Genomic DNA, 72,089 nt, shown 5'->3' on the forward strand with positions numbered 1-72,089 from the left:
GATACTGCATATTTTCATAGGACTTTATCAAAAAGTATTTTAGGACTAAAACACAAGAAACAGCTAGAAAGCGGCTAACTAGCCAACACTGTTTGGAAGCGGCCCAGCCCATGAATAATGCCGTTAATGCCTCATTTGGATTATGTTGTACGATTTCTACATTGAAAAATTGCCAATCGACAGGAGACAATAGCAAAATTGAGGAGAATTGAAATTGTGTGTTAATTTGAAGCTTGTAACTTTTAAATGGATTTAATTACCTTTTCTGCCCAACCAACTTCGGCAATGTTGTTCGTTTCCATGTAAGTGCGTGCCGCACTTGTCGGCCTTTCTCGAAACCTTTTGAACTCCTCCGCTGTGTAGAATATTAAAATTAGTTTAGACCGTTTCTTGTAATAACAGAAATAGGTTTCTTCTTTCGTTCGTTCGCGCTGATTAATGATGTTTTAATAGAGCGTGAGAAAAACGTGTATTCTCGATTTTTGGCAATTGTTTGTACCCTTAAAGGCTCCTTGCATTCGCCGCGCCTCACTCAGCGTATGATTGATAAAGCTGAGCTAATTAGCCCCTTAATGATCGCTGGGAATTACGCTGAGAATCTGTAAGCTTGCGGCAAAGTGGAGCACACAGCAGGGGTAGATGTAAATGAGTGAATTCTTGAGAAATTGAGATATGGCTGAGCGCTGTCAGTTACCCCTAAAATGTATACCAAATATCTGCCCGCAAATGAACACAACAGATTCTTTAATTTCAATGTACAACCTGTTGCAACTGCAGTGCAGAACAAGCGCCAAAACGAAAGACTCTGGACACGAACTTGTCTTACACAGAACACCAAAAAGCAGCCAGCGACAAGACAAAAACAGCAACCCAGCATCTCAGAGAACCAGGGAGTTAAGTCAAGTCAGGCAACGTCGGTGCGACGGCGGACCCGAAAAACTTTACGTAATTAAGCAAAGAACGTCGCGCTAATGTCGCACATAAGTCACACAAAGCACTCCCGCCACGCCAACAACAACGGCAACAGTCAGGCGAACAAAACGGTTAGTGTTTTTTCCCAACTCGCTGACTCCAAACTGTTTTCCCAAATTTGCCTGCCAACTAAATACCAGCAGCTAATCAAGAGCACTGCAATTTAAATATATCAAATTAAAGGAGTGTCATTTCCCGGAGGCTTACACATTTTTAGAACCTATTTTTTTAATAAGGTAAAGAAAGTAAAATATAACAATACTAAAAAAGTTGAACTACATCTGTCTTTTATTTTATTAATTTTTAAGTAGCCTGCGTTTCTTTCATACTATTGATCTTTAATTAAACTTTTAAATAAACTGTTTAATATTAAATCTATTACGATGAAACTTCTTTTTATCCAAACAACCGGAAAAGAAAATCCTAGTTACTGAACAAACTATACATTTTTTACAAGTGTTGGAAATCGCAGTTCTTGTTGCCGTGTCGTGTGGACTCTCATTCACGCGAATTTGTTTGGCAATTGAACTTGGCTTTGGAAACCTTTCGTTTGAATTCGATTTTTTGGGGACCGCCAGTAAGCATCTCAGGCCAACGCGTTTTTGATTAGTTTTCCGCATTTTAGCGGCATGTGGCACTCAGCAACCGGAGAAAGAAGAAGGTAAAAAAGGAGTCAAAGCTGCAGACGGTGACGATGGCCAAATGTGATGCTTATCAGGAATCACGAATATTTGTTTGCTGCAGCAGCCAAACAAACCGAAGAAGTTGTGTTTGAATGGTTTTTCCTCTTCCCCAGGAGTCGGGGGATGCGACTGGGACACCGAATCACTCCTGCAGGAGCAAGAAATCCCAAACTTGACTCACGACGCATTCTCCTTGCAGATATAAAGTGTTTGTCTATCTATATATTTAATTTCAGTGAGCGGCGTCAAGTGTATTGAATTGCATTGCCATTCGCCTTGCTTACAATATTGTAGGTGTTAGTGCACACTCTTAATGCACTTTAAAATGTTATCTAAACGAAAAGTTGTTTGTTTTGAAAAGATCATATTCGAAACTCAACACTTTTTGGAGAATATGTTTGCTATACCACTTTTTACTTTACTTTACACCAAAATCCGTTTTTATTACAATTTGATTCGCTTTTTTCCCCTCCTGACTCAGCTCGATAAGCCATAATTTGCGATCAATTTCTTGGTGGTTCCGAAACACCTTGGGCTTACAAGATCGACAACGAAACCGTTTAACCCTTGCGGGCAGACAAGAAGTGGAGATTATTCAAACAGTTGCATAAACAGTTGGCAGCGCTTTTTTGGCGCCCAAGAGTCACCGGGCCCCAAACCCACACACCACCACAACTGGTGATGATGGTGGTGCAGAAAAAGTGGTGCGGGTGGTGCGGGTGATGCGAGTGGTGCTGTGGCGTTGCCACATCGTTGCTGAGAGCGGGCTGCGTGGGCGACTCCAGCGGGGGCCTCATACAAATGATTTTGCCAAAATATTCAGCGTATGCATATTTTTTATAATTTTCACAAATTGATAAACAAAATTGCAAGTGATTTTTCATTGTTGCGCCGCACGGCCGACTGCCAGATTGTGAGTCACACCAGCGGGATAATTATGATGCCAGATAATGCGATATGGAGTGCCATATGTATTTCCCGCTCATTTCTGGCATTCGCACTGGCTCCCGCGACTTTAGTTGGCCACACGACACAGTGGCAGTCTGTGACAGCTGCATTGGACACTTGGAAAATCGAGGAAACTGCTTGGCGCCCTCCTTTTGTCGGGTCTTTCAACTTTTGTCGCCGTGATTTCTGCCTTCCCATCGGGTGACTAAAAGTGCACTTAAAAAATCTCAAAAATTGGGAATGGATACAGAGAATCATAGCAGAGTTTATATAGGCAATTGATGGAGATGTTATCTTTATGACATAAAAAGATTAGCGTATTAAATATGTAATATATATATTTCTTTATTATATATATTAGATATATTATTTTTGTTGTGCACTTTGTGGTCATGTGGGTTCCATCGGCTGCACTCCACTCATAATGCAAGCCATTGTCAGTGGCCGAGCTGCATTTTACGAGCGGCTTTGTTTGCGCTTTGAGAATTATTATGTCCATAAATTAATAGGCGCAATTTTTACTACCTATGGGGGACACTTTACATACCCCTAGCTACAATAAGGGACACTTGGCTAAGTAAAAAATGCTCTGCTGGCTCTGCATTAGGCTAATGCTTGGCGATTTTCCATGTGTTACATGGGCCTCGATACAATCGAGTGGTCAGGGAGTGCCGGGGACTACATAAAACTGTATCAAAACTATAAATGGGAAATCCACAATAAGATTACGGAAAAATGTGCTTGTACTTTTCTAGCAATTTGATAAATTCGTTTCTACTTAAATAAAGTGGTTTAAACTACATAAATACCAGCACATGGAGATGAAATGATTTGATCCATTCCAATATCGATTACAGTACAAATTTAGCAAACACTTCGGCTAAAACATATTTATAAATATGTCTAAATGTTATTCTCAATTAAATTTTAATTGTGCTTTTTATTTAATCAATGGAGTGTGGTAACCGCTGATTCATTGATCCACAAAGAAAAAATCTAAAAGAGCTTATATGTAGATTTAACCTTTTATACCGCACTTCAACGTCATCCAAAGTTTGCATGTTGTGTCTATCTCAAAGTCGAAGCCGGGGCTGTTGTTTTGGCCCAGAGCTCAGCATGTTTGTTAACAGAAAAATAAAGTGAAATAACGTTAACAACACGCCCCGTAGCACCAGACAAACACCCCACCCCTTTGCACCACTTTGGCCAAACAGTCTGCACAGCTGTCTGGAGCGCAAAGTTCGGTATTCATTTTTATACCCGTTACTCGTAGAGTAAAAGGGTATACTAGATTCGTTGAAAAGTATGTAACAGGCAGAAGGAAGCGTTTCCGACCATATAAAGTATATATATTCTTGATCAGGATCAATAGCCGAGTCGATTTGGCCATGTCCGTCTGTCCGTCCGTCTGTCCGTCTGTCCGTCTGTCCGTATGAACGTCGAGATCTCAGGAACTACAAAAGCTAGAAAGTTGAGACTAAGCACACAGACTCCAGAGACATAGACGCAGCGCAAGTTTGTCGATTCATGTTGCCACGCCCACTCTAACGCCCACAAACCGCCCAAAACTGCGACGCCCACACTTTTGAAAAATGTTTTGATATTTTTTCATTTTTGTATTGGTATGGTAAATTTCTATCGATTTGCAAACAAACTTTTTGCCACGCCCACTCTAACGCCCACAAACCGCCCAAAACTGCCACGCCCACACTTTTGAAAAATGTTTTAATATTTTTTCATTTTTGTATTGGTGTTGAAAATTTCTATCGACTTGCAAAAAATCTTTTTGCCACGCCCACTCTTACGCCCACAAACCGCCCAAAGCTGCCACGCCCACACTTTTGAAAAATGTTTTGAAATTTTTTCATTTTTGTATTAGTCTTGTAAATTTCTATCTTTTCGCCAAAAAACTTTTTGCCACGCCCACTCTAACGCTAGCTGAGTAACGGGTATCAGATAGTCGGGGAACTCGACTATAGCGTTCTCTCTTGTTTTTTCTTCAGATTTTCTGTAGTTTCGAGAATGACTCATTGGGGTCTGCAGCTTGTCTGCGCTATTTGTTGCATATATGATTTTATTAGTTATCCACAGACCGCAGTTTTGTTTTCCTTGGTGGTCCGTTTCTTTTTTATTTCCTACCATTTGACTACACCAAAACGCCGCTGGTCGTTGGTCAGTCGCATGTCTCCCCATGTGTTTTGTCAATTAAGCCGCAAATTTGCCAAACAAATTCAAAAATCGCGTTTTACAAATTTCCAGCCAAATTGAATCAATCCATGTTCCCATGTATATACTCCTTAGTTTTTGTTATTATATTTTACTTTCTGCACTGCTCATATACTTGCTGCTACTTTGGAAGCTAAAGTCGTCTTATCACAGCCACGACATCGTCGGAATATCAACTCAAATGACCATTATTAGCGGTAAATAAACTCAACTTCCAGCCGGCAAAGCAAACCACAAGACCCCGACACAGCAAACCAAGCCAAACCAAGGAAAACCAACTCAAGCTCTGTCGAGCAGTAGAAGTAATAAAAGATCATGTTAACACAGTGCAAAACAACGGCAATAAACGGGCATTGTGAAAAGGGGGTGTAGGGGTATTGTTCTCATTGCTAAGGTTACTCGAATATTGAATACCTTTTAGGTACATATATAATCAAAGACTTTCAAACACTATTTAAACTTTAACCAATAGTGTTAATTTTTCTGATCTAAATATGATCCATTTTATTCTATATTTTATATTTAAATTAGTAAGCCTTAATGTCATGCAAAAATCTGACTAAACAGCTTGAAACAACTTATCATGACGAACCTCATATAATTGTCATTATACCCTTTGTTCAATAAAGGCATATAGGAAAACTCCAATGCCAACAATGCCAAAGTCTATGGAAGGAAAACTTACATCTGATAAATGATATAGAGGGGCTTTTGCGGCTGCAACGCAGCAAAAGTTGCAACAGTTGCAGCGGCAGGAATATTGTCACAGAACTGTGGATGTGAAAGGTGGGAGAATCTAGAGAATAACTCTGGCTCTCGAATGTGGCTTAACCTGTTGCCGCCGTTTGGGTGCAATCCTGGCCATTGTTTGGCCAGGAGGCCGCTTATCTCTCGCTGGCCATGGAAGCCAATTAGGCGACGTTTTTTGCACCATCTGCCGTTGGCAATTATGAAAATTGCAATTTTTATTGCGCCCAAGTGGCAGGCAGGGAATTCCATTCCATCCCATCCCATCCCATCGGCGATTCCAACCGATGCCAATGCAATGTCACCTCCTTCGCTTATAGAATCTTTAATAATTACGCTAATTGGCAGCCAGGTGCCGAGCAATCCGGCAATGACTTTTGGGGTTACAATTCGAAATGAATTTCGCATGCCGCTGCACGTTTCACATCTCTTAATGGTCATGCCGGCCAGGAGCGTGATTCACTTTGACCTCCTCCCTGGCTAATACGCCATGCTCCATGCCGCTCATCATGCTCCATATCTACATAAATCTGTAACCGAATTACGAATTACGACTGCGCTTTTGGCCTGCTCCCCATACAAATGTGGGATGTTGGATGCTCAGCATCCGAATTCGAGCCATGTGTGTTTGTCTTGTGTGTTTTTGGTCTTTGTTAAAATTGCTTTCATTTGGCCGACTGCTATGCGGAAGAATCGATTTTGGACGGTGCTCTGTTTGGCTATATGGCTGTTGTTTGGCTGGCCCACGATCACGGCGATTTTCGATTTATTAAAATAAATTAATTTGAGCATTTTAGCCCGCTTTGTTTGCTGGCTAAATGCACGGCATTTTAATGATAGCCTCTTAAAAACCGAGCTTGGCCGTATATCGTATTAGCATTCACTTAACCCTTTGGGGTCTCCTGGCGGAAAAGGAATTTATAATTGCAATGACTATATACTACATGCAGTAAAAATGCAATGTCACGGAAAACTTTTTAAAACGCGAAAAAGTCCAAATTTAATTTATCAACACTCCGCTGTTATTTCTTAGCTTTAATTTTAAAGATGTAATTTATCGTATTAACGAACATTTCCGGATTCATTAAATAACCCTTGACTCCCTAAAGAGCCACCCTTTTATAGCTGCTCTCCCAGCCGAGTTCCTGTCCACTTTAAATGATTGATATTACTGCTGTCCAAGCACCGGAATAACTTTCTCTGGCCTGAGCACGAATCAAACACACGGCGCACGCATAAACAACATCCTCTAACCCTTGGCTCTCGGCCAAATGCCAAAAGCCGCAAAAAAGGCACTTAAAATGCCAAAGTCAATTCGAGCCAATCGACCAAGTTGGCCGACGAGCCGAATGAGCAAACGCCTGTCAATGCACCGGGCCCAATGAAATTAGGTAATAAGCAAGCCATATAGACACACATTTATGCGACCGAGAGTTCGAGTTAGTCCAAGTGCGAGTCACTTTTCATTTTCAAATGGCAACGGCAAGTGCGCCACAGACGCTCCATATCAAATTTGGCGGCAGTGCTGTCTGCGAAATAACTCCAAATGGCTAAAAAAGAGTTTAAACAGCAAAAGTTGTTCGTCAGAAATATAAAATATAATTATATGTATAAATATATATATTTTTTTATATATATGATTACGTAAAAAGTGTACCGTTTTTAAAAACCATTTTTTCATTAGGAAACCCTGTGATTTGAAAAGTATTATTTGTGAATAATTTTAAAAAAATATATTATTATATAAAATAATAAACACAAATAAATAAAGTTTCCTAAAGTATCGAGGATTTCTTTAATTTTGACAATTTTAATTTTGATTGTATTTTTGATATATTTGTAAGCTTAAGCCTTTTTTTTCGCCATTTCAAATTTGAACTAAAATTTCTAAAAAACCCGCAGTTGTAGTTAATCAATTAACGTAAGCGATACCAATATGAATATTCGAAAATAGGATCCTTAGCCTGATTTTTCCAGCGCATAGCCAGCTGGGCAGCACTCATCGCAGGCGAGCGGAGATAATTTATAAGCCCCAATGCCCGGCCAGACGACCATAAAAGTCCTGGACCCGACTCCACTCGAATCTCCAAGCGGACGACGGCCTGCAGGCGGCTCTGTCAGTTGGACTGTCAATTGACTGGCAACACTTCGCAAATGCGGCGCCCGTCGCGACCAAACAAAGCCACAGAAATCGGACGTCGGACAGTGGGAAAGTCGGAGCGGGACACTCAAATGAATTGAAACTAATATGCCAAAGTGAGTGGAGTGAACTCGGGTCTGACAATGGTTGGTTCCCCATGATTCTGAGCCCACTGCCTCGGGGATAGTAGTTCAGTCCGCAAACGAAAAACATCGAAGCGAAAGGATATGAATTGACCAAAAGAAACAAAATGCTATGCATGATTACCTAATGCAGAGATTGGTCAGTGATGCGATCGTGATTTAAGCAGAGCTCTCATTGATGGAAAGCCATTAAATTAGGGAAATTAAACACGACATTATTTAGATTTATTTTTAGAGCGCATTGAATAAAGTTTGTTCCTTGTAAGATATTACCCTCATGACCAAAGATTTATGTCAGGACCACTTCCAAAAGGTTTAGCGCATTAGATGCGATATCTTAAATGTTGCTTGCTTAGAACCGAAAAGTCTATTCAATTTACTAAATTTGTTATTTTAATTTTTAAGTGCCAAGTTCTGAGAAATATAATTCGTAATTAAGCTCCGGAGTCACGTCATCATATCTGAGCCCGCCTCAGATTTGTGACCAAAAAGTGTGACCATTGTGATTAATTTTTATCGCTTGCCTTTGAGCGTGTGATTTATTGTGCCGCTGATATAAATCATTTAAAAATGCAAGCAATGCCATTTTTGTCAGGCACATTTAATTATGCACTAAATAAGAGGTGTCGCACGAAAATGTTTACAATAAATTAATTGAAAATCTATTAGTGGGCCTCAGAGAACCACAAGAGCCGATTAATAAAAAGCCACTGTGACTGCCAGTGCCACTGAATTATTGTCAACTCTCTGAAATGGGCAAGGTAAATGCAAAAAATATTATTGAGTGAGCTAAATTATGGGGCGCAGTAACGGGATCCATAAAATCCATAAAATCGGCAATGGAGTTTGGCTGCAGGTGAAAAAGAAATATTCGGCGGGCAAAATACGACTGCGGCCACAAATTAAAGTGCATAGCCGTGTATAGAGCCATAAAAAGTTATATTATTTGCATGCAGGCCGAAGCGGAAAAAAAAAACAACTTCGTATTAATTAATTAGAAGGAAAAACACTTGGCCGCGGCTCTAACTTCGATCCACGGACCACTCATAAAGCCGTGTATATAATTTTAGTCAGCCGCTGAGGTGTTAATTGCACAGTGGCGGCCCCACTATTTGCCCCACATATTGGTGGGTATTTTCCAAAATACTCGGGATCCGAGCTTGAATTCGCAGTTGTATGCCCGCCGGTGGCTGTCGATTGAAAGTGTGAAATTGCCAAGCAATTGTGATTGCGCTCGTTGTTTTTCCCCCAAAAAAAAATCTGATCGGGGGGGCCTCCCAGTTGGCAAATTGCATCAGGTGTTCGCAGGGGGTTAGGTGCAGTTTATGATTTGTCTATGTGATGATTAGCCGGTGGGTGTGGCCCCAACGATTGGCCCCGTTAACATATGGAAAGTCCCATATTATTCGGAATGAATCGATCGGAAGCGTAGTTAAAGGTCTATAGAGTTATACAGTTACTACGCAAACAAGTTCTGTTCAAGTAACAGGATCTGTAATTAGGATTATATAAAATCTCTCCAGTATTCAGCTCGATTTATATACTTAATATGAGAATGGAAATATCGAAGCCCTAAGAAATAGTTAAGTCCTTACTGACATTCGACGGATCGAAGGTTATGGGATTGTTGTACTTGACTTTCGTGGGAGAAAGTTATCAAATGGCATGAATATGAGCTCCATCGATCACACAACCAGTAGAGGAAAAGTCGCAAGGAATAAGGGACCGGCGCAGAAAGTGTTTTCCTCTCCCGCCGCCCACCAATTCCAGATTTTCGCCTTACCAGAGACCGGCGAATGCAATGCAATAAATTTACTTTAATTTCTCATAAATTTAAGCTTTGCATATTTTTTGCATACTGGAAAGACAATAGCTTTGTGCCGAGCCAACACCCGCGCACATTTACATGCAAATGAGATGGGAAATGGTGCTGGGGATGGAGTTGTGATGGTAAGCTAGGAGTTGTACATTGGTCCACCTTTTAGATCCCAGGTCCCCGAGAGTGGGTGACGCTAAGCACCATTTGACGCGGCTCGCTCGTTGTGGCTCTTTTGGGCCAGGCTAAAACGCAGGCGACTCGGTGACTCGGCGACACTTTTCAGGCCGACCAGTCCAAAAAGTCCAAGATGTCCATCAACGCCTGCGTGTCTAACGAAGGAACGAGAGTCGCGCACATCAAAGCCTTTGGCGCCACCATGGCAAGCAGTGCTGACAGCTTGGCCAAAATCCAGCATTTTCCGAAATCATTTTAATTAGACGGTCATTTTTGACATAAGGCATAAAGCCCTCTAAATATTTATATGCTAAAATAAATGAATTTATATATTTTCCTCTATCGGATAATAAGGCTATGAAATAAAGAGTACAAAGGTGTATTCTATTTGATCAATTATATATATTCAGAGAAAAGTTTTTGTTTAGTATAAGCTAGTTTTTGTTAATTTGGCAACACTGTGGTACCAAATGCAATAAGCCAAGATGCTGAACAGGATGCGGAAAGACGCAAGGCGAACTTTATGGCTTACACCAATCAACTTTGGCTTGTCGGCTTCTACGACGTTGTCTAATGCCTTTGTTTATGCCCTCGACAGCATCCAGACCACGTATGTTCCATAACTCTGTTGGCAGAATGGACTTGGAACTATAGGTGCTACTACTACTTCATCGCCACTTACACCCAAAAAAATTTAAGATAAATACTGTTACGCTAAGACAATAACAAACATTCTCTTAAAATGTAGTATTTCTATATTTAAATATTACTTACCCCAGCTATGATATTAAACATAATTATATTTTTAATATTTCCCCAAGTGCGCTTTATTGGACACAAGTGTGTTTTGTCACATCTACGAAAAATTCTCCACCAGCAGTATCAAGGTCTCATTTTGTCGCTAGTCGTCTGTTGTTAACACCCACAAACAATTGGCAATAATGCGGCTCATCAACTCACTTTTGACAGTCAGAGCCCCGTAGACACCCCCAGAAAGTGCCACCTTAAATTGGCCTTTTATCTGTCCGCACCCCTCGATGGCGGTTGTCTGTAGATTATTTTTGCTTTTTGCGCCCCATCGGGCTGATCGAAATCCTCGACAAATCTGCTATTTTATTAGTTGGCAATTTGCGACCCAGACGACCGGCGAACTGGCGAATGACGGCGGCACGTGTCTTAAAGACGTTATAGTAAAAGCGGAAATGAGCACCATTTGTTTTTGCCTTCGATTTGCAAAGGAAAAGGTATGGGGCGGTAAAAGGATTTGCAAAAATATTTGTCAGCTTGCACAGAAAGAAATACTGTTCCTGCCATATACGAAAACGACCAAAAATACATATGATAATGCACTTGGGAAAATCATGTTTTTAGTCTCTACGAAACTAATAAGATTAAAGACACAATTCTGGTCAAACTAAATATTCATGAACATGGTTTCCCGTATTTAAGATTACAAATATTTTTTTCCAAAATTATCTAAAAGAGTCTTGCACAGCACCAATTAGCGTGTCCTTTTTTAACGAAATTTCTTTCCCATACCAATTCCGTTTCTTCAACATTAATCTATCAAATGTTGTAATTGGACTCGCGCTCTTCCAAATGCACAGAAATCATCAAAACTTTTTCCCACACCAAATGCTTAGTGTACCGTTTTTCGTCCTGTCCGAAAACCGCCCCTCAGGATCTTCCGTTCAAGTTTTGGCAATCTTATCTGTAAATCTGAACCTGGTAAACAGACAAAACCTCAAATAAAATGCACAAGAGTACCAAAAACCAAGGGTGACGATTCGGTGAAAAATATTAATTTATATTATTTGCAATGCTGCAGCATGCCGCAAAGTGTGATTGTGACAGGTACAGGCCGGCGACAAAAAATCCCGAATTTGCGGCACGTGACCGACGCACTGCAAATATGCATAAAAATTGAAGATGCCATTGGCCGCTCGAATTGATAGTGTGCGCACACGACCATTAAAAGCAAATACTTCCTTCTGAGTGGAGGCGATGACAGCCATAGAGCCAACAGATAGAAACTAGATGGATTTAAAATAAATAATAAAATAAATGGATGGTATTTATTACCAAAATTTGCTTCGCAAAAAACAAAATTAAATGCAGTAAAAACACTAACAAATAAAAAAAATCTTTTTTAATCTATATTAAATATATATACATATTTATATACATAGACAAAAAAAAATTATTAGTTTTTAATAATAAAAATATTTTAAAAAAGCTAGATCTGGCTAGAAAATGTTATGTTTTATGCACCACTTATATAGGTGTTACGCTCAATTTTTCAAGGGTAGGAAAAGCATATGCTTAGCTTCACAGGGACACGACAACGATTCCCATACACACGCACACCACGGGCTATTGCCAACACACATTCGATTGCAGGCTTCAAGTGGCCTGTGCATCTAAAGGACACGAGGATGCGGACGATAAGTACCAGAAAGGACCGGGCATTGAGAAATTAAAGACCTGCACGCACCCGCTACGCACCAGGCCACTATCGAAAACCCAAATGCGAAAGTACCCCGAAATTGATGGCCAACAGACGCTCGCTGTCTGCCGCAGATACAAATGTATCTCTTCTCCCGCGTCAAACCGCCGAGTGGCGTATCTCTTTACTCCCCTCCTCGAGCACTTTCCCACGACCCGCAAAGTGTTGCTTGTGTCCCTGCAACGGCTGCTGTAACAACAGAGTTTCTTTTATTTGCCCAGGGGTTGGGCTCGGATCGCCCCCTTTTAATTGCCGCCTCCCTCTGGCTTAACAGCCGGATCATCCCCTGGATTCCGGTTCTTGCCGTGGCTGGTGGTACTGCTGTCAGCTTCATTATTTGCTATTTTAGCAATTTGATGGTAAACTTTGACCACGTCTCGATGAGTGGCTGACAGAATGTCCGCACTGGCAGGAAAATGTAGGTCTGCACTAACTTACTTAATTGGTATAGGTTTACATTTTAAATCCAATAAATTAATATGATCACAATAAAGTTTTAATAATTAATGCACAGGCCTCAAGATGCGTATTATAATATTCCCATTTTTGCACAAAATTATAATGTTCTAGCAGCAATACTTTAATGCAATAATATTCCAATAATAATTGATTTAATAATATATTGTTTGCCAAGGTCTCGGATGCACATTGTAAGACTCCCATTTTTTTCAGTGCCGCACTGCCGTGTCATGGTTTCCATTTCGCCTGCTGCTACTTTTCCACAGCAGCACCAGGATGCCAAATAGAACTCGGCTCGCACAATGGTAATGTTGCTACTTTTGTGACGATTGTGTCTGGCGTGGCATTAAAATTTGGCCATGCCAGGGGTCCATTATTAATTGATTATGAACCCAGGCATATCTATCTATCAAAGGTTTGAGAGCCTTGACCTCCCACTCAGCAACGCAAGTAACGTCCCAGATGACGTGGAAGTGGACTTATAACAATCCCATGATGTTACTGAAGATAATTTTGTGTGCGGAGAAAAAGGTTTCTATTGGGAAAAAGTATTACTCGGCAGTTTTTAATTGATGTTAAAATGAAAGCTAAAGCAGCATAGTAGATCCAAAGGGAAGCACTGTGCGTAGAACGACACTAGATTTATATGATTGTGGGGTATACATATATATAATTTCAAATCACCTTCCTTCATCCTTCAAATTGCGTAAAAACTTTTAAACTCGTGACAAATATTTGTTGCCCGCATTGTTCCTTGTCATTCTGAGCATATCCCCCGAAAGCGAAATAAAACCACACCCCACCCCACTAGTCAACCCACACGCCCTCCTCGCGATCAGTTTGGCTCTAATTTAATTTGCATTTTAACAACTTTTTGCGTGTGGCTTGGGGTTTCTTTTCTGGAATAGCGAGTGGACACTGGACAGTGGTCAGTGGAGACCAAGGAGGCTGGCAACAAAAGGCGTGACTGCAACATGCGCCAAGTGCGTGAAACGCCAAAATAACGCAGCAACCTGCCGAGACTCTACCTGCGGGCGCGCACCCAAGCCGCGCACAAATTAAATTAGTTTGAATAAACACCAAGCCACAAAAACGAAACTAAAATGAAATAAAAGCCAAGTGCATAATAAATGAACCGAACCGAACGAAATACTGGGCGCAGCCACAAAATCGAGGAAGGCAATAAAAAGGAAACCAAACCGAAACCGAAACGAACCGAAATCAAGGCAAACCCGGGCGGCCATGAACAACCCATCCTATTCCATTCCATCCCATCCCATCCCAATTTAACCCGAAGCTGCGACTTTTGGAGTTGCGACTCCAAGACTTCTACTGCGTGGGCGCAAAAGCTTGCGCAGGTGATTTTAATCGCATGCCAGGAATCTGGCATAAACAGGTGAACCTACCTCTCAAGTCTCAAGCTCCGAATCCGACTTCGACTCCACCTCAAACTCCAAGTCCAAAATGGACCGCAAGGCAAAAAGGCAAATGAAAAAAAATTAAATCAGGCACAGGAAGGTCTCAGCATATTAGCAGGGTATGGCAACGTGAGTATCCTTAAATTGTATTAAAATAAGTTTTTATTTATTTACGTTTGTATAATAATTATGTAGGTAATAATAGCAAAAAAAAAAATATTTTCAAAATATTAAAGCTTTTAATTTAGTAATTATATCATAGAATTATTTCCACATTTTTATTATAATATATGATTGTACAAATTAAGTAAAATCAGTTTAGTACAGTGCGTTTCGTGACACGATGCCAGCATCTGGCACTGCATTGCCTGGTCACCACAAACGATCCCGAAAGGATGCGGCTTTGTGGGGATTGCGGAGCAGAAAAACGAAACGAAAATTGTAAATCACGAATTTTGCTGGAAGATATGCAAAAAGCGGCGCACATTTTGTAGCAAATTGAATTTTCAGCAGAAAATCCCCAAGAAGGCGGTCGAGAAGTTTTGTAGCGAGGCCTTGTTAAAGGCGAAAAAATAAGAATCAGCCGCGCGCGCTTGCGCATAAATTTCCAAGCCCCAATCGTAGCAGAGTACCAGGGGGGGAATATAAATAAAAATAAGAGCTGCAACAGGTTGCAACAGCAGCAAGAGCATGCCCCAATCTGCATATACAAGCCATAAAGCAATTTCCATTTGGAGGCCCACTGCCAACTCCCCAAAAAAGGCGAGAAGGGCGAGGCAGTATTGCCAAGAGAGGCAACCTTGATCCTTGTCAAGTGCAGAAAATCGGGGGAGGCAGGATGGAGATCCAGATCCCCGCCAGGCAAACTCGTCTCCGGATCCAACTGGCAGCTTTGCGTTTCTTTAATAAGTTCGCAGCTCCGTGGATTCCTCGTTCTGTTCTGATTTCAAGTCACTTACTGTACTCTACGCATTCAGTATGTTCTTCCCTCGATTTTTATGCAAATTCGTAGTTTTATTATTATTTGCCTAAAGTAGGAGGAATCACAAAAAAAATGTATGTTTCTATTATACAATTTACAATTCTATTCACAATTTCATTATTTTTGATTGGTTTTTAAACTTTTCAGATTTTCAGTTTTGAAATTTAGTGACAGATTTTACTCTTGTAGGTATATTTTCAAACCAATCAAGTATCAAAGCCCAGAAATTTTTTTTCTGTGCAATGATGACGACAACGAATTCATTTCGTTTTGTTTTCCGTATGCAAAAATTGTTTTGGCCGGGCTGCATGGAAGGACTTGGCTAGAGTCTCTGTCGCTGCTGTTACCATTTATAGCCGCTGGCTGTTTTTCGTTGCCAAATTAGTGAATTTACATGTTGAACAATGATCAATGTTTTGTTAGCACATGTTTGCCTCACAAAGTTCGTTGTGTTGTTGCTACAAGCGATGCGCCAGATATTCGTGCATATAGTACCCGAATGCTGCGGGAGGTATCCACTGCATATGCAAAAACAATGAGAAAATTTTTTGAAAAAAACGAAGCTCTTGACTAGCTAATGCGGCAATAACAAGTGTAAACGTGGTTAAAAAAAATTCGATATTCAAAACATATTGAGTACTAATGTTTAAGTCAATGATTCTACACCGAAAAGCGCCAAAAAAATAAATAAAGATTCGTGATTTATGTTAAAATATACTCCTTTATTGAGAGAAGCATATAGAATTATTGTATTTATAAAATAAAAATCAGAAATGCAACACAAATTATTACTGATTACCAACACAGTATAATTTCATATTCCTCAGCAATTAACTTACAAATCTGTTGAAATACAACCTAGCCGTACAATTAGTGGTGTTTAAAGGATTTTGCATCATAGTCGTAATGGGCTCTCATAAAGCGCAATCAAAAAACACCTTCACATTTGCACAATGCAACAAAATAAGCAAAAACAAGAGAGAACGCTATAGTCGAGTTCCCCGACTGTCTGATACCCGTTACTCAGCTAGTGTAAGTGCGAAGGACAGTTTTTGGCGGTTTGTGGGCGTTAGAGTGGGCGTGGCCAAAAGTTTTTTGGCAAATAGATAGAAATTTACAAGACTAATACAAAAATGAAAAAATATCAAAACATTTTTCAAAAGTGTGGGCGTGGCAGCTTTGGGCGGTTTGTAGGCGTTAGAGTGGGCGTGGCAAAAAGTTTTTTTGCAAATCGATAGAAATTTTCAAGACCAATACAAAAATGAAAAAATATTAAAACATTTTTCAAAAGTGTGGGCGTCGCAGTTTTGGGCGGTTTGTGGGCGTTAGAGTGGGCGTGGCAGCATGATTCGACAAACTTGCGCTGCGTCTATGTCCCTGGAGTCTGTATACTTAATCTAAACTTTCTAGCTTTTGTAGTTCCTGAGATCTCGACGTTCATACGGACAGACAGACGGACAGACGGACAGACGGACGGACGGACAGACGGACAGACGGACGGACAGACGGACATGGCCAAATCGACTCGGCTATTGATCCTGATCAAGAATATATATACTTTATATGGTCGGAAACGCTTCCTTCTGCCTGTTACATACTTTTCAACGAATCTAGTATACCCTTTTACTCTACGAGTAACGGGTATAACAAAGGCAACAGTAAAACAAAGACGCCACACAAAAATGGCTAGAAAAACTCAGTTAGCAGTGCCACGATGTCGTTTTGTGCCGTTTTCTCACCTCCAAGGAGTGGAGGCAATCAATGCACCCACCGGCAGCCAAACGTTAACACTTGTTTTCCCAACTAATCGCCTTCTCTGCGATATGAAAGGACACAAAGGCAGCGGCAAAAGACACAACCTTAAGTAGAATTAAGAATCCAAATTCATGAGTCAGGCTTCTTTAACCTCTTTTTTTTGCGAATTTTTTAGGTTCTCTGATTCGAATTCGATCGTTTTGGTTTGTTTTTGATTTGTGTGGCTTAATAAAATACCAAGAAGTCGTCGCCATCGTCGAGAGATTGGGAAACAATGAATGCTTCCGCCGCACTGTCAATGATTCTACCCCGAAAAGCGCCAAAAAAAATAAATAAAGATTCGTGTGTGCTTGGTGATTTATGTTCCTCGCTTTTAGCCAATTTTCGTTTTTAGTCCAGAGTTAAATAATGCTCTTCCAAGAATATAACCCAAAAGATATGTATTCGATGGATTTGTATGGCGTGCATGTGAATACAAATAAAAAGGAAGCAGGCAAGAAAACAGTTTTTTGCTGCACAATTCCCATCTATTTGTGGGCCTTGAATGTGCATGTGAGTACTCATATCTATTCATAATTCGTTATTTGTCATTGTTACCGAATGAATCTGTTGATTCGACTGGTTTCGGCCGAAACCAACATGTTGATTTTCTAAGCAGTTAATTTGATTAACTGCCAAAAATGGTTGCGGACTGCGGTTTTTCAAGCAGGGAGGCTCTTTTGATCTAGCTGATCAGACCGAATGCGGCGAGAGTGAGTTATATGTCCGTCAGGCATTTATTATGAGCATTAAGTGTTATTAATTAAAAGTTCTTACCAAATAATTGTAGCTACATACATATGATATAAAAGATTCAAGGCGAACGCTAATATGGTAATTATGCTGGGATACTTTCGCATGGCAACGGAAATTCCTGAATTGAACGTTAAAATTAGATACATCATACCTTTCTGGATGTTTAAAATTATTTTTAGTTTGCCGCTCGTTACGTTAAAGCCATATCAAAAGTATTAATTCGTTAGTTTTATAGCAACAATTAAGACAAAGCCAAATACTAGCCAAGTTCGTTGCTTAAGTCTTTGCTTTACAGCAAAGTTCGTTGTCTAAGTCTTTCAACTGAAACTGTGAGACGCAAAAAAGGTTGCTCCGATTTTCAGCTCGATTTTTGTCGGATTGTGTAGTCACTTTTCGGACAATAAACACATTGCAACGATGTTATCAAATAGCCAACAACGTGGCCACCTGCCGGCCACTCCCCTTTTTCTAGCTTTGGGTTTTGGTCTCGTGGGGCGTATGTTTCACTGATTAGCTGTTGCCAATTTTTGCCGGCAATAAAAATTAGTCGCAATGCACGAATATAGATTTGGCTTTGTGCTCAAATTTTTGTCCATTTCTGTTGCTTTCAAATTTGAATTTTTAGACTCTGTCGATTCGAATGCAAAAATTGAAAACTCTTTAGCCTGCCAATCGAACGTTAATTAATTACGATTTATTGACTAAATTTGTTGATTAGACAATTGACGTCTGTCGATGTTGCAGTCGCTGTTGCTATAATAACGTTTTTTGCTGTGCTTGCCTCAGTTTTAGTGGTTGCCACACATTTGGCTCGCTCGGCGCAATTGTCGTCAATTAATTTTATTTTGATTTTGCTGATTTGATACGCCGACGACGCCGCCTTGCAGGTGGCATTGAGACTTAACGGCCAGTGTTTTGTGCTTTTTTCCTCATTCGAAAATTGCTTGCAAATCAAAAGCGAATCAATCATTAATTACAAATATAAATCGTTTTAGTGTCTTGGCTAACAAATTTCTTGTGCGATTTAAAAGAAAGAGTTTAACTAATTCTTCGCATAAGAGTATGTATAAACGGATGTTGCAAGTAGCTAAGAAGTGTTAAATCTTTTTATCACTCACTTTATTATAATAATCTGAACCACTAACATCAGTCCGGTTTTAAATACCGTAGTTAGCTTCATTCATATAAAACCATCCATAAATTATGAGATAATACTCATCTTAATTACGTGATTTTCTTAGTGCTTAGCCTCACTGACTTCCCTGATCTTTTAAAATACTCTTTGAGTTTCCAATTCGTCTCGGCTAAGAAAGTAACGGAGAGAAATGACTGACAAGTGTACCGCAGAAAATTTCCATAGATCTACCCGTAACCAAGCTGATCTGATGGTGTGAAATTCCTAACTTGCCACTCTTATGGCCACTTCTTGCCGCATCAATCAACGGCGGCAGCTTAAATGCTGCATCATGACAAAACCATTACACTTGACCAGGCTCAAAGAGTGGATGGTCGGCAGATGCTCAGATGACTAGGCTTCTTGGCCGTGATTGATTGATTGGCACCGTGAGGTGAACTTGGGCAACCCGGCTGATGCTTTTGTCTAAAAGCCGTTTAGAATAACACCACAACAAGCCAAAACCAAAGACTTGGGATCCCAAGTCCGGTCCAGCAGCGAGAAATTATGCATTGTATTGGTAGATAAGCCCAAAATGACGAAAACAAAAATAATGTTTAATCTGAGCCATGCACCCTCACCTGAAACGTTCCCGTCTACACTAGGGAAAACTACTACTACTTAACTGAATAAATATATTTATACCCGTTACTCGTAGAGTAAAAGGGTATACTAGATTCGTTGAAAAGTATGTAACAGGCAGAAGGAAGCGTTTCCGACCATATAAAGTATATATATTCTTGATCAGGATCAATAGCCGAGTCGATTTGGCCATGTCCGTCTGTCCGTCCGTCTGTCCGTCCGTCTGTCCGTCCGTCTGTCCGTCTGTCTGTCCGTATGAACGTCGAGATCTCAGGAACTACAAAAGCTAGAAATTTGAGACTAAGCACACAGACTCCAGAGACATAGACGCAGCGCAAGTTTATCGATTCATGTTGCCACGCCCACTCTAACGCCCACAAACCGCCCAAAACTGCGACGCCCACACTTTTGAAATATGTTTTAATATTTTTTCATTTTTGTATTGGTCTTGTAAATTTCTATCGATTTGCAAAAAAACTTTTTGCCACGCCCACTCTAACGCCCACAAACCGCCAAAAACTGTCCTTCGCACTTACACTAGCTGAGTAACGGGTATCAGATAGTCGGGGAACTCGACTATAGCGTTCTCTCTTGTTTTCATTTAAATTTAAAGTGAATTATACGAGTATATAAATGTATATTATATGCCAACAAATATACTAATATATATTGTTGCCCAAAAAATGTGTATACTTCAATCATTATTACAATAATTTCATATCAAGATTGGAAGACTCTTTGACCAATAATACAACAGCAAAAATCACCTGCCACACACCAAACATTTCCCATTAACAAAAGTCTCTGCATTTTCGGTGTTTATTAAAGAGAGTTCCAATCAATATAAGAAATATTCGAAATAGCCCGCATATTTCTAACAGTCCGTGGCCCAATTTTCTCCTTGTGTAAGTAGTCGTTTTGCTTATTCGGGAAGTTCAGCAGCAGCAGCATTATACCAGCCCCTGGCCACTTGATTGCGCCTTCATTATTATGCCAAACTGTGCGCCGGTATTCGTTGAATTTGGCTTTTGCAATTTGCTCTCGATGCCGGCCGGCCGTTTGCCTCCTTTCTGGTTGGAAAACCAAACTCCTTCGTTTTGGGGGCATTAAAAATGAGCTCGACGTAACAGGTGGATGCCGATGCCGACGATGCTCGACGTGATTTTCGCCAAATCGTTTAGATTATTTCGAGATTGCTTGCGCCAGTCGCTCCATTGGCACTCCTTCACTTCACTTCACTTGAACTACCTTCAGTCCGCACCTTGCATTTGAACTTGAAACATTTCATTTTTTCTGGTCGCATGAGGCTGGGGGCATCCACAACATCCACTATCCACAGCATCCAGTTCTTCGGCCAGATCGATTAGTGGCATTCTATTGCGTTCAATTTTCCATGTGCAACATTGAGGCGATCGTCGAGAGCGCTGCCATCGCCACTGGCACAATAAACACGCGATTTATTTCATGCCAGGCATTCAAGTGCCGCCTCAGTCGGTCAAAGGCAAGGAGGAGCACAATCCAATCCTCGTGGCCTGCTCTGGACTCACCTGGACCGACTTGCCTTGGATCGGCCTGTGGTATGTGATAATGGGATGATGGTATGATGATGCATGCCCAGCATACACAACAGCAGCGAGGGGCCAAATCGAGGGAAGGGCGAGGGAAATGAGCTGAACTTTTTAACTTAAACTTTTGGGGATAGCAGTGGAAATGCTCTACGATTCAAATATTTGTGGTTTTGAGTATATCGTTAAGCTAAGAAAAAAACTATAAATACTGATCTTACCGCAAATAAATGTGTCTGATTTATGTATTTGGAGAATAAACAATTTTAGAACTGAAAATTCCTCAATACTTTTAAATCAATTTAGGGCGGTCGAACTTATTACATTACCTTTTAGTAATCGAAATACTAATATACTATGAATTAAATAAAAATAGGGTGTTTACATTGACACAAAAAATTATCAGCTATGTATCTGCTATTTTATTTTACAGTTTACAATATTCATAAAAAATTTTAATATAATAAAAAAATTTATTTTGGTTACGCGAAATTTCTTGGATGTATTTCTTATTTTCTTGTGCAAACCATATTTTCGTACTTGCCAGCATAGTCTCCCAACTTCAAGGGTATTTACAACAGTAATAATGGCTGCCCACTATTCGATTTTTTGCGGGCTTTAGCTAGCGACCAAGGTTAGTCGCTGGCTTGCTGGCAAGTAGCTGCAACTATCGGTCGTAGGGGGCTTACTCTGGCGCATTTTAGCCGGTAATTGCTTGTGATGTATGATTTTGAGTTCTAGTTTTCCTGGCCTGGGAATATTTCTTAGCCGGCCCCGGCTTTTGTTGTCCGCCTGATTGCTGGCGATGCCTATATATGCGGGTGATGTATGTTATATAGCCGCAGCCACAGGTATAAGCTATGGCCACATATATTGATTTGACAGGCTCCGAGCGAAGACTTCGACTTGGCCAGCTGATGATGATGGGATAGCACCGACTGTCACACTTTCTAAGCCGAGGAGGGCACTTTCACCCAATTAGAGTGCGATATGAGCACGGAATGGGAATATGCAAAGTACTAAAGACCGCTGCGTCCCTTTCCTGTCGATGACAATCTTTTGTTTTCACTTCTGCAGAAACAAAAGCCATAAGGAATAAATTGTGAGCTGGTAGCCGCGCATTGAACTCTTGGCTTCAACAAGTGCACAGCAGGGTTCCAACAAGATCACCGATATCCTACGCCCAAAAATAAAAAAAACGGAAAAATTGAAAAAATGCGATCCCAGAAAGCCGGCGATTTTGCTTCATTGTGGGCTAAATGGAGTTGGCCAAGACGATCATATCTCCTTATTGTTTGCTTTAACAATTGGGCCAAGTTTTCGGCCTTCTATCTTCCACATGATTGATCGAGGAAGCCGGGGGAACTGCGGGAGAACTCTAAAGCCACAAATATTCTACACATGCTGACAATTTCTCCACCACCTCGCGGTATTTTCGTTGTGCTTTTCATGCCATTTCGATACGGGCCTCATTTTTCTTGCCACAATTATGAAGAAAGTTGGCAGCAATTAGAAAACGCACATCGATCAAAATCTCCTCCCGACAACGAACGTCATGTTCGAGTGCCGTGTTTTGTTTGTTTGTCCAAAACGGCAATTCAACCTGCAGACAAGTCAGTGTGGTGCTGGGGAGCCCGGATAAACGCTAAGCTCCATAAGAGCTATTAAGACATATCTTTCTCTGCTATTGTGGTATTAGAATGTACTATTTTTAAAGTTTATTTTTATATTAAGGCTAAACTTTAACATCATTTGTATGAGTCATTTTAGCCAGTGTATTTCATTCAGATAAAGCACAAGCTTTCAAGTTTTTATTCCAAATTCTGACAATATACGTACATATATCAACACCGTGCAACAACATAAGGCTCTCACAATGTCCCGTATGATTAACAGGGAAGAAATTCCCAGAGACAGAGGATTGGCCCAGGAGTTAAGGAGTGAAATAACCCGCAACTCGGCGGAGTTCAGTTTCAACTTTTGGCAGGAGTTTGAACACATCCGGTCGACCCAGCGAAACCGCATGATGCAGGAGCGCTTGCAGCGGGAAAGGATTACCACATTGATTCGGGATGGTCAAGAGGAGGCCAACCAGGAGGCGGAGGCCCTAAGCCGATCGATCAGCGCCCATGGCATCACCTCGACCACGTTGCCATCAGCATTGTCAGCAATTCCCACTGCGTCTATGGTGAAGAACTCCTTGGTTCAAGGAGTCCAAAATGTGTCTAATCGTACGAGTTCGGGTGTCAAACGGAAGTCGCCGAAGCAGAAGTTCCAAGCAGCCAAGTCAAATAAGCCCAAACAAAGGAACGAGTCCGAAGGTGAACCCACCCTGCCATCTCCAGCCCCCTCCCACATTCCCAGCGCACCACCACCCTCCCGGGCCACGATGGTCACCACGAATATCTCCAACGGTGTAACTCCCAATATTTCAAAGTATCGATTGGCCAACAAGCCCAAAAAATGATCTTTCTTTTTGGGTCAAGGATACAAAACGTTGGATGCTCTTTTAGTAATAAAAATACATGAAGTACTTTACCATAAAATACACAATATATTAATAATAATAAATAATAGAATCTATTTCTGAGTTATACTCAAGAAAATATTTAATTCGGTTAAGCTTGCGGTCAATTTTACACCCTTAAATATTATTTATTAATTGTTAGGAATCAATGTTTATTTAATAGAAAGTTAGTTATATTTTTTGCGTCCCGCATAGACCCAGGAAGGAATGAGGAATGCCACCCACTGAGCACCATGCACTTCAAATTCCGGCTAAATCATACACATAACGAAACTAAAACACAGACAACAACAAAGACGGCGCGAAGGCAGAGACTTGCAAATTAATTAACGGTACACGGACCTCATCAAGGAGATCCGAAAAATCAGAAAACACGCACCTAAGACACAGCATTATGTGGGCATGGCCATCGATGGAGGTGCTGGTGGTACTCGAACTTCTCGATAAATCACGGATAAAAAACAATCAGCGCAAATGTAACGTTATTCATCACAGGTGGTAAATATTTCAAACCAAAACTGACAACAAACGCGCGCCGAGCTTAAAAGTAAAGCTCAAACACAGCGACGTGGTTCGCGTTTCTGGTTTCGGTTTCTGTTCTCAGATTTCCGATACTCAGATTCGTACGATTTGTGGGTCAGAATAATTAATAAAAGCGGCTCTTTTTGGCGCATGACTGGGCTATAACAAAGATGTGGCAACACACAAAGAAAACAGATGAACTTCTGATAGTTATTACTCATCCCTTGAACCTGATGCCGTAACGCAGTGCCTGAATTATAATAATATATTATATGCATATTTAATGTATTTTTATACCCGTTACTCGTAGAGTAAAAGGGTATACTAGATTCGTTGAAAAGTATGTAACAGGCAGAAGGAAGCGTTTCCGACCATATAAAGAATATATATTCTTGATCAGGATCAATAGCCGAGTCGATTTGGCCATGTCCGTCTGTCCGTCCGTATGAACGTCGAGATCTCAGGAGCAACTAAAGCTAGAAAGTTGAGATTAAGCATACAGACTCCAGAGATACAGAAGCAGCGCAGGTTTGCCGATTTATGTTGCCACGCCCACTCTAACACCCACAAACCGCCCAAAGCTGCCACGCCCACACTTTTGAAAGATGTTTTGATATTTTTTCATTTTTGTTTTAGTATTGTAAATTTCTATCGATTTGCCAAAAAACTTTTTGCCCCGCCCACTCTAACTCCCACAAACCGCCAAAAGCTGTCAGTGTTGAAGACTCTCCTTCGCACTTCCACTAGCTGAGTAACGGGTATCAGATAGTCGGGAAACTAGACTATAGCGTTCTCTCTTGTTCAGCCTTAAAAACTGAATATATTTCCACACTAAAAGTCATAAAGAAAATATATTTAAAATTTCCTGTCCAAAGATTTCGGCATATCTGTCGTCACTTTGACCCATGCGCACCAATAATCAATCAAAACGTCTTAAACAAATCACTCGTTTCGCATGTGCAACTACCAAAAAATCAACAAAGCAGAGACAAAAAATAACTGAGCCAAAGACCGACTGACAAACTGACTGACTGGCAGGTTTGGCAACTGAAAGGCTCTGAAACTCCCGCGAACTGCAGAACTGTGATGGACAACAGTCACGATTTGCATGTGCGACAACTGTTGCCAGAGCGGCTCTGAAACAACAACAACAACAACGACGACGACAACGGCCGAAACAACATTCAACCAGGAACATAGAACTGCCATTGACACGGGGGAGAATCGAGGAGCACGCCAACCCGGAGACAGAAGATCGGAGACTGGAGACCAGAGACACCTGTAGCAGCCACAAAAGTTGAAAGGCAAAAGGCGAACTCCCTCGCACAGTGGTTCAAATGCCGATTCAAACACCAAAACAAATCGTATTCCGTAAAGATTAACACGATCACCCCAGCAATTTGAGAATCAAACTGCTGCCCAATCAGGAACCATCCACTGAAGCTGTCCTTTGACTAGCAGGATTCTCTTAAATAGTTTATTATCATCTGTGGTGAGTTTTAAAATTTCATATTTTATAAACTTTAATTCTAAGGTTAGAGAATCATTCTAATTCAATAGGAATTTTTAATCGATTTGTCGTTCGAAGGTAAGTCAAAGGTTTCTAAAAGTTTTCCTTAATGTTCACCGTTAGTTTTGTACAGGCTCATGAACTTTATTGGCCGAATAATAAAAAATGTAGACTTCCATAAATTTAGTCCGAGCATTAGTACATCCTTAGCGAAATGTGCACACTAAATGCTCCGTTGAGCAATTAACCGCAAGGCAAGAAGTAATTATTGAAGCATTTAATGACACCCCCAACTCACTGTACACAGGTCCGCCTGGGCTATTGGCTTGGTGCAGATCGCTAAATGGGTGCGCCGGTTTCAGTAGCAACCACCACCGCCACCGCCAACAGCTGGACCCCCGAACCCCGAACCCCGAACTCCGACCACCGAACCGAGACCCCCAGTAAGCCACCCACCGACCCGGACCACCACCCCCTTTTAGCCACTGAATTGACAAGCTCAGAGGCCAATTACCGCAAACAAATTCGAATGCGAATACGAATGCGCATTGAAATTGTGGCAAGGTTGGTAATTTAAGACTCACGCCGTCTCGAAATAAAAGGAGTTTGGGAAACAGAGAGAGATTCCCGCGAGAGAAGCAAATGCAAGAACCGTTTCTTAGTCTCGCCAATTAGTGCAGGGGAAAAAATAATCACCTAAAAATGAAGTTTTATGAAATTAAATTTAAATTTATTTCATAATACATTTCTAAATTTGTAATAAACTGCATAAGCCATAGAAACGAACAGTTCACATTTATTAAGGCCATACGCTGCGAAAGGCTGTACCAAATATGCCTATTCGATTAGGGTCACACTCTCTTATAACCATATTTTCATACCAATTAGTTTGTCCAAATATTGATGAGGACTTCCTGCTTTTTTCTCTGTGTGCCAGTCCGCTTCTGACCAGGTGATTGAATTGCTGATTTAACGGTTTCTGTTGTCAAATTAATGACATTCATTCATTCCATGTGGCCGAGTCAGAGTCGAAGCTTTAAGCCGAGCTTGAGCTTGAGTTGAGCAAACGTGGCCAAAAACGGTAGTTTTTTATTGCAGCTCTGGTAAATTGCAGCGCGTGTTATTATCGTTGTTATTACTGTTGCTGCCGTTGTCATTGCTGTTATTAATGTAGTTATTAAATATTTACAACTGCCGCCGCACAAAGCGTGCCTCAAAAAAGGTTTACTGAGATTGGGAGTGGGCCGAGTTCACAGTTGGGTGTCAAAGTGCAAAAGTTTAGCGCAATGTTCTTGTCATTATTTGTTCTCCGCTTGTTGATCGGATTCTGTTTCTGTTTCTGTTTCCTTGTAAAGTGAAAGGGAAACGCTGGCAAATCTATTCTCGGCCGCCTTGAGTTTAAGGCTTAATTAATGGCTCTTTTATATAATTTAATTAGTTGTTAATGATTTGCTGATTGGACTGGCGCGGGTGGTGGTCCCCCATGAATCAAATGCTAGACTAGACTGACTTCGCAGGGGCTTGGCAGATGTCAGGGTTGCCCAAAGAAGTGGCTAATGGCCTAATGGCCTAGTCATGACTGTCGGTAGTGATAGCGGCTAATGGCTGGAACTGCCAAAATGTGAGATATACCAGCGAAAGGAATCGTCAAACGTTTTTAAAGCTACATGTAGACTTTTGAAAACAAGCCTTCCTGAGGTACCTTTTATACAAAATAATTTCAAAATGTTGTAGGTGTAGAATGTTCCAAACCCATTTCAATTGTTAAAAAAACCAATTCAGTCTAAGAAATTAATCAAATAGTTAATCTCATTTGATTGGTTTCATTTGCATACACCTTTTCTTGTTGCCATTGACCGAATCCGCAACTCCTACTTTCCATCTCGAATCCCCTCGAACATTGCCGCCCCAACGCAAGCTGAGGCCAAATCAAACATGGCAGGCTAGACAAAATGCTTGTTGTCGATTTTCGCAGTTGATTTGGAACAAATACCCCAAAACTAAGTAAACAGCAACTTGCCTGCGTGAATTGCGCATTCAACATGCGTACGCCACGCGATAAATAATATGGAAAATGTTTTTTTTAAATTTGTCACAATTTCAGCGATTGCGTGGCCAGAAACACAAAAAAAAATAAATATATAGACAACCATTTGAAGGCTTTATCGGGAAAGCGATTTCCTTGCCAATTAGTCAAGGCTTATGGGGGCGTTAAGCGAGTGCTTAACTCCGTCACGAAAATTGCCGCCAGATGGGCATAAAGATATGGCGACACATGGGGCCAGCGATAAGGTAGGAAAATACCATTGGCTTAAGCGGCAGCGACCTGTCAATATTGCATTTGATTGATTTCGATACGATTCCAGGCACACGATTTCAAAAACCAGATGCAAAATTGTGTGTATCAAAAACGCAATCGTAATCCAAGTGCTCCACATTTAGGCATCCAAATCCGTGTCTGACTATCGTTTTTCGAGCATTTTATTGCCACACCACAGCAATAATCTAAATACTCATATCGAAAACGCATGTCGGCAGCAAAAGCCCAACCCAAATCGCGGCTAAAATGCCAAATGCCCAAGACGATGGCAGTAGCACACGCAACAGGCAAAAGGGAAATTCTCCTGTTGCTCTTGCCCTTGATTTTAGTATGCTTATACTCTTGTATGGGTATTTATTTTGGTATGCTTATACTCTTGTATGGGTATTTAAGTTCTTTGAATACTTTGACATTAAATAAATATATTTATATTGACATTGACATTGACACATTGTATATAAACATAGCTTTAAAAGTCAACTCGATCAGAATTAACTTGGCGAAAGCTTCTGGCTCTCAAAATAAATTCGATTATTCTGTGTAAATACTTTTATAAAATCAGTGTTCAAAAACTGAATATGAAAAAGCATTTTTAATATATTATATTTTCTGATACATATTCAGGTAAATAATAGTTTTAGAGTAATTGCACAAAATTTCATTGTATAACAACAATTTATAAGCTATCCTTTCTAAGGGCATTTCAAACTTCCACACCTAGGAGGTATAACTATATTTCCTTTTCTATGCCCCCTTGCTTTTATTCGATAAGTGCAGTAACTCAGTATAAACCACTTACACGTTAATTTAGGCACAAATTGAATTAATAAACCATGTTGGACATTGTGTGCGGTTCAAAGGAAACTGAAGCCAGCCAGCTCCTTTTCATATTCATTAATTTATGCGCGAAACACGGCTCAATGAACCACGAAAACAACTGGCTGGCCAACAACGCAGCCAAATTTGAATTTACAAGCACGTTACCGAACCCCCCTCGATTGGCCCCCTTCGCTTGGACCCGGCCCCCCTATCTTAGCCAGCTTTTTGCAAGCTTCCTTCCCTTTGGCAAACGCTGACGTGATTGGCTTCGAATTTGGCTCCTTTCGGTTCGACTCGCTTGTAAATTAGAACACGCTCAAAAATGTTACCTACAAAATTTGCATGTCGCTGCTACCCATAAAAATGAGAGACCCCGTGACGATACTCAATCCCCTGCCTACAGGATGTCCCTTGCGTACCCCCAAAGATTGGAAAAAAAACTCTACGAGGTCTAGAGGCAAATTGCGTAAACCTGACTTTCATTTACACCTTGGCATGTGTGCAACAAGTGCTGCAAGGCATACTTTTGATGTGCCCGACTTTTTGCCAGGGGTTGTATTGAAAGATGTTTAAGCGAAAGGGTTGTGATCTTGGGAAAAAAAGTTAATGGCAGAAGCAAAAAGTGTCAGAACAAGTGAAATTCCAAAGGAAAACTGTCACTGCAAATATGGAAATTTTAAAACTTTCAACTAATTAAAAGTCTTAAAAAGTAATAGCTATGGTTGAATATATCTCTTAAATGTGTAAAAGGGCCTTTAAAATGTCATTTAAAACCTTTGGTGTATTTGAAACCAATTCAATTCGATAAAACAAAGAAATTTAAGACTTTTTCGAATGGCATCCTTAAAACAACACAATGCACTGACTCGTGCCACAAAGTTGCAAGTGCCCCAGACGAACTGCTTACATAAGAAAGCTCTCTTTCCGCAAAACACAACCGAAACGAAAATGTATATGATTTATTGGCATTTTAAGACCAAGAATTTGCAAAAACAAAAAAGAGGGTAACGGCAATAAATTTTATTGTTGTTGTTTTGTTGTTGATATAAAAATCCATACCCACTGTTTTATTTTCGTTTATATTTTCAAAAGGCAAAGAAAGCCACCAAAAATCAACCAAACTGGGCTTTATCTCTCCTCTCGTTCCGGCTTTTGGCTTGTGGCGGTGGCTTGAACTGCGGGGCCCCCAAAAAAAGTTAACTTCATTCGCTCGTGGCCGGGGTTAAGGGTTAAAATGTGGGAGTCACGATTCTTGGCTAAACGATTTTTTTTTTTGTCTTACTACTACGCGCTCTGTTCTCTGCACTCTCCGCCTGAAATGAAGTTACCAAAAAAATCAATTCAAGTACCGTTGTCCTCAAGCACACACTTATGTATATACCTATATCTGGCCATAAGTATCTGTATACATGGATAGAATTAAGGTGACCTGCCTACAATTTCAAACGGCGACTTCAACTCAACTCTTGGGGTTTATCAATAAATTATTGAGCCATTATTGTTATTACAATTTCTTTATAATGTTGGCAGCGTGCGCCCGAGAGTTTGTTGCAGTTAGCATACTTGTTGCATTTTCCAAGGGTATGTGAAGGGTATACTCAATCTACTCGCATATGAAATATTTATATAGTAAGTAATTCCATTTTTATACATATACATAGATTACCATACATATTAAATTGGCAAAGCTGGCACATGGCACACCTTTTCATATTTATTTCGGGCTTCTGGTTGGTTTTAATGTACCTTTAGTCATCATATTTTAATCACCCATTCTTAGGGTTATTTTTGAAAAAGAATGAAGAGACCTTCTCTTCGAAACCTTTCGCCCCATATTTGCCCCCCGATCGCTAGTTGTTGCTAGTTGTTTACCATTAGCGTGTACTTGCAGCCAACGGGGTTGAGGTCTTTCGAATCTCCCCCGCTGGAAATCTTTTCCGCCGTGGGTCCCAGCTTCATCATGTGCACAATGGAGAGCAGGTCGAATATCTCGGATCTCGGATCGTCGGCCGATTTGTGTTTGAAGCTGTGGAAGCTGCCTGAGAGGGTCTTCTGACCCGGGCAGGTTCATGACAAATGCATTAGGAGCTTGGGTGTATATGTATAATTTTTTTCCGTTTTCAAAGGCATTTCCAACAGCCATCATGCAACTGGGCGGCGTGGCGCTTTTTTCGCCTTTTTGTTATTTTATGAATATGGTAAATGGTTTAATGAGTTTTAATTGAGTTTGCTGCAACGAGGCGCAGTAATGAGTTAAATTGATAGGAAAAATCCGACGCCTACAGCGGCTTTTTGAATAGACCAAAATTCCGGGAGATGCAGATGGTGAAAGTGGCGGGTCTGAAAATGGGTAGTAAACCGGGCTGCCCCAAAACGCCTTCTGTTGAGCAATATTACACAGAAAGCACACAAAGTAAAATCCATTGGGGTTTCACTTATCCTCCTTTTCGGTAGTTGCACTTGGAGAAAATGAGGAATTGATTAAAATTCAGCATATAAATGTATAATGCATAATTTGAGACTAGAAAGACCAAATATTTAGCTACTTAACAAAAAAAAATTGTATATTAACGCATCAGAATAATACAAAGATCTTAAGGTTTTTTTTTTCAATAGAGACAATAGCGAAAATATAGAGACTTGGCGTCAGACTCTTTATTTGTTGAAAGTGTAGGCTTTTAAAATTGATGAAACATTTTTTCAGCGATTCGAATTCATCGGGATTATTTTGAGCCTCCTTTTCCAGGAGCTGTCAATAACCGTTGTGCGGAATAACTCCCAGTCCACTGATAACAGGCACGCGCCTCGAAAGCCAGAAATCAAAGGCAAAATGCCAAAGAATTGGCACAGCCTCGTAACTCAAGCCAATGAATCATCCAGCAGGTGGGGGAAGGTGGGACAGGTGGGGCATTCGGAGGACAGGTGGGGAGGCGGTCAGCAGACGCAATCACAATACTGCCCAGTTGACCATTGATCTCTCACACAAGAAGAACTGGCTGTCCAGAGAGGAACAGCGACGTGTGGGCTCGTAATCAAAAATACGAGCGAGCGCACAAAAATGAAAAAAGAAAAAGCTAACAAAACTCGCTGTCTTTTGACATTTTCCCGTTGTTGGTTTCTTTTTAGTGCAAATGTTTTGCATGTTAACATTTTATTAGTCATAACAATCCACCGGCAAATGTAGAACTCGAGTCGGGATTGTCTCAGAGCTGAGAAGGGGAAAGACGTTGATACTTTTGAGCGGAAACTTGCCGCAGGCTGGCTTAAATGATTTAATGCTTTTAATGGAACCAACAAAAAGTTAACAGTCATAAGTGGAATATAGCATTACCGAACTGCTGTTGCACGTCTTACTTAGGGTTTTAGAGTTCATGTTGACATAAATAATTTGTGATTTAAGCATTAGACTTAATGCTACAGAAGACACTTTTTTTATTCAGTACATTAGTACATACTTCTACAAATCTGTGACCAAAATATGGATGTTTTCACGAAAGAATTCACATTTAAATTCATAAAAGCGAAAGAATATAGGTTACAGAAGATCTTCTCTAAATCAAATTAGAGCATGGGTAATAGGACTTGTTAGCTTTCCCTCCATCACCACAATTATTCATCAATTATAATCCGGTGGAAGAAACTTTCCCATCACTTGTTTGATTATTTCGGATTGACGAAATCCCAGCAACATACCATCAGGGCCGTGTCGACCTCAAAAGCGGATCACCTAACGGACCCAAAAAATATTCAATATCCCGGCTCCGAAAGCCATTTGATGTTGGGCCGCCTCAAATAAATCCCCGACTAGATACTTCCTCATACACAAATGAACACTTGAGTGACCACAGCAGCTAGGGAATTACGGCCAAGTTATGACCCTATCCATCCCATCTATAAACACATGTCGCCGCCAATTAACAGAAATCCAAAACAACATTTAAAAAAATATTTACCAACAAAACTTCAAACGAGGGACCAAAAAAAAAACAGCAACCCCAAGAAAAAACCCATATAAGGATTAAAATCAAAAATTGAGAAAATGCTTTCATGCTAATCCCAGCAACATGCCCAACTTGTGCGTCTCAAATTCCCACTTATACCCTCATATATATTGTTATTCTATATCTCGGCTGCTGGACACACTTGTCGATTTGACTCAAAGCGACATTCCCACATCAAAAAGATTTCGTCACGCTTAATTTTGTTTTTCTCCTTTTGCGCCCCTCGATCGATTCGTTTGAAAAATTTGTTTCAGAAGAATTGAAATTATTAAGTCATGCAGAAGACAATTGGATCATTTGTTTATAGGTGTGTTCCAAGAGCCGCGGCACATGCAACAGGTTAAAATTGAGTGACTTGCCTCGTGTATTTGTCAACGACAAGGGTACCGCTTTTTTGTCATTCTTACAATTTTTTGTATTATTTTGGTCCGTTGTCAGGGGACTGAAATCAGCTTAAATATAATTAATGGCGGCATTGACCAGAGACAAGTCCATTAAAACGAATTTAAATCGAAATTTTTTTTTATGTTTTTATGATAAAATTACATTTAATAATTATATAATTATTTTGGATTCTAAAAAATACAAAAATGAAATTATCCAAAGCGTCAAAATACCCAAAAAAAAAAAGGAACCATAGTAAATAATTCACCGATTTATTGAGCGGTCTTTTGACATATTAACCCGGCTAAAACCAATTCCAAACGATTGAACCTCAAGTTGAACCTGTTCCCATACCGCAGTAAAATTACACAGCCATAAAACAAAGTTACTGCAACGTGCAACAAATTAAAACATCATAAAAATCAAAGCCGGTCGCGCAGGAGATCATCGGCCAGAAGTTAAAGAAAATGCCGCCATCCGTGGCAAAACGCGCACAGAAGTTGAGCGTCGGCCACAAATTAGACGCCGCCTCCTCCGAGAAAATACAAAAAAAAAAAAGCTTATTATATGGAGTAGTTCGGTGAGATCGGAGGAGCTGGAGGACCTGGAGCCAAACTAGCCCAGAGCCTGGCTGCCGTGCCGTAGCTAATGATGACCTTTTCACTGCGGCACGACAACTTAAGGTCATATACAATCAAAAGCGGCTCTAAACTGGCAAACTGGTGGCAATTGGCGCAAATGCGCCGGCAAAGGTGCTTCTCCATCTCGGTTCGTCTTGTTTTTTCCCCCCAAAGCTTTTCTTTTTTTTCGGCTGTGCTTACTACTACTACCAAGCAGCGCTAATAGTTAATAATAATTATTATTTCATTTCTGGCAAGCGCAACTCCCACCAGCTGACACCAACTGAAAGCCAGCAGAGCTAAAAACAATAAAGCTTCCTACGGAAAGACTTTACCATGGGATTGAAAGGCGAATGCGATGGTTATATTAAATGGGTTGACAGTTTAAAACTGATAATAAAAGGTAAGTTTTGCAGCAAAAGAAGATCGATTTGTAGGGAAGAGAGTAAGAAAGCATCAACCATTTCAATCAAAATCAAGAAAAAGAAAAACAGGGTAAGACGAAGCTAACTTATGAACATCCGTATCTTCCTGGGATATTCCACAGTGCTGCGCGGCAGACAACGGGAACATGGCGTGTTTGTTTATTGCGCATGCGCGCCGGCAATCGCTTCGAAGCTAGCGGAGATCGGGCGGCATTGTGGCCCCCGCTTTTGGTACGGTTGCCCCATTACTTTAGCCCACTTAGCTGCGCATCGGCGAGTCAGGATCTCGGCCCTGCAGCCCACACCCGCCTGGTTCTCTCTCACGCGATAGTTATCCTAATGGGTTGACTTTCGTTTGGAGTTCCGCTCTGCCGTCGCCTGGGTTTTGGGTTTTGCGTCTTGGGTCTTGTCCACATCTATCAGTTGGGAGCCCCGTTGGCCGCCTTCGTTTAAGTGAGATGTTGGTAATAAAGCAGCAATTTGTTAACTTTCCAGCCGCGCTCATTTAGCTATTTCATTGGCGGCCCTTGTTCGCTCGTTGGCGGGGTAGTGATTTGCCGCTGGAAAAGATTCGCATTTCTCCGCCCAGCCAGTTCCTCATTATGCAGGTCCTGTGGAAATAGTGCTCCATGGAAATGGTGGAAATTGAACATGCAAACTATCCCATTGTTCTAGCCAGGGCAACAAGTGCCCAACCACAACCGGTAGCCAACGCAAAACAAATGCCCATAAATATGGCCAATAGCCGGGGCCAAACAAGCTACCACAATGTGGGAAAATCCAAGCCGCATGGCACATTAACACCAAGCCACCGCATCGAGATTCCTCCTCTGTGTTAACTTCTTATTGTCTGAGATTATGACATAGGGTGCACGTTCTGGCTTTGATATATCTTCCGGGAATTGCGCATCTGCGAAATTGACACTTTACAACGTTCAGCCCATATAAACGTGACCCAGACAAGGGACCATTATTTGCATAACCAACTGGAAAGCGCGAGATGCCATCCCGATAAGGCGAAGATTATATACTCTAGGGGAAATGTCCTGGAAATATTCTAAGCAAACTGTCGCAAGAAAAAATACTTGGCAGCTTACAAAGAATATGTACACTCGTAAGCTTACTGCTTATTTCTCTTATGGGAAATAAATTTATGAAGAAATGATCTAAATACCACACATTTTATAAAAAAACAAGAGAGAACGCTATAGTCGAGTTCCCCGACTATCTGATACCCGTTACTCAGCTAGTGGAAGGGAGAAGGAGAGTCTTAAGCACAGTTTTTGGCGGTTTGTAGGCGTTATAGTGGGCGTGGCAGAAAGTTTTTTGGCAAATCGATAGAAATTTACATGACTAATACAAAAATGAAAAAATATCAAAACATCTGTCAAAAGTGTGGGCGTGGCAGTTTTGGACGGTTTGTGGGCGTAAGAGTGGGCGTGGCAACATGAATCGACAAACTTGCGCTGCGTCTATGTTTCTGGAGTTTGTGTGCTTAATCTCAACCTTCTAGCTTTAGTGATTCCTGAGATCTCAGCGTTCATACGGACGGACAGACAGACGGACGGACAGACGGACATGGCCAGATCGACTCGGCTATTGATCCTGATCAAGAATATATATACTTTATATGGCCGGTAACTTACTTTTCAACGAATCTAGTATAGATAGAAAATGTATCTATAAGTTTTAAGTTCAGCGATATTTCTGTGGCACATTTTGCTCTCTACTCTGCATACCCCTCGGAAATAATGTGCCTTTAAAAATGCGTTTTGTCAAAAGTTCCCTGAAGAAGAAAAATAAAATAAAACTTAGCCAATGATGAGCCAAGCAGAGAAGTAACCGAAGGGGAATCTTAAGGACGCAGACACGATCCCAAGATGCAAACATTCTTTATGCGCGATGCGCAAACAACAATAAAAATATGAAGCTACCAATGCCAGATCGCCGGTAAGTCGTGTAAAGTCAATGTTAATGTTAATGCCGGTGTTTGGAGACCGCTGAGATCCGAGTTGCTCAATGCACTGAGGAAAATAATTTATTTTTTATCCCTTGCATATTTACAAGCCACAAACAAAATGACTTTCCAAAGCCACGCGTTGCTTAAATATTTTCCAATCTCCAGAGAATACGTAAGTAGAATTAAGAAGAATATAAAAGTGTTAGTGTTAGGAGTGCGAAATGCAATTTAATGAAACTAAAAACTAAACTTGTATTTTAAATTATTTCGGGAAGAATAAACAAATAAATATTGTTTTTACTTTCTTATTAGCATAGTACAAAAATCAAACTTTGAAACCCATTCCGCTATTCTTTTCCACAGTGCAATACCTGGTTACTATGGCCTATTGTTCCAGCATCTCGGATCGGATTGGATCGGATCCAATGGCCCAGGAGTAGGAGTAGGAGTCCGGGGCTCCGATTCGTAGTTGGAGTCTCTGTGTCTGTAAAAAAGTGGAGTGGAGCAAGCGATTCGGAAATTATTGGCTCTGCGTGCGGAGAAAGTGCACGTTTTGCTTGTTAAAAAGCACGAATCGTAATGAAAACAACCTGTTAATCTAAATATCTCACTCGATTGTTGTGCCGGCGACTATTATTATATATAGTCTATACCAGACCAGAGTCGTGTAACTAACTGTGCTTGCACATTTGCGCGGCCCAAAACTAACTGAACTGCCAATTGCCAGCAAATGGCTGTACGTCCGATCTTATTAAAATATCATAAACAGGCCACGAACCCGGCTCTCAGATGCATTTGTAACTGTCAATTTGTTGGCCAAACAGTTTCACTCAGGCTGCCAAATGCCAACGATTTTATTACACAAATTAATTATAAATGCTATTGGAGAGTATAACTCCGGTAGCACGAAAAAGAAAAATAAAATGGGCGGTTTTGTGAACTTAAAGAAATTTAAATTTAATTTAAAAATATTTAAACAAAAGTCTTAAATAGAAGTTTCAGCACTTTTGAGTTTCAAAACGTATTGCAAGAAGATTTGGGAGCATTGTTATTATTTGAACTGTTTAATTTAAGTACATGTAGACTGTAAGAATTTAATGAAAATAAACATTACATCGAAAGATGCTATTGAGGTCAGGTTACCATTAAAAATCCAGAACAAAACACAAAATTAACAAATTTGGAGTGGGCTTAAAAATGCAAATGAGTGATAACAAAGCTGCAGCTAATTGCGGATTGAGAGCAGGCCACTGTATCGCACAAAAGTGACTCACACTTGCTCCACATTTTAGATTGGATCGCTTTTTTTGGACTTGTGGTCCAAATGCTACTGTAAGAGCCGTAAATTTGAAATGTCTGGACCACAATTATTAATGCCTTGTCATAGTGGGAAAGTGAAGTGAGTTGGGGGTCCAATTATGCCGCGTTCGGCCATTCAAACAATATAGGAGTCCCTCTAATGAAGTTGAAGTTGAAGATTGCCCCGCTACTGTCTGGGGTAATTTACCAGTCCGTCGGCCATTTAATGTCCAACCTGCCTCTAGTCGAAATTTGATGCACAACCTGTTTCGGGACCACAAATCCATTGGTAGTTGGTCTATTTAGGAAGAGAATTCCACAATAATAAAATAAAAAAAATAACAACACATTTCTAGCTATTAATTTACATTATTTCCAGTCACTTAAAAGGTCACAATCTAACCGATTCCAGTCCTAGTCCAATTCAGCTGTCAGAATCTAGAACAACGCCAGGTCAATGCAGTTAATCATCGAAATGTCTCTCAAGGCGCAGAAGGTAATTGCGAATTATTTCTGAATATTTCCCAAATTTTACTTTCAAAAATATGTCAAAAAAAATCAAAATGCTGCCAACTGAACGGTCAAATTTATGGCTTGATTATTTGCTTATGATTGAGCCAAAATGCAGAGAAAAAGGCCTCCCATTTTTCTGGCAACTTTAATTGGACTTATCAAGGGGATTGGAACTGAAACCAGAGGTTTCCTTCAATTTCCTGCATTTTTCTGCCCAATTGCCCCAAACGTCAAGCACTCGGGAAAGCTTTCTTTTATGGCCGCTTGGAATAATGACTCTGCGACCGACTCTTTGAATTTATCACCCACTCGAAAAGCATTTTCCATACCCCATACCCCATACCCCATACCCCTCAAACCAATACCCATACCCAAATCCCAATCCAAGTTCAAGCCCGAACCCCAAACTGGAGTGCTGCAAAGAGGACTGTAATGCCGTGGAGTGGAGTAGAGTCTGGAGTCCATGTACCTGCCACGGCCAAAGCAATAATTCAATAAATCTATTGCATTGCGTTATTGGCAATATGATGATGAGGGCTGCCTTGATCTCGACTTGCATTATGCAGAAGAAGAACGACGGCTCCGGATCTTCAGCTCCAACTACAGCTTCGTCTTCATCTTCGTCGCGGTCCAGAACTTGAACTGCAACTTGACTTTGACTTAAAGTCCATCAATCGGAGTCGCGGACTCCTTCGCCGTCTGTGGTTTGTTTTTATTATATTTAGCGGAAAGCATAATAATTCTTGAGCTGCCAACGTTTGCGTTGATAACGCTTGCCCACCATGCACTCAGAATGATTACGCTTTTTGTTTAAGAGATTTGATTGATTATGTAGCCCCAGATCAACATTTTTGCTTCGCTTTTCACATATTATATGTAAAAACTATTTGAAATACTTAAGGTAGAGTAACTTTATTCAAGACTAGACACTTTCAAAACAAGATAAAATGAAGATAGGTTTTTCAGGTAGGTTTTTTGCAGTGCACTTTGAAGTGGGTGGATCGCGAGGGGCAATAATGCAGATTTGCTGCAACATATTGGCATTGGCATTGGCGTCGCTGAGTTGCCTTCAAGTGCATCAAACAAAGCGTTGCCCACTCGACTACCATACCCTTTGGGAGCAGGAAGGCGGGCGTAGGCTAGGCGGGATCGCCTGCTCCTCCTGCCCGTGATGAAATATTATTCATGGCTTTGGCTTGCAACTTGTTCGGGGAGTACCGCAAAAATCTGCATATGAAAAATTATTATTGTAATCCATTTGAGAGGAAAGGCGGGCGATGCCACAAAATTATGCAGCATTTTGTTTTTACTGCCTGCGCCGTCCAGAAGAAAGGCGTCAGGAGATTTATGCCTCAAGTTTTTTGAGGATTTTCGCCTCGGTTCTGGGCCAGCTAAATTTGTAGAACATTGCGCTTGGTGTTTCCCATAACTCAGCTTTGCCCAGGCACTTCCTCCGGCGGCCTTTCGGTGTTGAAATCATTTGTAGTGCAAATTTCGTACCTTGATATATGTGGCAAGTGTGAAAATATATTTGATCAAATAGCTCACAGAGAGAGAGGCGAGATTTATCGTTTGGAAAGGCTCTAGATTGGCAGTAGGTGGATATTACGGAAAAAGTGCACAAAAGACCGAAAAGGAATTTATGGAAATGAGGAAACAGCTCTAATTGAAACCGCCACTCACCCACTTTCGTTCGCAAAACCAAACACACTTAGCCCCGAAAATCAAACTCTTTTAGCCCACTGTCATAACGCAATAAATCACAGAGCCATCAGCAGGCTAACACCTACCCAACCCAAAAATCGTGGTTATATAACACACATCAACAAACCTCAGGTGAAATTTCGAACGAACCGCAGACAACATCGGACCCGCATCCTCAATGCGGCTAATCCGGCGCCCCAAACCACAAAAAAACTATAGTAGAAAGATGTGGCGGGATCGGGGGAGTGTGTTACTCAGTTGAGGGTCTTCATCAAAGACACAATCGCTGAAACGCAGAAACTCCGCAACTCCAAGTTGTGGCTAATGATGCGACACATTTGCTAATTTCTATTGAAGCCCACTTGCTGGCTTTGGGCCAGGTCAACCGCGCAAACAGGTCTTGATGGTTCACTTAAAAAAATATCGCACAATAAAATATTCCACATTTGGTGTTAGAAACTACCAGCGAAGCCAATCTGTGTAGTCATTTGGTTTAGTTTGTTTTTAATTTTTCTGCATAGTGTGCGCCTATGAATACATTTTTTAACTCCAACTTAATTATAATTATTGATTACAAATTTTTCTGTCTGTAAGGAGAGTTTAGGAAGGGCTTGGAAGTGTTAAGAGGGCAAGAGGCGGAAGGTGGTTTCAGTAATAGGCACCGCCACCCGAAGACTTCTATTGTGCGGAATGAAATTAAACCGTGTTGGCATTAGCTCTCTACGAATTGTTAATTATTTCTGGACTTCTCGGCCGGGAAAGTGTGCGAAATTCAGCCCGATCTGTCTATCAGTCAGTCATTCAGTCTGTCAGTCAATCAGTCAAATGCCCCGTCATTGCTTCCCAATCAATTTGTGGATCATATTCCGATTGCCTGGAGTTTCTGTTTCTGATGTCTGGGTGTCTCCATCATGGCTAAATTTATGATTTGCATAAAAAATCGTTTGCCAATTCTTTCCCTACTTTTACCTTTTGTATGCCGTTTTCGTTTTCTTGGCTAGCCCCACTCTCTTGCTTCCTTTGTTTGCCTGACATTTGAACTTTTCACTTACAATTCTCCATGCACCAATGGCAAAATATCTTTTAAGGAAATATCGCTGCAAAGAAGCACCAAAATGGACATTTGGCCAGCCTATCTATCCATTTCCTTAAAGGTTTTAAGGAGTGAAAATGGAAATCACGCGTGCGGAGCCTTTGCCAAGATTTCAATTATTTAGGTTTGGCAAAGAAAGCACTTTTTGAAATACAAAAAAACATCCAAATCTTTATTTAATGTCACTGTTAGCAATCACAATTTTAAATTTCTTTCTGTAAATAATAATTATTTATTGTGTTATTTCTTAAGAACTATTGCATCGCACATATTTATTAAACTTTTATATTTATAATTTCCGGATTTTTATATCTCTACCAATATTTTAACAATGATTAAGATTCTTTGAATTTAAAAAATTTCCCGACCTGATTAGGAATGTATTTCATTGAACCACCTTAGAGATTCGCATACAAATAAAAACGATCATAGAAAATCAGGAAAAATACCCCGCTAACCAGATGGCGACAAAGAGCATTATGATAAAAGGGCCACCGGTGGGTTTAGGCTTCCTCGGAGGTAACCTGAACCGAAAACCCCATCGCATTAGCCCTGTGCTAAGCTCCCGAGTTTCAGACTCGATCTCTTGGCAGATCCAGGTAATCGGATAGGCGAAAGTCGCTCCTCCACTCGGCTGCCCCTTGCAACCACCTCATCTCACTATTAGTTTGTTATTGTTATAATTTCTTTATTTCTTTATTGTCATTATTGCGGAGAAGCCAATGGCAGGGAATATGCCAGCTCCAAACACCGGGGCTATCCACATTCGTAATTACCAATGTGCTGATGCGGCCAGAGCCGAAGCCAAAGCCAACCGCAAATCCACTTGGAGTCGGTGGGCCACTTGGAGTCGGTGGGCCACTTGGTGGCAGCGAAGACTCTTCCCCGACAACTTGAAATTTATGCGGCTGTTAGCTACCAGATAACGCTTTTGATTATGACAACTGGCATGGAAATTATGGAAGCTGCCTCCCAAGCCACCGTCTCCCAATCTCCGCTGCTGCAGCTCAGTTTTTTTTTCGAAAGCCGAAGCAGCTGTCGGCCAGCGGGGGTGCTGCCCTCTCCGGGCCCCTTCACTTGGCCAGGTTGAGCGCAAGCTCTAGGCTTCCTCTGCACTTGAAAAAATGATTCAGGGTTCTGGAGAACTCTGTATGCATGCCAGAAATAATCTAAGCACAGTTTGAGTTGATGAAAAGATAAAACATTTATATGTTTTAAGATCTAAAATTCAAGGCACATGTAGATAAATTTATTTGTTTATGACACAATTGCATACATCTAATCTGAAAATGAGTGTTATATGTATGGCTATATATATATATTAAATTGCTTTAACTTATGAATATTCTTCTAAGTTTGCCAACGTGAAAATAAGTTTCATTTACTTACCAAACCATATATTTATTTTGCAGTATCTGTGTTTTTCGCCCAGTGTACCCATCGAGCCATCACACTAGGCAGCTGCTTCTGCATCTTTCGAAATCAGTTTTGTTTTTGTTGCTGATGTGCCACTGTGGCCCACTCAGCGGAATATCTTGAATTTGGCTCGAGCTCACTTTTCATGTTGATGGAGTGGAAGTCTTTTGGCTTTTAGAATTCTCCCGCACCGACCGCTGCTCGTTGGTATATGGGAGAGGGGGTACTGTGTGTGCTACAAAATGCATAAACAATCGAAACCAATTTCAAGCCCGGCTTTGGAGAAATGAAAAGAGAAATATATATGAATTGTTTGGAATCTCTGGCCCCCGGTTTTTGTTTATTGTTCTCAATTCAAATGAACTCAATGCCAATGTAAATATGGGAGCTCTATTTGCCAAAAGCAACTGTGTGCCGATTTTTATGAAAATGGAGCACTTCATTTCATAATAAAAATTACGTCTATTCATAAATAATATTTCATTCAATTCATAACTTATATTCATAACACTTTATTTAAAGATCAGTTTAGTTAAAATAACTTTTAGATATGCGAGTTCCGTGTTAGAATCATCGATATGTTTTGATGCTCAACACTTCATCATACACTTTTCAATTGATTATAAAATTTCGTCGAAAAACTCGTAGACTAATGTATTTAGCTGACACAGTTTTTGTCCCACTGTGTACAGATATACCAGACATATTTTCAAAGCATTTGAATACCTGTGGGCCAAAAGCATCGCAACCTCAACCCCGGCCGGTAAATGAGTAAAAAATTGAAGAAAACACAAAAACCTGAGACAATTAAGCTTAAGGAGCATTTCATTTCATTTCATTCGATTTCGATGCGAAGAAAGTTCAGAAACGCTAGCCGCCAAAGAGAAACCTCTGGCCCAGGGCTGATCTACAACCGATGGATGGCTGGAGGTTTGAGGATGGGACGCCAGGTGAGTGGGCCGCTGGGTGGAGGACCAGTCTTGATCTTGCGGTTTTTGAAGGCACTTAGAGCAATGGACCTTGAAGACCACAAAACGTAGTACCGCAACAGGAACAAAAACCACAAGCAGCTATCATGAATCATAGAAAAGCATTTGAATTGCAAAAGACTGGCAAGATATACATATGAAAATAGTCCGCAATTTTTTCTACATATATTGGGCATAAGTGCACAAAAAGAAAATAATAGTAATATAATGTAACTTCCGTACCTTTATCGGTTATCACATCATTAATATATGGAATATATGGCTATCAGTAATAATATTTTCACTGTATGCTTTATGCAAATAAAATCATAGGTCAACCTCGTGAATACATAGACTTACATTTTGCGAACAAACGTAGAAAATGACATGACGTTTAAAGAGTAAACAAGAGAGAACGCTATAGTCGAGTTCCCCGACTATCTGATACCCGTTACTCAGCTAGTGTAAGTGCGAAGCACAGTTTTTGGCGGTTTGTGGGCGTTAGAGTGGGCGTGGCAAAAAGTTTTTTGGCAAATAGATAGAATAGATCTATAGATAGATAGTTACTCTACGAGTAACGGGTATAAAAACTAAACATGTCAGCCTGCGGCACTATTCGCAGTGTATGAAAATAGCAAACGAATTTTAATGCTCTTTTCTGCATTTTTTAACCCTGCCGCTCTGTGTCTTTTTGACATTTACGGATCATAACAATTTGAATTTAACATACGCAGAATGAGACCATTTTTGGTAGCAATGCCCCAGGGCATCAATTTGGACATGTGCCGAGTCGATTGTTAGGAAATATATTTTAAGTGGCCGCCAGCGGCAGAGAATCGAATGTGTCAAGAGGGGCAGAAATGTGGGACCCAAGAAGTACCTACATGTGCACATTCATCATATTGCGAGATGTTGAAGTTCTCGCAGCTGAAATTCACACGTTGCTCCCTACTGTTTCAAGGTGTGTTCTATTAGTCAAAACTAGAGTCCTGTTATGCTGAAATGGAATGGAAAATTAACATAAATTATAAATAAACATGACAGGGCAAGATTTCCGCAGCACATCCTGCCGTGATTTTCCAACGGTTTCCACTTCCGATTTGGGACCAGAATTTCCCATGACCCCAAGCAAGTTTCGATTTTCCCGATGATGCCCGCTTGTCAGCGCTCATTCCCAGCATATATAATATGGATCCCGAATCCGAATCTGAATCCGAATGCCCTCATCTTTATGCATGCACACGTCCAGGAAAAATCAGTGCGATGGTGCGGGGAAGTCCCAAGGAACAGGTTCTTTTTCCTGCCTCGGTTTTGAATTTTTTACTTTTTATCCTCGCTCGTTTTTTGGTAATTCGATCCGATGTGCCTGCAAGGAAGTAGAGCATTGGGATCTTTAGCATATGAATACCATTTCGGATGTTGGTGACGAGTTCACCGCACCTTGTCTCAAAGTCTGGAGATCCGTGTGGGAGCAGGATCTAATTTTTGTATCTGTTTTTTGTATGTCTGTATTGTCTGTAGTTTTGATGAGCCCCTGACATCGGAGGTCAATTGTCGGAGGAGCGGAAGGTAAGAGCCGCCAGGTGGGAATTTCGGAGATCGGGATCCTCCTCCCGTCGATATGGAAATGAGCCAAATGAAGCGCGGTTCCCACAGGACTGTAGGAGATACAAATAGGAGTGGAACAAACTATCGTTCTGAGTGCAGGAAATTATAATAAAGATTTTCCAACTTCTCTTATATTAGTGGGATTAACCCTATTTTAATGACTTTGCCAGTCTGTTTTATTGCATACTTACTTATCTTTAATCAGCATTAATCGATAAATTTGCTCTTTTGCTTTATTATATAGCCAAAGTTCCGTGAGAACGGATCACAACTTAATTAGTGGCTGCAGAGTGAAATATAATTTAAAGATAGCTACTTGAGGTTAGTGAGATCCTCACCAACAGCAACCGTAAATGTGGAAGAAAGTTTGTTTTTCACTTTAATTGCCAGCTGCAAACTTTAACGAAGATTCATTTATTCTAAGACACTCATTTATTCAGGCACGGCAAATAGTTAAAGCCGGGCCTTATAGCCCATGGCCTATAATCTATTCATGTTGATCGAGCAAACGCATTCGCCGAAAGGGACGGGGATAGTTCGGCTTTGGTGGGAGTGGGACTGGGAGATAGAGATATAGAGAGCGGGTGCATTTCACACAAAACGTGCAAATAATAACACCATCTCCGCTAATGATCAACGCCATGTTGCATCCCCTCTCCTCTGACTAACGTAAAATAGCTCACGCACACTGGAAAGAAATGGGGAAATACTACAGATGAGGAGGGAGAGGGCTAAGAGTTCTGTTCATTTAGCTTTTTGGTGTAAATGGCAGTTTGTAAAACTATTTAATTAAATTTACGAAATATGAATAACACGAATCTAAAACTTGCAATCCAAACTCCAATCTAAAACTTCTTAGAGAGGTATTTATTTTCCAATTACCAAATTATATTAGCAAAACTTTATATAGTATAGTATATTTAGCATATTTATATATTAGCAGCCATGTTAGTACTCCCCGCTAAAAAAGAAGCCAAGTCTGCAGCAGCACTTCGCGCAAACACGAAGTGAGAGCGAGTAAGAGCGGGTATGGTGGAAAAGAGTGGGAAACAGTGGGCACTTGCAAACAGACAATAAAACGCGTTAACTGCTGTTTTGCCTGCCGCAATTGTTAAGCTTGGTTGCGCTGTCCCGCTCCCACCTGTTGTGCCATACCACCCCCCTTTGCTCCACCACTTTTGAAGCACGCAGAGCCACTAACTAATTGGCCGAAGCAACAACAACTTTAAGCCTACGTCGCCTCTCTCGCTCTCGCACTTGAAGATGATATCGTTGTCGTGCAGCTCACGCACTCACCATTGCACTCACACTAAGACGCACAGCTGGGCCCCAACGTCTCTCCATCTCTCTCCCACTCAAGCGAATAGAGCGGGGCAAACAAAAAACAACGACAAAGCAGAAAACACTTGCGCTGTTGTTGTTGGCTCACTCAAATTAGCTGAAACTGTCAAAGAATGCACAGGATAGCTGTAAAGGGGGTGTGGGGGAAGAGAGTGTGGAGAGATGGGGACAGCAAATGGGGGCCCCATTTGTGCATTTCGTGCATCTCTCTCCTATCTTCCAAACAATGAGATTCTCCTTTTGACAGCTTTTCTTCTGATTTTTTAGGCTAGTTAAGAAATGATGTCCAAATCTCGCTTCGAAAATTAATATCTTCTAAGCTATTAATATTGATTTACATTATTCTGCATATCTTATTCAGTTAGAATAAGTAACTTTTGTTTGCTTAGGATATTCTTAATAAACTTGGCATCTACGACTTAAACTTAGCATTAATCCCTATTAAAATATTTCCACCCTTCTCATGTTTTTCAAAGGGGCTATTTCGATTCCAAATCCGACTTTGCCAATCGCGCAAAAAAAGCACACTTTGTTTCGTCGTGACAAAATAAACGCTCACGTTTATCGCAGACAAAAGATCTGCGTTTTTACGCTAAATTTCATTCCAGCTTGCGCTTTTCTGTGGCTCGGTCTGCCATTTCCCTCTCTTTCCCCCTCTCTATAGTCAACTCTTTCTGCTCTGGATAGATCGTCTATATTTGTGTGTGTATTTTGGCTTTTGTTTGGAAAGTTTTTCATTTTGGCTCGTTAAGAAATTTGAAATTCAAAAAAAAAAGACAAATAGACAAAAGGGTGATGCAGGTGGTGGGTGGTTAAAGGGGGAGGCTCCTCGGCTTGTTTATCTTTGCATATTCATAAAGCTTCGATCTTACCTTTCTGCGTTGCCGTTTGACTTTTAGCTGCTTTATTATGGTGCAGCTCACTTTTTGGGCCAAAAATCCTCGGGTTTTATCAGTGACACCAAGTAATAGGCTTTCGGGGGTTGGGGAATGGGGAGCTGTGGGGGGAAGCTTTGGGCCCAAAAGGTGGAAGACCAGACAGACAGCTGCAGTTGCGAAAAACGTCAGGAAAGTGATATTTGTTTATTGTTAACGAATCGATATAAGTGCTGAAATTCGATGGAAATAGGGTTCATCAGCTTTGGTAGAATTAAGCTGGCATGTATTTCAATAGTCTTATTTAAAACTTAAATTTAATTTTACATTTATGCTTATACACTTTCTAATATCCCATAGAATTCTAGGTTTCACAAGCTTTAAAAATACTAATACAATGAGTGCCATTCCCAAAGTATTAACAAAACCTAATCCAGTAATAAAACTCACATACCTATGAAATTTCAAAATTTAGCGAAGAAGGCCACAAAATCTTAAACTACCTAAATCCTTCGAACGGGTTCATTGAACCCTTCCAGATTCATCTATCGGAAATTTTCCCACAAACAAACTGAAGGCACAATATTCATTTGCCATAAATAAGTCACCAAAAGGGGTCTCCAAAATCAGTCAAATTGTCGACGGCCTAACCCAAAGATCTTCATCATACTAACCCCAACTGGACCCGCTACCCACAGTCAAATAGCTAGCAAAAAAAAGATCAAAATGCACCGATCAAGCGCGAAATTTGGCACAAATAAAATAAAATAATCAGAAATAAAAACCCAATGGGCTGCTTTTTTTTATACTCTTTGGGTAGGGAGAGGGTCAAGCGAAGCAGTTAGCCTCCCGTTTTCTTGCCGTCCATGTTTTGGACCATTTTTTATTTTATTTTTTTATTTTTCCTATTTTTTATTCCCTCGATCTTTGTTATCGAGAGCCAGAAAGCCTGCCGAAGGCACACAAAAGGCCCTAAATGCGCGTCTATTTTGTTACAATTTAAGACGCTTATTAGAAATCGTTTGCAAATTGTTTAGCCAGAAAGCTGGCACGAACGATCGTCGTTTTGAGAGCACAGCTACGATCCACGAGCTGGGTCTTACACCCAGTTTGGGTCTTACTTGGCGCTGGGGAGACCGGCAACTTGGACCCTCTGGATCTGCAGGCTGGGTAACCCGAGACTGGAGCAAGCCGCCGTGGAGGAAGTGGAGCCACGAAATGCGTGCATATTAATTTTCGTATATTTACGTTGGCCTGATCCATTCGATTGGGCTTGGATCCCTCTGTGCACTAAGAAGAGTTATCTGCGAATTTCCACAATGTTTGAAAAATCATTATACAAACCATGAGGTCTTTGTTATGAATAATGGGCGCTAAACAAGTTAACAATGAAATGAAAAAATGAAAATTAAAAACAGAAATGTTTTCAGCTAACTACTTCTAGGTATGTTTGAATGGCTCTGAATTAATGATGCAGAGAGTTGCTTGAGAACCGGAATAATGTAATGTAATTAAAAAGTATGATTTCCCTCCACATTTTTGCTCAGTGTAAGCACGTGAAACTTGACTGAGACTTGTTGCTGCCGTTGCTGTTTGGATTTCGCTGGTTTTCTAGCTGCCTGATGATCTAATTTGGCAACAATTGTCGTGGTCGTCGATCGCTGATGCCGATGATCGGGGATCGACTAGATCGGCGGGGCCCGCAAGTCCCATCTCCATCCCCATACCAGTCCGGATCCCCACACACATGTGTGTGCTATTTCTGGGCCTCTGGAGCAGGCTCTCCTCCGCCTGGCGATCGATTGATCACGATAATGAGTTTCGTTTCGTATCGTTTGGCTTCAGAGGACGCACCCATAATTTCATATGCTCTGTCACCCGAACGATACCTTCCCGATTCCTACGATTATGATTTCCCCGCGCTTTTTCGCTTGGCTGGATCTGAATACTGGTAGGCATCGATCACACTTGGTGATCTCCGGGCCAAGACTCTATTTTCACTGCTCTCTCATTAAGATTAAGCTCGCGAGTCTCGAGTTTTGAGTCTAATAAGACTTTTTGGCCGGGGCGCGGGCCTACTGAGGCTTGAAGTTTGATTTAGTGACTGCCATTTTGTACTCGTCGTACGTGCACCGAAATTTAAATAAAATTTATGATCCGTCTGCAATAGAAAATGCTTTGCTGGGCAGGCCATAAAATGTCGCGAATGGCTGATTGGGGGGCTCTTATTTTCCGATCCACTCGCTTCCATTTGTTTATTTGTTCGGAAAGAACAGTATGACCCAATAAAACCCAAATGCGGGGAATATGTGACGAACTCTGGATGACCACTCACGATCTTTCTAGATTCCATTGAACCTTCTGGCGGAAATAGGAATTGACTTTTAATTGAATTTGAACAGCAGAAAATGTGGTCTACGCATCCAGCTGATAAATATTTATAAGTTTGTATTATTAGTTAAATAAATTAATGCATACATTCAACATTTTCCAGAACAGACCAAATACGATTAGTTGAAGATGATGATTAAAATACTATAATAATTGTAAAAAAGCTGTTGCAATATATCCAGAATATAAGATCTGGTATTATAGTTATAGAAATATGTTTGTTTAACATCATTCCAAAATTAAAGCAGTTCGATATTGAAGCTGAAGAAAAAATATATAAAGCGGCAGTTCGGTTCACATGACAAGACCTCTTCAAAGTTTGGGTAGTAAAATTTGGACATTATCCTGAAATTTAAAAGTCCCAAGCCCACCCATTGAGTAAAATCGATTTCAAGTTGTTGTTGTATGTAAATAAATGTATTTTCATCTTTCTTCGCTTGATGCAATAAATTACTTAGAATTACAAAACATTTTCGTATCAAAATATGTGTTGTTTGCTTATCTTCACTTAAGCTTAAGTAAAACATTTTCAATGTGTACGCGAAAAAGTAGTGGTCATATCAAAAATAGTTTACGGTCTACAGCTAGGCTAAAAATACTATCGTATAAAATATAGAGATATATGTCTTGCTTACGATTGTCTAGCGTTTCATTTGTTCAGCTTAGAGTCTACAGTTAGACATAATACATTATGTACAGGATAAATCGAAGAATACTTTACAAAGTTCATCTTTAGGATATGGGCACGCACTCCAAAATGGTTCGAGCTCTTAAAATTGGTGGTGGTGTTACAAAAGTGTTGCGGGGTGTACAAATTAAAATGTAATTTTTAATTTTCTCTTTTCTCGGAGAAAATGCTGACTAGAAAATAAAAACAAGTGAAATTCTGCTTGAAGTTGTGTGTCTGCACTGGGAGTTTCGGGAACTTAGAGCCGCCTAAGAGAGCTAGGAACTAATTTTTGGTGGAACATGGCTGGGATCTCAGCTATATAGTGTATATATACGGGCAATAGCAGATCGCCTTACGGCTCGGCATAGCCGGCGTAGTTGAGTTCGCTGCTGCTGGAGGATCCTGCACTGCCCCCAGGACATCCACCCTCTGAATGCTTGGTAAGGAGGGACATCCGCGAGAAGGTCTTGGAGCAACTGGTGCAGGAGTACTTCTTGATGTCCGAGTGGGTCTGCAGATGAGCTCGTAGATTCGAGCGATCTGCGAAGGCCCGGTGGCAATGCTGGCAACTGAAGGGTTTCTCTCCCGTGTGCGTGCGAATGTGTCCTTGCAGGAGCCATGGACGCGAGAACGCCTTGCCGCACAGATTACACTTGCAGGGCAACGTGTGGGTGCGAATGTGCATCTTCAGGGCGCCCAACGAAACGTAGGTCTTGTCGCAATCCTTGCAGCTGAAGGACTTCTTCACCTGATTGCCCTCGGCGGCGGGGCAATGGAACTGCTGATGTTTGGTCAGTCCCGAGAAGGTGGAGTAAGATTTCTGGCAGTCCGGGCACTGGTAACGTGGCGGCTGGTTCTTGTCCTTCTTGGCAACTGCATTCGGGATAGTTTCGGGCGACATTTCACCAGCTTTGGCTGCTTCTTGTTCTCCCGGCTGGCTGGTCTTCAGATTCAAAGTCAGGCTCTTGTGCTTCAGGGATAAATCTTCGGGCAGCGAGGAGCTGCAGCTGGATTCAGGCGTCATCGATCGCATGGAGTAGTAGGAGTTCTCGGAATAAGCCGGCGAGATAGGCGCATGGTGATGATGGGTATAGCCGCCCAAGCTCGGATAACCGCCCATCGGTGGATAGGGCAGGAATCGATGCTGGCGCACGCCGATGGGTCTGTGGATTATTTCCGACCTCATGGGCGGGGAAACGGAGCTGGCGCGACCATGAAGATAGTGATGTGGTGGCGGCGACAACGAGCCCAGCGAGTCACTTGGGGAACTGGGCGCAATTAGATCGCCACGCAGCGGCGAAATCTGATGACCCGGCTGATTGATGGTCCTGTAGAACTCGGCGGTGTAGGGCGACATGTGGAAGTTCCAGGGATATTTCGGGTAAGTGGGCGTAGGCACAACCACTGAGGCGGCGGCAGCGGCGGCCACAGCAGCTGCAGCAGCGAGAGCCGCAGCCTGGGTCTGATTGGGGTCCGAGTCCACATCCACATCGATGTCCTCGTCCTCCTCCTCGATTTGCTCATCATCTGTGTGATCCACATCCACACCCTCGTCCTCACAACAATCGCTGACGTTGATCAGCTCCTCAGAGGGATTTTCCTCCAGAATTTCCATTTTCTTCACGCACAAATCCTGCGGCTCGTTTGGGGTGTTATTGTGATTCTGAGGCGCCTCGAACTGGTAATTAACTGGGCGCTTTTTCAGCGGGCACTTGCTGTAGTTTTTCTCCACCAACATGTCTTCCACGGTATGCATTTTACTGGCTATTTATTGATAGTCTATCGGATTTGTTGCAAAAAGTTCTCGATTGTCGTCACTTGATTTTTAGTGTGTCCTCATGTTCACCACAGGCACAAATACTCGATCGATGCACAGATACAACACGCGTGTTCCGTTAAGCAAAGCGGTTGAATATCGGTTATATTTCGGGTATACTGCGCTGCTGGAGCTGGTTATGTGAGTCGGTTAGAGTCTGGGAATAACTGAGCGAGTTTGGCGGTGGTGCGGCCTTTTTATACCGCCCTTGGTTCGGCTGCACTCGGCTAATCACACGAAGCTGCCAAAAGAGAGCGCGGGAGAGCGTACATGTTCTTGCAGGTAGATGCCTCGACCAATCGCCGCGTTCGGCTCGAAAACAGGTTTCGTCTTGTTTATGTAGGATTGCCTCACGTGCCGACTTCGTACACTTGCACCAATCGAAGCCGCAAACGAAGCGATGCCGTTATATTTGCTCTAGTGTGGGATATATAGTCAAATATGTTTACCTGTGTGCGTTGCGCTCTCCGCAGCTGTACTCTCTCTCCCTCTCTGCATATGCATTCAATGCGCAATAAGGAGAGCTACGATCTTACCTAGAAATTTAAATTTAACGAGAAATTGGAAAAACCCCACTTTTGAAGGATTAGCAAACGATGGTTTCCTTTTACCTCATTATCATTATCAGGTGCATCATTAGTTGACTTAATAACTGAAACGCAAAAACATTGGCAGGTACCCAACAAAAAATACTTACGATTTTAAGAACAGACTGTGACGGTGTTCCATTAATACGCAGGTAGGATTCTGCATCAATAAAGAAAGCTCTGGAAGGAATTTAAAACATACACATACATACATGTACATGTAGTTATATTTGAGATTGCGTAATAAGCTATTGGTCGAAATGAAAAAACCATTTTAGGTTCCGCGTTATAAATTAAACGGTATTATAACATATTTCGAAATTAATAGCAAAAAATAAAATATACATATAATTATTAATGTATTTAATTTTAATTTTGGTACTAAAAGATAATAACTAATAGATAATAAATAATTTATAATAACTTCATAATTTTAATACTTCTATGCCCCAAAATAAATTCTTTAATTAATCTAGAATATTGATAAAAACTAATTCATAAAATATATGCGGAACCGCAACAATCAGTAGTTAAAATAAATTTAATTAAATTAAATAAATATATTCTACAGCGTTTATATAGAAAAGAGTACGAAAGCATTCTCTTTAAGCTAATTGCACTCTTCTCACTGTTTCGATTCCACTTTGTTTCTTATTTGCTCTCCAACATTTTCTCTTCGATCTAAGGCGCCAAAGGAGCAATTTAAAAAAAAAGTGTTTAAGCGTTTTTGAGATTTGCTGGAGGGAAAGGATCCATGTAGTAGACAACTAACTGGTAAGCAATTAAGGAGCACGTCGAGGTGCTCAAGTGGACACTAACAAGCCCTTTATCAAGTGGCAGATGTGTGGCAACCACACCAAAACAAACAAACGGAAAGTGTTTAAGTAACAAATGAGATAGTAGGTGTGGACCCCTCCTCCCAGACGAGTCCTCTCCACTGGCAGGACATAAATCAAAGGGAACAGAACCACGTAGGAGACCAGTGCCAATTCCTGATCACTTACCTAGAATCTCGGAAACACTGAGAACAAATTTAGTATTTTTTCCGTGTAGATGCCACACACAGTTGGCATTTAACTTAATTAGCGTTCTTATCAAGCATTTGTCCCTGTGGCAGGGCGACTGCTGTGCCTCGGATCCAGATGCAGATCGCCCCGTTCCACAGGAATTCCCAGGAAGCAGACTATCCGGGCGCAAGTGCGATCCCACTGAGATTGCCAAACGAGGAACCCAAAAACCGCCAGCATAAATTAATAGATAAACATGTGCAATTCTACAGGACAGGTTTGAGTTTGGCGGGCAGTGTTGCCCATCTGGATAATTTTTCTTCCAAAAAAGTTATTTTGAATAATAGATGTAAGTGGCATTTCATGTAGTTGTTGCACAATATTTTATTTCATTTATCAATATAAAAATTTTTCAAAGTCAACCTACATATATATATTTTCATTTAAAACAATTTGTGAAAATAATAATAAAATTTAAACAGTTAATTTTTATAACTTACGAAGACCTTTTTAAAAACTTTCAGCTCTTCGGAATAAAATATAAATTTGATAATAGCTAGTTCTTGCGAACATCCCCATGTCTCTTTCGACTGATTTAGGCACTTTTGGCCACTATTTTCGGTCTGTGCCACGTACTGCGATTTACATGCCAAGTCCAGGTACTTTGGGCATGGGTATTGGGTCCAGCTTGAGTCCCAGGGTCTGAGCATCTGTTATCTTATCGCATGTCGTTGGCTTGGCTGTGGTTATATGGCCAAGCTGCCCATGACGTCTCCTCTAATTCCCCTTAGAAGTAGAAGTCCGGGAGACGGAGTCTCTGTTGCCGTTGTCTCTGCTCGATAGGCTGTTAACAAAGATTTAATGATCTTGTTAACTAATTTTTTTCTGTCTTCGTTCTTAGCCAGAGCCGGAGCAAAAGTGGTCGGGAGTGGGTCGGAAAAGGGACCACCCACCGCAACAACAACCATCCATCCGACCGCTGTGCAAGTTAATTAGTTTGCGTTTGTTGCCGGTCTTAAATCACACTCGAACGGGTTTATTGCGAGCAAGTGAGAGTGGAAATTTCGCCAAATACACGATTCCTATTAATAATAAGATATAAATTAATACTAAAAATACTTATTTTAAAATGCAGAAAGTATGAACTCGTCCAATACAATCGTTTAAGATTAAAAGCTTACACGTAAGTAAATATGGGCACAACCCTTTAAATCTTTTTTATGTAAATGTTGTAGCTTAAAACTAAGTAAGCAGATGCATGAAAAAGTATTAAGTAAGAATAGAAACTTTAAACTTCGTAAATATTTATAGTCCCAGTTCAGGTAAAAATCAATTACGAAACTTGTAAGTAGGTGACCCAAATAAGCAAACCGCAGACTTAATTTCAGAATCGAAGCCAATAAGCATCCCTTTGCCTGGCAAAACATTTTGAAAGCGTGTAAAATGGTGATATTTAAGCGATTTTTGGATGTTGCAACATCCCAGATCCCAGACACGATCACCAACAAAAACTCTCAGCCAAATTAAGCAAAAACAAGACGCAAAAGAGGCCAAGCCGCAACAGGCTAATCCTATTTTGGCGGCAATGAAATTGGAACAAAAATAATAAAACTTTTTTACGACGAGCTCTAAAAAGCAGAAAGGGTTCCTCGCTTTCAGCGTTCCGAACCGCCTCGGACCTCGTATTTTGATCTTGGTCTGGGGCGAGCAACAAATTATTAACGACATTTTAAATGCAACGCCTCTCGCCTGGAAAAAGGGAAAAAAGGGCAACAACCACAACCACAAGCCCGATGACTGGGCCACGATTTCTGGATGGACTTGGACATGGATGTGGACGTGGACTCCGACTTCCAGTTCGACCCGAGAGCTCGACTCCTTGCGGGCTGAACACGAAGATGCGACGCCTTTTAATGAGATTTGTCTGAAAACATGAAAAACTTTTGTAATTCCCCTCTTTTTGCAGGACACACAGCAAAAAGCGACAAAAGTTGGCACTGGAAAAATAACATTTGCTTACGTGTATTGGCTAAACCAAAGTATTGCTTACGTGAACAACAAAGTTATAAAAATTGTTCCCTTCTTTCATTACTCTTTCAAAATGTAATATTAAATATTGGTTTATGTTGTGTAAGGTTTTTTATTGTAACTTTAAGAACAATATTATTTCAAGTGTATCCATCCGAGAGGAATCACTTGCCCCAACGTGTGGCATTAACAAGTGTATGCTGCCAATTGTGCTTTATATTTTATGCTCTGGCTGTTAAAATTGAAAATTACTTTTGGCCCAGTCCCCCAGACGTTCAGATCTCGAAAACTTTCGAGGCCTACCGCATTTGAAAGCTGAGACAATAATTGCAGAGGAGAATTACAATCGAGCATTTTTATTATTGCCAGACCAGACTCCGTCACGGATCTGTGGGGATCTCCAGAGCACCTCACCTCACCTCACCACACCAAAGCCAATGCCAATCCCAATCCCAATCCCAATACCAATCCCAATTGGAGGCCCAATGAAAGTGCGTGTGGGTTGCTGCCCCTTGGGGTTTTTGTTTAAGGTCTTCGCAAATGAAAGTTTTCTCTCCATCGATGCTGCAGGACATTATGTTTGATTAACGAAACGCAGGGCGAGTATCGGACTGTTGTAAATAAATTTTACAACTTTTAATGCCACCCGGACAACGTGAAAACGAGAAGCAATTGAAATGTCTGAATTATGTTTGCTGAATTATTGAATTATACGTGGTCGGAGGGCCAGACATAACTGAAACAAGTACTTAATTACGTCAGGAGAAATTTATTTCCTTATCGAAAAACACAATATACGTTGAGCAGAAACTTGCAGAGCTTTAAGGGACATCATAAAAATGCCAAAAATATGGTATTCTTTTTATGCGCTGTTCATATAAATTTATTCAAGACTTTTTAGATTTCCCAAAACTCAACATTTTGGTTATAAAAAGAAGCAAATATATTGTACAGATAACTTCTGAGTGCTATTGAGCACTAACCTATTGATTTAAAATATATATTCGGTGAAGTGCACAAAACCATAACACATTCAATGTGGCGGCAAGCATTTTAGCCCGTCAAGTAGCCGCACATTATAACAGCATTAACTTGCAGGCCATCGGCTAAGTATAATGCATGCCACGAGCATAATGATGCACTCCCCAAAAAGTGATTGCCGATGAGGATGGAGACTGCGAAAATTATTACATACGGAGCGGGAATTCGGCATGAACATGACGCGCGATGCCACCATAAACCGGGCGATAACCTGGTTCAAGCCGTGGACCAAACCATGACCCACTCGATGAGCAGGGGGCAGCAACTGAGCCCCATCAAAAAAAAGTATCATATGCAAAAATTTTGGCGGAGGCAGCCGCTTAATGGCTGTTAGTTTGGCCGGCGTGCCTGTGGATGCCTCCTCTCCTAACCGCCATACCCACCACAGTGCCTGAAAACTACACGCGAAAAAATCTCAACTAATTGGCCCCTTGAATATGATTACTTTAAAATATGTAGAAACATTTTAAAATAAAATAAGATATTGAAACAACAAAAGGAGTTAGTTTCTAGAGGGCTGCCTTGTTTTGAAATTGCTGTGGCTTTTTCCAGTGCATCTCCATTTGCAGTCGCAAAAATGGCAGTCCAACGCTATGGTTCCAACCTGTAAAAATGTAAAACGACAGCATTAAGCTGCTCCAGCTCGTGCCACCAGCTGGAACTGTTTTCTTCATGTTATATTATTTTCTCGCCGCGAAGTTGCAACGCCACATGGGACAACGGTACACTTCGCGCAGGTTCAGGTGGGTTCACAAAGCGGCAACGCTCGATCTGATTTCTGTCACTGGTCTACCCATCTTGCCCTGGCCACGAGCATTCCGTGGACTCGAAGAGATATCCTACATTACACGTAGCTGGTGGAGCTTAAAACGTTTCAAATAAACTCAAAGAGATTATATTATCAAAATGTTATAGAATATGGTGTGCAGATAAACGCGCCTTGGTTGAACAAATTCAATTCTGGTTACAAAATCTTTACCTAATAATTCAGTTTTAGTTTTAGGTAATACTTTGGCTTACAAAATTTAAGCTAGACGTTAAACTTTCTTAAGTAACTGCGTGGTCGAGTCTCTTTCCGGTGGCCACTGTAAACTTGCCATACAATAAACTTTCAATATTGTAATTTAAGCAGTTAGAGGTTTTTGTACCTCTGTCTTATGGGCGCATGTTCTGTCCTCGATCGTGGAGCTGGTTCGGCTTCTGTGTTTCTGGGATGTGATGCTCAACCTGCTCTCCTACCATTCAAAGTGGCGGGTTCCTGAAATCACAGCCAGGTGCTGCTCACTCACGCAGACATTAAGGATCTCGGATCAGGGCGGGGGATCTCCTATTGCATTCGGGCGAAACCACCGCAGACATTGTACTTCCAGCCACTTGGCAGATGGCGGGGTGCAATTCAAATTAGTGCTCCGGGGCACTCGGGCACTCGGGATGCATTATCCTGTGGCACAGTGATTTATATACCAACAGGCAGGGGCACGCTTCTTTCTTTTCAATTACTCAACGCTTCCCCAACTCCCAATTTCATGGGGATCCCCAGCTCCCGTTTCGCCTGTCATGTTCCCTTTTCCATTCTATTTACTTGGTTTTATTTATTCAAATGCCGCGCCTCGAGTGGTCGCACTAATGAACAAATCCTTGCAGCCCGAGTCCTGAATATCGAATATTGAATGGTTTTCCGGGAAAACATCTGCGCGTGCGATTGAAGTGGAGTCCTGGCTTTGACTGTCGATAAGTGTGCCTATGTCGGGGCGTTGGTCCCAGTCAGAAATTCAGGATAATGCCTTAGTAACGATAGGGAGACTCGCAGGGAAGAGGTACTTTCTCTATTAAATAAAAATATATGTAAATTCAAGGAAACAACATTGAGCCAGACTGCAAACCATTTTAAAGAAAATAAAACGAATTTGTGATTGACAATATCGATAATATTTTAGATTTTTCATAGGCTCAATAAATAGTTGGGCATCCATCTACATTTGAGCAGCCCCATCAGCCAACCCATATTTTACTCGGGTTTTATCGCGTTTAAGACTTCTCCTTACTTAGGCCAGCATCTGTAACCCAATTTCGATCCCTGGAGAGTGAGATCTGTGGACCTCCCACGTGCTGAGCTATAAAATAAAACTTCATTCCCTTGCACAGCCAGAAAGACAACTTGTATATGCACCTACAACCAATCAAATTGATGGACATGATTAGAGGAGAAAATAAAAGAGGAAAGTGCGACCTTTGGCGCCTCAAAAAGAGTTGAAGACTGAAGCCGGGCAACTGAAGTCTGAAGACTGGGGACTGACAGACCGATACTGAAAATAGGCAGATGCATTGGGCTTTCGGGGCGATAATTGATGAGCTTTTAGCATTTAAGCAGCGGAAAATACAAACTAACGCACTTCAGTCGAGGGCCGCGGCAAAATGATGATTAATCATTTGGCAGGTGCTCCGCAGCGAGGCCAAAGAGGCACCATAAAGGCCTCGAAAGGGTTCAACATCCCGGCCCTTTTCTGCTTAACGAGAAACTATTTAACTTGATTTCAACGGTTTGCATTTTTGGTTAAACTGTCAAGTGGCCAAAGAACAGGGCCCGTTGGTCCGCACAAAAGGATTCGATGGTCGGCAAAGGATTACTGACTTTTATTTGGCCTGCTTTGGCCACACCCACGCAAAAGGTGCGTTGTCGACTGATTTTGAGGGCTGTGAGTGGGCGTGGTTCCTGCTGACCTGGTCGCCGGATTTTGAAGTAGTAGGCCGGTCCCTTTTGGCATCATTATATAATTTGACGAAAGCAATTCGAGGCGCGCATCGAAACAGTTTACGGGTGAAATCAAAGACGCTGGAACAGTGGGCCAGAAAGAAAAATAAAAGCATTTTAGTCTGAAATTAATTTGTTCCAGAAAGTTTACTTATTTACTAAAGGGCATACATTTTAATAGTTGATTTCATATTACCAATTTAATATTACACCTATTAATATTTTAATATAATGGTTCCAAGACCACTGTCAGTCGCACCAACTGACGGTTTAAATGCCCTGAAAATTTTGCAGCTTGAGCACCCAATTCGTGGCCCAAACTTCTTATTATTGAACCAAGATTTATGACAATTAATAATAGGTATAAAGCAATCGAGAATGGATGCCACTTCCGTTCCCAATCAATTAGGAGGGTCGAAAATATCTCCGCTGAGAATTATGACAAACTACGTATAAGCCAGATTTATGCTGACAGTTTGTTCGTTTCTCAGAGGGCTTAGAGATTATTTTATCTGGACCACCTAGCCAATGATGATGTAATCAAAACGAGTGGAGCACCTTGCCAAATCCTTATCTTCTCCGGGCCAGCTGGCATGTGTTCCACAAGCCATCGACATGGCTTCATCTCCTTGGATTTGTCAGCTGTCCGGATCCCGCTTTTGTTTGCTGATCTATTCAGTAGTACTCCCCCTCCGATCTTTTTGCGAATAATAGACAGACATGGAGATAGGCATCGCCATATAGCCTAGGCACAGGTTCGTTTTTCGCCTGACTCTTGGTATCTCTTGTTTTTGCAGAACAATGGCTGGAGTACAGAGAAAGATGTTCACCACCTGTCCTTGCTGACGAGCAGGACTATATTTTTTGCCTTTGTATGAGCAGATCGCAGTTTGATCCTTCGAACTGTGGCATTGGCTTGTGCCAGCACTCTGCAGGTTTTATATGTATTTGCAGGGTAAATACTTTTATATATTTACCGGTTCCGAATTCGCGATTTTATTTCTCTTAAATATTGTTGAATTGTTGGTGTTATCGAGGCACAGATATAAAAGTTTGGTCTTTGTTAATACTTTTAGATATTTACCGATTCTGAAATCGCGATTTTATTTCTCTCAAACGTTTTTCAATTGTTAGTGTTATCGATGCACAGGTATACTTTATTCTTTAATATATTTACCGGTTCTGAAATCGCGATTTTATTTCTCTCAAACGTTTTTCAATTGTTAGTGTTATCGAGGCACAAGTATACTTTAATCTTTTATATATTTACCGGTTCTGAAATCGCGATATTCTTTCTTTTAAATATTTTTAAATTGTTATTGTTATCAAGGCACAGGTACAAGTTTGTCCTTCACGAGTTGCCTGCATAGGTTATGGTTACGTGGTTACATTTCGAACTATTTCTTCCAGTGCACGATCACAGATGTTCAGAATCCTCTAACCAAGAGCCCACCTGATCGAAAGGCGGGATCGGGCAGCGCTAATGCGCCACCTACTGCTACTGGGAAAACAATGAGGAACAAAGCGCGCTGCGATTAGAAAAGGAAAACTGCGCAAAATGCCAGGTCGCATGCTGGGCAGGAAGGCGCTCGCCAAGGATTCATTTCGAGCCGGGAGAGAAGACAAAGGACATCGATGTGGGACAATGCTAAGCCAAATTGTATGGCTTTCTAACGATGTTGTCAAGCGGCGCGGGGTATGGTTATTCGTTTTCGATCGGTGCGACATACAGTCGGTGGTCTGGCCACAGACAGCTCTAGAAATTGATTAAAAAAAATATTTTTGGTTTTCTGTCGGCATATCGGGAGAGTTCTTATCGTTTAGCACCTGTCTAGCATCATCGTGCTTACTAGCCCAAAACCAAATATATTTTTGACTGAGCAAATAACCCATTTTGTGGTAAATATGCTCATGTCATTGAAAATCACGATCACCTAGGTAGCGTCCAAACAAATGGAAGATGGGAATAGTAAATGTTAAATGTTAAATCCTCAGAATTGAGGTGCCCAACGTGTGCGTCTCAAAATGACACTTAAATTATCAAACATTTTGATTTTCCTGCGGTCGTCGAGTTAATATTTGTTCATAGCCCGCATCTATTTACATCGTGTTTCTAGTTTTGTGTGGAAACTGCTTAACAAGTGTCTGTTTGGTACTATTTTTTATTTTTGTTCAGCTAACCCTTGAGAATTGAATGTTTCAGATAAGATAATTTTGGTTATCCTTCTTCCTGATATGTTGCGGTAATATTTTTTTGTTTGGACAGATTGCCCGGGAATATGGTTCTCTTAATGTGTTTACCTATAATAAAAGGTGCTTTCCGTTTTTGCGTTCAATGCAAGCAACATTTTGGAAAAGATTTTAAAATTTCACGTAGAAAGGTATTTCAAAATAAAACCATATTTACAACTAAAAGCTTAATTATTTTGTGAACTCGCTCAAATCGAGTCCAAAATTCAAAGGCAGCTAAGGATCATTGTTCTTTTCCTCTGCCGATCGGCAACATCTTTATTTTGGAAGAAAAGCGTTTCGATAATCACGGGTGTTGCACTCGCATCCCCTTAACTCTATTGTACGCAAATCTGCACCAAATTTATGCAAATTGAAATTCCTGAGCAACACCTGGAAGGCAGAGACAATTGTCCGGATGATGAATGTGCTGCAGGATTGTTCTTCTTGTTTTGTATTATTTTTGTTCATTCTTTTCCTAACCAGGACAGGCCAGACTTCTTGGCGCGGCAAGTACGAATATGTAGCAAAAGGCAAGGTGTCAATTCTGGGAAATCTGCCCAGCGTGCAGACAATGCCCAACTCAGCGGGATGTCTTCCACCTCCTCCTTCTTCTCTCCCAATCCCAGTTGGCCAAGACTATGGTTATGGCCATGTCGTTGGTGACAATGGCAATGGTTAGAGGAGAGATCAGGTGAGGCCCAAGTGGAGGCGATGCTAGCTGGCCATAACGAAGCGCAGACAACATTATTGTCATCGAATGGTAAAAGTAGTCCAGTGGGCTGTGGGAGAATCCTCAAGTAGCGCTCCAATTTACTCCGTCCTCCACGGAAATATTCTTCTTCCCACCAGCAATTTGCATTTGCAGGCGTTGTGCAGCTTTTCTGCACCGGCTAAGAATCACTTTGTTCGCTCGCTTTTGCACTTACCATTGAGGGTACATTTATTTATCTAGTAAATGCGAATGATTTTGCATAATTTATAAGATCTTATAATCTGGTTTGTCCTTCTTATTCTGTAGTCAACGACAGCTTTTACTGTTGCAGCTTTTAAGAGCAAGTTTATGTAAAATAAAGTGAAATTATTCGACGGAAATGTGTTTAATAATTCAGGGTAGCTTAACCTGTAAATAATCATTTAATAAATAAGAAAATATGGATGAGATTGTACTGAAATGAAATATCCCTAGCGATAAGATCAGAGGTTAAACTCTCATTAGTGTAAACCAATAACACCTTAAAAATATTTGCTGTGAATCAGAGTTCACAGGAAAGCAATTTGATGATATTTATTGAGCCAAAAAACCAAACTTTTGTTGCTGTTTTGAAATTAAAAGAAACCTGCCAACAAAGCAATTCCTGTGACCTGTTCCTCTGGACAATGCCAAACTCAATGGCGTGTTCTGGGAACGGAAACACAGTACTGTAAAAATAAATTAGAGGATGGTGTCCTTTTGCAAGCGTGTCAATTTACTTCCGTTTCTTAACAGGAGGATAACAAAAAATAAATCCCATTGCAGGTGTTCATCTCAAGCTCACCTTGCCATTACTTTGGCATTAATTACTACCTAAACGGCTGATAATTGAAACATTTTCCAGGCCTGTCCGCCATTTCCATAAGCCAAATAGATCGCTTCCTCCTCTGACAGATGGGGCTAACGTTTTCAAATGCCCACGCCCACTTAATTGGGGGAAAACCAGTAGCGAACTGCAAAACTGCTGCTGGGCTGTGGTGGAAATCAAAACCATCAGCGACCACAAAGTCCACGTCGTCGTCTTCATCATCATCATCGTTGTAAAACGTTTCCATGGCTGAGATTGATCATCGGGCTGGGCCCGAGCTCATCCATTTTGGCTTTGTTTTTCTTTCTTTTTTTTTAGTCCGATGCCTTAGCTTTTGGCCTTCCCAATCAGCCACACCCACAAGATGTGCAACGCTCATATTAAAATGGCTTAAAAAGGCAGCAGCAGGCCGCGCTGAAAGTGGCAAGACGGAGCTATAACAACGGCGACCCGCAGGAGATCTCCCAGAGATGGCTCGCTTCCGTTTCAGCTGCAAGGTGTGTGGCAACAACGAGGCCCAAACAGTAGCTCCACTTCCACTGCCACCGAAAGCGCAACAATTGGCAATTTCATTTGCTGCGCCCCCAAAACGCAGCTCCAACAGGTACGTAAAGCCTCTGAAGTGGATATGGTTGCTGGTTGGTCTGGCAGGCGACAGTGGAGACTCCATTTAAGGAACTTGCTGTCGGTAATGGGTTAGTGTACAAAAAATTAAAGCGACACTCTACTAATTTTAACATTTTAATCTTATGTCGATATAGCAATTGAAAAAATTAGTAAAAAAAAAAATCAACAATGTAAATCGTAATATAAATAGCACGGAATATAATATAGTCTTGGTTCAAGGTATTTTCCTCCGCACACAAGTTTTTAGTACTGACTATGTCCATACGTCTTCAGCAAAGGCTGCAGCCACTGTACCCGCCTCGACTTGCTTCATTCAAACTTTCTACGACTGTGACACGCTGCGATCTCTATGAACAAGGTCCAAATGGCGGTGGAATCAGTGGAGGAGGTGGGTTCGCGATCAGAGGAATCCGGGGAGGCAACTCCGTGTGCAGTGCATAAAAGTTGGTGGTGCTACATCATCGTCAAAACCGTCGAGTTGCGACTTCGATTTCCTGTGTCTGGATTGACGTCTTCCAGGTCACTTGCCACAACGTTTGGCTGCATTCGTAATTGCTCCGCAGCGAAATTTCCATATGATAATATTTATTCGCTGGAATATGCCTCCATCTCGAGTCGGCTCAACTGCATCTGTCCGTCCTGTGGAGGCAACGCCTGCGCTCCACGCAACACTCGTAAACACTGAGAACAATATGGGGGTGTGTTTAATATTGGTGATATCTTTATCTTTTGATCATAAGTTGGGCTTTATACATTTTCCTTAACCAACAGAAAAGTTATCGGGTTATATAAGGTAATAAAGAAATTCCTTAACAAGATAAAACGATAAATTACAAACTATAGGATCTATTTACATAAGTTAAATCCATTCTATATCTTAATACTAAAATGAAACCTTACCTTTTTATAAAGTTGTAGTAAAAATATCTTTCTTATTCAGCTTACAAAATTCATTTCTTTCGCAGTGCATTTGTTTTCGCTGTCTATTTGACACTGCGCAGGCGGCGAGGATGCTCTGCATCCGACTCCAAGCTCCACCTCCAAATGGCGAACTCCAACTCCGAATCCAAAATGTGTGGGTGGTCGTTTGAATGCCCTGCCCGGCTGCAAGTCTTTCTCCCGACTCCCAGCGTCGTGTTCGCATTTTTTTATTTCCATCTTCCATCTTTCGGAAAGGCCAATGCTTCCACTTCTTCAATCGATTTGAGGTTTATTATCTGGTTGGCATTTTAGTTGAATTGTTAGCCAAGTTTATGCGGCTAGCTCCGCGGAAATTGCAGTATGACGGCCAAGTGTGTATGATGCAAGGCATATGGAATCTTAATATAACAGGGCTATGAAGACGACAACTAAGCAACATCATGTGCAAATGAGGACTTACCTTGCATTAATAACCAAACTTTACTGCATTTCGATTAATTTCAAAGTGAAATCACCCATAGAAGCTAAGTAGCAAAAATGAATATGCATTTCTTACTAGAAGATAGTACAGTTTCTTCATTTAAAACACAGGACTGCACCTTGCACTTAAGGTAAACTCTAATGACACCATTGACCCACCCGCAGGAACACATAGCCTACCCCTATAAGTAGGGAGGTCAGGAAATTGACAAACTAAAAAAGGCTAAAAAAACTGAACAGGTATTTAGGTCAACGCTGCGCCGTGTATGTGAGTGTCGCCGGCACGCGTAATGAACCTGTTCGGGAGTTAAGCTGAGATGAGTTAGCCGTCGGCCGACAAAGACACTTCGTCGTGCATTTCTAATAAATTTCTAGCCGGGGCGAACGACGTCAAAACAACACGCGTCTTGCTCCTGGAAATGTCAGGTAACCTGGCAATTAAAAATGCGGCCCAGCACTCCCCTATGTGTGTGTGTATGTGTATGTGTTGGTACGATGATCTTTCGGGCCACAAGTTCAGTGGTGCACGGAAATGTGCGGGACACGGCCACGGCAACGGCCACGGCGACAGGAGTTGCTAAGCGGGCGACTGTCGCGCGCCGCTGTCTTAACTAATATCCGCTCACCCCGACCGGCGGCGGACTCGAGGCTTTGCGTCTAGAACAGAGGCATCAGACCGCCTCCATTTGAATAATTAGGCACTCGTGCCCGTCGAGCGTCGCCAGTCGCCCGAGAAGGCCCACTTGCATTCCTGTGCACTTTGCATAACGTGTCCTGCGCCTGCCTCTGCCACTTCCACTTCTTCATTCTGCTCCTGTTGCTGGGCATTGAACAGGAACAAGTGCTTAGCTAGGATCGAGTTAGTGGGCCATGGCAGGCACTCAGAAAATATACTCGCTTGGTTGCGAGTTTTAAGCCACTAGTAGGAATATTCGTAAGACCCATTTGGTCATTCACTAATTGAAGATTCTTATGTTTTCTAAGCGGAAATTAACAGATTTCGGTGGGAACCCTAAAAGGAAAATAGCTGGGAATGTAATGTTATATCATTGCTATGTAATTTTATTTAATTTTTTATTTACAAATAAACACAAATTATTAATAATAATAATAAATAGGTAATACTAAAAATAATAAATTACAACCCAAACCTAGCAAACAGCCATTGTAGGTGTAAATTATTTCAGTGTAGAAAAATGTTGCGGTCAGCAGTCTACGAGGGGTGGGTGCACTCAAGCGGGGTACACCGGCATATGCTTCCTTGGAGGTGTTGCTGATGACTCGTGGCAGCACCTCTAGCACCTGGCTGGGTGGCGTAGGATAATGTAAAGGAACTAAAGAGCACCTTACACAGAGTTTAATAATTACAAATTTAATATAATACAAATTATACTTTTTTAGGGCTTACTAGATTTTTTGAACATTACGTAACAGGCAGAAAGAAGCGTCACAGGATCAATAGTCGATCCTATCCAGTGCCGTTAAACCTAATATATACTTATACTTACGTATATTTGCCGACAAAAGGTAGCTAGCTTTAAAGGTAGTAACCCTGAACTTATGCGCAGTATTGACAAAAGCAACTGTAAAGCTTATTCTGTTTGTCATCTAGAAAATATTCACATCAGAAAAGAAAACCTCGCGCAGTTTGTGAACTATATCCAAGACGATGTCAATTATTTCTATTGAAGTTCCGATACAGCCGTATGCTGGTCAGCTGCTGATCATCAGCGATCTTATTCTGCCGGACTCAGCTTCTCAGGATGCAAACAAGACAAAAGTGTCGACGAAGAGAAAGCAACGAGCCTCCTTCTTTGATAGCAGCAGTATCCATAAAAAGATAATAAAACAATTGTCACAGGGCAACCAGGCAGACGACATCAGCATTTCGGAGCAAGAATCCCTCCTGGATGCTTTTTTGGCAGCCTTGGAGACCTACATGAAACATGTCGTCAAGAAGACTATCGATTTGTGCGAACATCGAACGAGCTATCACCTGTATAACGACGCACGTTGTGTGATGAAGAACGATATGAGGACCACGATGATGTTCCTCAACGATCTGGAGATGGCCGACTATGGATCCTCGGACGATGATGCCGGGTTTTATCACAAGCGTCGGGCAGAGAACGGCGACAAGGAGAGGAAGGTTGCTCGTCTGGAATCGGTGAATGATACAGCCATGCTAGCCATCGGCGGTCGAAAGCGCCCGGCAGAAGCACCAGGCCCAGAAGCTGCTCCATGTGGGTCGAAAGGCGGCCAAGTGGCCGGTCCCCCCGTTCAGCGACCATTTGCTCTACGGTTCAAGCACCTGAATATCAGGGATGTGCTGCAGTTCATGGAGGAGGATAGTCGCTACGCGCGGTCCAACATGCTGTTCGAAGCTTATTTGAAATACAAGTCATAAATATGCAATTAATAAGTCTTTCCTATACTTTTAAAGCATTCATCTAATAATATAATATTTTTTACAAAGAGCAGATCGTTTCATTGATTAAAATGGTGTTTATCAGTCCAACTAACTTAATTCAGATATATTTTATTATGAATATGTACATTCATTACATTTTTACTGTACGTATGTTATTTAAAAGACATATGTATATGAAACCGATTCCTGCACAAATCTTTTTCTATACCCCTGCACACGCGTTACCATTTTAATTGCAGCAATCCCAGTTCAATGAACTTCCTCCTCTCGCAAATCCCCAATGGAAACCCAATGAAAGCCCAAGGAAACAGGTGGTGTTCGCCGTATCCTTTGTTCGGCAGCACTTGGCATTCAATGGATCCCTTGTTCCGTGCACTTTGAACTTCTGTGCTGCACTGCAGCAGACGCATGACAATGGAGCGGGGCACTCAAAGGAATATCCGGCGAGACAGGAAGCATATGGATTCGATGCGCACTGGATTCGAGTATCGAGCACATTGCGCATGCGCCGCGTGATAGGAAACGTGATTTTATCGAGGCGGCTCATTATGTTAAGTGCTGGCAATAAAATCAAAGCGCACGCGGCGACACATTTCATTGAACTTCAATTGAAGCCGTTCCCCAAGTCTGCTCATTCAAGTAATTTTTTCTCTTTTTTTGGGACATGACCGTGGATCGTGCTAGAAACCTTCTAAGGTGGGGAGCATTAATTTCCATGTAATTGTGGGCATTTTAAAGGGGTAAGTGAGATTATAAATGCATTGAGGCTTGGAATATGTTAAACAGACGTGGCATAGAAAGCGTATTCGGCTGGTGTCAACCTTTGAAGCGGGAGTTTACAAAATATAGTATCAAGTTCTAGGCTATCACCATATTGATTATGAAAGGGATTTCCCCTTGAGGAATGTATCTATATATATTCAAAACTATTTTCCTCCACAGGACAATGCACCCACGAAAATTTCACTTCTTTCTATTCATATATAACCGCTTGATAAGCGCCTAATGTGTAAACAAATTCAAAGTGGGCCCATCCGCAGGATCACCACCTGTCCGAGTTGCATAGATAGCCACCCCTATTCGAGGCACCCTCTGCTACATGTTGCAACCTCAACTCGGGCGTGTATCCCTTTTTCAAGGACTTGCAGGAGCAGCTGGTGTAGGCACGAGGAAAATGTCAAATGCTGTCAGGCGTAAACTTGACAGGTAGATGAGCTGGAAAAGTTCTCCCCCTTATTGTATCCTTTGTCCGGCGATCGGAAGAAGAGAAAACCACCCCAAAGTTGCCACATTAAAGCACTTAAAACAAAAAACAGTAAAACAGAGTAAAGTTGTAAATATAAATTGAATTAACAGAAATTCTATCAAGGGGAAATGTATTCTTTAAAGTTAGATATAGTATTATACTATTTTCCGTAGATTGATGGTTCGATCGATTTATCGTAAAGTAATTAGCCTAAAATATCCTTTTAATATGTCTTATAAGGAAGTAAAGCACAGCAGTTTTTAAGTGTACGCTTCGCTTTTCCAGGCGGAAGAGTCTGCTTTTTATGACGAAAGCAAGGTGTGTTTAAACAGACGGCAGTGTTGCCGAGAACCTTGCAACCCTGTAAGGACAGGAAGGCGAATTCCAGCACATGCAGCACCACTGAACCTCTGGCAGAACCGCACCACCACAGACGATCCGTTAGGTTCCTTTCTATAGGTGCACCACTATCGTATTTATATAGCAGGAACACACAAAGAGTGGTTTTTGTGGGGGCAGGAAAATGTGTGGCACCCTTTTTGCATAACGCTGCTTTCTGTTCCGCTCAACTCCGATCCGATCCCAGCCGATCCGAGGCGATCCGGCAATATGGATACATGTCTGTCATCGTTGTATTATTAAAGACGACTCCGTCTCTTCTTCGCTGAAGTAGCAGCTGTGCCAATACGCGGCCGTAAAAATAAAAGTCCAACAAATTATTGTTTGCCGAACGGCTTTCGGGACCGGTGTTTCATTTCGCCGGGGAGTCCGGATAATCGGAATCAGAATTGATTGGAGCCGGGCTCAACTGCCCGTGTTTGCATGCCGATAAGGAACCTGATGGGGAGCAGCACCAGAATAACATCTTGCTGCGCGCTTATTTACATATAAATAAGCTCGCTCCTTATCTATCTAGTAATTTAAATAAACCCATTTTCGAAGGCCTTCTTCGTTATACTTAGTGGTGGAAAATAATGTCATTCCTTGTAGTTGATCTGTTTCGATTGGCAATATGTCAATTAGCTTATATGGGATTATGTTCAATGTCCTAATGCTCTGAATGTCAAAGCCATTATTAACTTTACATTTTTTAACACCAGTTTGCTGTATAACCTTTTACCCTTTCGTCATTAAGGTGTTAGTCTTCAGCTGAAGTCGATCATAAAGATGATACATTAGAAAATTCGAGTGCTGAACCGCCTCACACTGATCCTCTTGGGAGTCTGGGATCCGTTTCTAATCCGCAACATATGCCGCGAAGCGCTACGTGCCACCATTCCACAGCCAACAGTGGGCACTCACAAAAGAAGCCATAAAAACACATGGACACGTAACGATTGGCGACGCTACAGACTGCGGCCCCAACTGTTGCGTATTAGTGTTCGGGAACAGTGAAATCCGGGATGAGGGAAGCGACCAGCCCCCGGTAAGACAATTTATGACTTTATTAACTTCAAAACGCAACCAGACGAGCAACAAAGTGTTAGGCTGAAGGCACGGCGGTAAGGCGATGAAGTTGTGTAAATGAAATTAATCTTCAATAGACACTGGGCAATAAACGAAACCAAACATCATGCGCAGCCTCTCCCATACACTGAGAGTAAAATCTAGGCGCTTTCTAAATATATTCTTATGTATAAGGGAAAATATTAAGCCGACTCGCCAACATTTAAGTTTAAGGAGGTCGATTACTGTAAAAACAAAGCTTCATATATATCTCTCTCTACTTTCTTTATAGAATATACTATACTTTATAGAATATCATTAAAAAGTATTATATTTTCTCTTAAATGTTGAGCTTTATATAACATTTATCCAAATAATCTAGAATATTTCTGGTGTATCCAGCTATGCCATTAGTCATTAAAAATTGGACTGAAGCCGCCGCTTCCATCTCCATTTTAAACTGCATCTTCTGATTCAGTTGCTGCTGCTCCTGCTGCTGCTTTTGCTGCGGCTGCTGCGTATTTTGTCAGGTGTCATAAAAACCGAATTTATTGCGCATGTGCAGCGGCTATAAGAGCAGCGCTCCTCATCATTTTTGTTACAGATTTTCAGTTTTATTATTTAATTTTCTCGTTGCAAGAGCATAACGCATAAATCACGATGCGTGCCGCACTAAGGTGACAGCACTTTAAGGCACACAAACACACATTGGCAGCGGCATTGCGATGGGGATTTGGTATCGGTATCGGGATCAGGATGAAAGGGATGCTAAACAAAAGGAAGGAGCAGGTTGCAGGAATGTTAATTAAATGGGACGCGCACAGTTCCATTTAAGGTGCGTGACGTGTTAAGGGATTTTCAGACTTAAAAGTCGTCGGCTATTGGTGTGTGAAGCTGTGTGCTTTTCGTTGACTGATGCCCAGTTAAAATTCTATAAAAATGTATAGAAATTGGTAATCCTTCGAAAGACCCAAAACATCAAGTTAGGTGACATATTTTTTATCGTATTGAACATAGAAGTATGTAGAAATCAGTTTTAAGCCAACACACCTTTTGCTAGGAATCCTTTGAAAAAGTGTTTGTTCCTAGATATTCCTGTGACCTTTTTGTTCATGTGTTGCATGTGTTTCCCACTAACTTCACAAACAGTTTTTGCAAAAAAAAAAAAAAAAAAACAGAACAAAATCATTCCCAAAAACTTTAATTTCACACGGTCGCGTCTGCGGGGGTTCTTCCCTTAGCTCGAATAAAAGAAGCACGTAATGTGGCCGATTCTGCCGATGCCGCTGCACTTGTTCCCAAAAAATTCCGAGGCAAAGGCAATTTCCATGAATGCCAAACAAGAATTTCACACTCCGCAGGGGAAGAGGAGAGAGGGAAGGGGACAGAGGAGATGAGCCTGAATGAGGCAGTGAACCTGCCATCGGGCCTGAGAAACAGAGGACCGAAATTCTCGATCTCAATTCCAGACATCAGCATAATCAACAAGATCACGCATCAAACGAGACGACAGCCATCAGAATGCAAACATTAAGAGATTTTTTGCGAGTTTGTTCACATGCCAAAAAGGAGGCAGCAGCTCAAGGAAAGAAAGCAGCACTAAACCCCAGGCAACAAAGGAGCAGAACAGGTACCCAGGACGATTATCCTGTCATTCACTTGTTGCTGCCACAGGACAGGTAGCAAGGGCGGGGTCCAAGGAGCAGTAACCCCTGCAATTTCAGTTACACTTCCTGCAGATGAAGTGGTCCTGCCTTGGTTAGCGTGTGAACCTGTTTTACCCTTACCTCGATTTCTTCTCCGATGCTAATCTGTGGCCTCAAATTTTTGCAAAATATCTGGATATTTTTGCTTTTTTTAAT

General features: G+C 41.3%; 3 protein-coding genes across 3 annotated transcripts; 2 read left to right on the forward strand and 1 right to left on the reverse strand.

Moving 5' to 3' along the window:
* The first annotated feature begins 22,845 nt into the window (after nt 1-22,845).
* Nucleotides 22,846-23,684, forward strand: LOC6529010. Its single transcript, XM_002090006.4, has one exon. It carries the CDS (start codon nt 22,965-22,967, stop codon nt 23,553-23,555), a length of 591 nt encoding a protein of 196 aa, XP_002090042.1. The 5' UTR covers nt 22,846-22,964; the 3' UTR covers nt 23,556-23,684.
* A 26,095-nt stretch (nt 23,685-49,779) lies between these two features.
* On the reverse strand, nt 49,780-52,041 carry LOC6529011 (protein escargot). Its single transcript, XM_002090007.3, has one exon. It carries the CDS (start codon nt 51,808-51,810, stop codon nt 50,407-50,409), a length of 1,404 nt encoding a protein of 467 aa, XP_002090043.1. The 5' UTR covers nt 51,811-52,041; the 3' UTR covers nt 49,780-50,406.
* Nucleotides 52,042-66,663: 14,622 nt separating this feature from the next.
* Nucleotides 66,664-67,579, forward strand: LOC6529012 (transcription initiation factor TFIID subunit 4). Its single transcript, XM_002090008.4, has one exon. It carries the CDS (start codon nt 66,774-66,776, stop codon nt 67,509-67,511), a length of 738 nt encoding a protein of 245 aa, XP_002090044.2. The 5' UTR covers nt 66,664-66,773; the 3' UTR covers nt 67,512-67,579.
* The last annotated feature ends 4,510 nt before the right edge of the window (nt 67,580-72,089 follow it).

The sequence above is a fragment of the Drosophila yakuba genome, chromosome 2L, assembly GCF_016746365.2.
Source record: "Drosophila yakuba strain Tai18E2 chromosome 2L, Prin_Dyak_Tai18E2_2.1, whole genome shotgun sequence".
NCBI lineage: Eukaryota > Metazoa > Arthropoda > Insecta > Diptera > Drosophilidae > Drosophila > Drosophila yakuba.

Excerpts from the sequence above, each read along its gene's own strand:
- LOC6529011 (XM_002090007.3), bottom strand. The coding sequence starts at position 51,810 with ATGCATACCGTGGAAGACATGTTGGTGGAGAAAAACTACAGCAAGTGC.
- LOC6529012 (XM_002090008.4), top strand. The coding sequence starts at position 66,774 with ATGTCAATTATTTCTATTGAAGTTCCGATACAGCCGTATGCTGGTCAG.
- LOC6529010 (XM_002090006.4), top strand. The coding sequence starts at position 22,965 with ATGTCCCGTATGATTAACAGGGAAGAAATTCCCAGAGACAGAGGATTG.